Below are 72,089 nucleotides of genomic sequence, written 5' to 3'. Positions count from 1 at the left end.
ATTGTGTCTGTGCCATCTTTTATGGGCTGTATAAAAGCACTTCTCCAGTGCATCCGGACATACCGGTGTCGTCCCATAAGGTGATGGTGTGCTGGAATTATACAATCCTGTTGCTCCAAAATGGCATTGCTGGACAGATATCTCTGCTATTTTTGTTTCAGACAGTAAAATTGTGTTGTCATGCGCATGGGAGGTTCTCTCTCTCTGTCGTCTGTCATTGTACCTATGCCTTCTTCTCACTACAGTAGCCACTGACATTTTTGCGTGCCAATTTGCACCTGCCTTTCAAGCATTCAAACGCACTAAATATAGACTCCCAGTAGAGTCCTGTCATCAGCAGAAATACTTAGATGACTCTATAGTTGTCGAGTGTGTCACAGATGGATAAGAAGCTGAGTACAAAGAAATGGTATACCCCTTTGTTGTATGGTGTGGAAACAATCGCATGTTGAATGTGAACAAAACAAAGGAGATGATTGTAGATTTCAAGATAAACGGGAATAGGCCAAACATTATCTCTATCATGGGAGAAGTGGAGGTGGTTAAGTATATTACCTCAATGTTCATCTGGACAACAGATAGAGCTGCTGTAAGTTTGTTGTGGAGAGAGCAATCTCTTCTGCCATCATCTGTTAAGTTAGCAGCATCAGAACCAGTGACTTATAGCTCAACAGGCTGATAAAGAATACTGACTCTGTTCTAGGGACTGCTCTGGTACCTCTGGAGATGATTGTGCAAAGGATTCTTCATAAATGAAGAACATTACGGACACCCCTGAGCATCCTCTTCTTTAGACTGTCGTATAACAAGAGATTGTTTTCAGTCAGTGGCATCTTCAGATCTGCTGCAAGACCGACCACTACAGGAGATCCTTCCTGTCCACAGCCATCACTACCTACAACAACTCTTTCAAGAAACTAGCACAATACGAGTTACAAAATATTTAATTTCACTTTGGGATTAATAGAGTACTTTCGAAGGGAATTTGAATATGTTGCTATGGCAAAAAATAGGTGGGATTAAACCATTTAGTCAAAAAGGGAAATAGGATGCAGGCACTGACAGTAAACTATGGAGATTAGTACCAAGATTATTTTTCGTTCTTCACTGTTATATTTAGGACATATAGTATCAGTCTGTGTGGCATAAAATTTTCCAGCGGTGCAATCCTAGTAAAATTCATTGTGGGTCTAAATGGTGGCTTATCCCTCTATATGTATTGATTATGTGTTTGTGTCGTTTGGTCTTCTTCCAATTTCAAATTGACCTTACAGATAGCTGCTTGTTCTGATTCTGTTGGTTTCTTAATGCTAAAAATTTGTGGTTCTAGGCCGCTGTCATCCTGTGCTTGCTCAGTATAAGGAATTGCATCAAATTAACCCTTTATGACCTACCATACAACAAGTTCACCAGAGGATATTTTTGTGTTTGTACATGCTTTAGAGCCATTTTGGAGCATTTCCATTTGCTAGACAGCAATACAACCCTTACATCCCAAAGTTTAATAATTTGCATATAATACGTCCATATTAACTAAATAAATTGCTAAAAGGTGCAATTAACCACTAGAAAAATTATTTTTTAACATATTTTCCTAAATACAGAAATATCATAGCTGTGTCCCTCAAAAATTGTAATGTAAAAAAGTTGCACAAAACTACGGTGGCCGGGGGGTGCAAAACACTTTTACAAGTACCGAAACAAATTTACATTTCAGAAAATCAACCGGAAAGGGAATGTACCAACGCCGAAGCTGACCCGGAATTCAGCCTCAGGGGATGCATCCTTCGAAGGCCGTATTTGTAGGCAGATTACGTTACAGCGCGGCGACGAAGGCTGTCCCAATTCATGAATCATGACTCCCTCAAATACGGTCGACAAATGTGTCCTTTTTTTGCCCGATTTGAAGGATGGGTCGTGAGTATCCTTCACGGCCCATCATTTCCCATCATTCATTGTGGTTCGAAGAGGATTGGTCAAGCAGGGGAAGCCATGGCGGACCATAGCAGCAAAAGGTGTGAGTAAATTGTGGCCTCGGCGTTGGTACATTCCCTTTCCGGTTGATTTTCTGAAATGTAAATTTGTTTTCTGAAATGTAAAAGTGTTTTCTGAAATGTAAATTTGTTTCGGTACTTGTAAAAGTGTTTTGCACCCCCCGGCCACCGTAATTCACAGTAGAGCAATTAAATCCCAAAGGTGGCAAGATATGTATGAGCACACATTTATGTTCATACGAGCAACTTTGAACAGTAAAAAGTGCAAAAAACAACAGAAAATATAATTGTTTGTTACTGTGTTTAAACTTTACAACAGATAAACACAAATTCAAATTACATTTTTTATCAAAATACAAAAAAGCTGAATGCAAAATGACAACATGAACATCAAACACTATTTACAATCAACTATTTACAATAGTGCAATCACAAGCACAGAGTCAAACAATACGTTCAATTTGACCATTGGAGCTGTTATGGGCCTTGTGACGGTTCCTGTTCACAATTACTTGCTTGACAGTGGAACGACTGCTGCAGCTCAGGTTACCTGAAGGCTGACTCCTTCTGTCCCTCTGCCCCTGTCCAGAGCACTGGGTGCCTCAGGGGAGCAGGAGGTTTATTCTTTCTCCTCATCATCATCATAAACACAGCACACAGAAAAAGTTACAGTGTGATAGATGTGTCCATGACGTGCATAATATAATAATGATAACACTGTGAAATTCATTCAGTTGTATATTTTCCTTAGCATTAGTATTTTCCTCAGAAACATATACATACATATCATAGGAAGGATCTATCTCGTCAATAAAATCAGCTTCATCTCCATTGCCGAATCCAGACCAGTTGAGTGAACAGAATCCTGCGTTCATCTGGCGCTGTAATAAGCTCCACTGCTTCAAGCAAGGTAAAATACTGTTTGGCATGTCCTGCTTTTTGCGGCTCCTTAAATGTGCGTGCGGGTGTGTAAGTTTGTGTTGAGTGTCTGGTGTGTGTGTTTTTGTGTGTGTGTGTGTGTGTGTGTGTGTGTGTGTGTGTGTGTGTGTGTGTGTGTTTGGGTTTGTAACAGAGCAATAAATACTATAAGATGAGCCGAGAAATACCAGTGCCGGGGAAAAAATAACCGGGCAATGACATCACTTCTGGTTCTTGTGAGCATTGGCAAGCAAGAAAACCATGCGATAGTTCATCCTCCAATGTCATCCAATATTCCGATGTAGGTAGCACACAGCGGTGTGGATTGTAATGTTTGTTTTTTGCACGTTTTACAGGATTTCTGCAAAGGTTTCGGGAAAATAAAAACTGCTCTCTGGGACACATTGTGAGTAGAATATTTAATTTTAACTCCGGTTTCATTTGCAAAAAAAAGTATTGCTTTATCTTATTTGGTTGCAGTTCTACATGAATTTAAAATACATATGCAAATGGTAGTGCTGGCGCTCCCGCCTATCACAAAGGGTTAAAGATGTAATGTTTCTCTTCATGTTTTAACTTATCACTAATGGTAAATGGCCTGCACTTGTATAGCGCAAGTCCAAGGATCCCAACATGCTTTACACTACAATCAGTCATCCACCCATTCATACACACATTCACACACTGACAGTGATAAGCTACACTGTAGCCATAGCTAGTCTGGGGCAGACTGACAGGAGTCAGTTTGCCATCATGAGCTTTTCATGATGAACATATTTTGTACTGTACTATGACTGTATGAAATTACATCATATGTACTTGCATTTCAATCTGAATCTGATTGTACTGGACTGAATTGTACTTGGATTTCTGCTTGTCTTGAAATGTATTGATGACTTCCACTGAGAATCACCACTGTATGAATGTACTCAACTAAATAGCATTTTTAATTTGTGCACTTTACAAATGCACGTGATGTTGCCCTATACAGTGGAGCCGGATTCCCACCCTGGAGCCAGGCCTGGGCTCGGAACTCGTCGGAGAGCGCCTGGTGACCGAGTTGCTCCTTGCTGGAGCTGGAGGGACTATGCCTCTCGGCTGGCCTGGGAACTCCTTAGGCTTGAGCCGGAGGAGGTGTCTGGACAGAGGGAAGTCTGGGTGCCTCTACTGAGTCTACTGAGCCCCGCGACCTGGTCCCGGATGCAGCAGAAGACGATAATTATGCGTACAATTTTCCACTCTTTGATGTTTGATGCAAAACAAACATCAACAGAATGTCGAAACCAGGTCCTGGACTTCCAGCCGGGGATCCTTCTGGATGGAGTTTGTATGTTCTCCCCGTGTATGCGTGGGTTCTCACCAGGTACTCCGGCTTCCCCCACAGTCCAAAAACATGACTGTTAGGTGAGAAAGAGTGTGTGCATGGTTGTTTTTCCTGCATGTCTCTGTGTTGTGTTGCCCTGCGATGGATTGGCAACCTGTTCAGGGTGTACCCTGCCTCTCGCCCGGAGATAGACACCAGCTCCCCCATGACCCACTATGGAATAAATGGTATAAAAGATGAATGAATGAATGATGTTTGATGCTCCTTGGGATATGACCAGGTTTAAAGAGAGTGCATAACAATGTACGAAGAGAGCCTGGGGAAGTGCATCTTTTAAGTGTGCCTTCACTCCATTTAGCCCCAATGCCATCACAGCTGCTCCATTGTAACATTAGTATGCACAAAATTTCCTGACAGGATTAAAATGTATTTGGATTAGAAAACAAAAACTAATCGGATTATATTTTTTATATGGACATAAGTAATCTGAATAAAACGGCCGATTGGACTAAAAATGTGTCATGTAAACTTGCCGACTGGAATATTCTGTTAGCATCTAGCCAGAGCAACTAGCCACTGACACAAGGTGCCCATGTGCACTCAGGTCATTTTGCCTCATTCAGAATAACTTGATCCTGTCAAGCATTTACATGCATGCTGATCAGATCGTCAATCGGCATAAACCACCCCTCTCAATCGGATTACAATTTTATTCCAATCCTGCCGAATCGATCAGAATAGTCCGACTGACATGTTTACATGAGACATTTTTAATCAAATCGTCCGTTTATTCCGATTACATGTAAATGTAACTACTGAGCCATTAACTTAGCTTTGCAGTAGTAGTTGTCCAGTAAATCAAAAACAAGTCCTGCTAGATCCTGTGCCCGTTTCTTCTCGGTAAAGTTCTCAAATTTGAGAAATCTTTATTTCACCCCCATTTCAGTCACATACCTTATGACAGAGCTGTGCGACATTACTGAAATCATTGGTTTCATCTATCATTACCGTGACAAACTTTGTCTGTTTAATCTCGTCTGCAATGTGCTCATTTAGCACCTCAGCCACTACATCGATAAAGTCATTTTGAATTTTCCCCGATGTGCCTATAAAAACAGTGGCTATGTCAAGAAGATGTTGTAAGTCCCTGTCATGGTCTGCCAACAGTGTCAATAATTCCAAACAATTCCCATGGTTTAGGGACTCTTTTGATTCATCGTGTCCCCTTAAAGACACTTCTTGATGTCCCAAAAAGACGACACAGTCAAAAGGATGTGTCAAGATATAGCGGTTCTTCTCGTCCCTTTTGTTGTGAACACTGATCTCCCATTTTCTCTGTTCATCCGGCTGCAAATCCATTTGATATTCACCAAATGTTTTCAAATGCACACACATAATATGCCTCTCAGAACTTTAGTGTTTAAGCTCTGCCTTTGTTAAGCTATTCAAATTGCTAAAACCATTGTAATTCCATGTCCCTTTGTTGGAGTTGAAAAGTAAAGGCGGCCAGTAAAATAGCTTGTTGTTCTCGGTGCTAGCTGTTAGCCACTCATAACACTCATAGTTAGTGTTTAAAATGCCTTATAAAGTTCTTACTGGCTTGTGTTAGTGAATCTAGGTTTGGTGTGTCTTTTCCATTTTTAATTATTTATTTTTTATCTGTGAAAGAGTGCCTTGAAAAAGGCGATTTTAATAGGTCAGCAATGGGGTCAACCAGAGTTGTGGCTGCCACTTTTCTTAAATATAATTTTCACATGCAGGGAATACAGGGTGTTGGTCTAGACCAGGGGGCCCCAAACCCCAGACACCTGTCCAAAACCAGAACCAGAGAGTGTTTTATCCTAACTGCAAAGCATTTTCTCAGTTACTATGTAGATATAGACATTTTTTTCATGCCGGCTGCTGCGTCTGACGTTTGAACAGGCGCGACAGGCAGCCATGTGGATTGGCGACATTCTGGTCCACACTCCAAGCCAGCTGGTGGTGGTAATGCACCACATCGTTGTATGCCAACCACCAAAAAAAAGCAAGAAGAAGAAGCTATGCGGCGTCCTTGATCGCAGGTTGTTAATGTTAATCTTCCACTGGCTCGTTGTAGGCGGCGCGGCTCCACTTGGTTTCACACTACTAAATACGGTACATATAAAGCATCACAACAGCGAGCACAGTGGTGTTTCCTGCGAGTACAATGGATTTCTTAAAAACACTGAAAACATTTCACTTACTGGGAAAAGATCAAAGAGTGCATGGAAGCTGTGGCATAAACATTTTTAGATAAAAAGAACAACAACTTAAGGAAAAGGTTAAGCAAATTGCCATGAATGCCACAAGCACAACAAGGAGAGCAAAATTGTTATACCAAGATGTACAGAGCCAGCTCGACTGTTCCATTCAAAGTGCGTTTAATATTGGTACCTAAATTTGATTGCACTTTTCTGTTTAGCAGATGATTTAATGGTCATATGAATAATTGATCAGTAAACAAAAAACAGAAAACAAAAACTCTAGTGTTAAAAATTATTTCCTTTCCTTTTTATTTAACATTTAATTATCAGTTGATTTAAAATGTTCAGACAACGTGTTTGGATGATGGAGGTATTGGACTTTCTGCCATTTTAGTTGGGGACCCAGGCCCAAAATTGTGATTGGCTGATAATTGTGTCATGCCAGCTAGTGTGGCCAGTGTGGGTAGCTGTATCTATACAACAGGTCCTGAGGAGGAGCAGCTCGCCAGGGGCACTTAGGGCACTTTTTGAGTAGGAAATTAGAGTTAAACCTTAATAATACCAATATAAGCAACTCAATTGTAGACTACATAGATTACAAGAGGCGATGGAAACAGGTCTACCACTGAATAGTAGTAGGGGTTTGTCCTGTAACCAGTGGGTTGCCGGTGCGAACCCCCACTCTGGCTAAGTTGTTGTGTCCTTGGGCATAACACTTCACCCACCTTGCCTGCAGATGGTGATCAGAGGGCTCAGTGGTGCTTGTGTATGGCAGCCTCACTTCTGTCAGTGTTCCCCAGGGCAGCTGTGGCTACATTGTAGCTTACCACTGTCAGTGTGTGAACGTGTGTATAAAAGGGTGGATGACTGATTGTAGTATAAAGCGCTTTGGGGTCTGTGGAGACTTGATAAAGCACTATGCAATTGCAGGCCATTTGCCATTAACACAAATAAATACGGACAAATTAACCACCACTGTTGTTGGCTTTTGTTTCAATAAATTGGTTGAGTTGAGGAAACCAACATTAAATGGTCTAATTTCATGATGTATCACTCTGGTGTGAACTTTCCATATATTTCACTCAAAAGCCAAATATCCCTAACTTTCTTTGAGAACTGTAAAACCCAGGCAACACTTATTCATGTATTTGCCTTTATCAGTCCTTCTCTTCCTGGTCTACCCCTTCTGGCAAGATTCTACAAGCCTTCTCCTCATCCTGTACCATAATGCTGCTTAAAACAAAATTCCTTGCACCTGTGTTTGTTGGCTGGAACTTGTACCTTGAACACAGTGCTGATATAATCCCTAAAGAAAACCTAGCCTTTAAAAGGGGATAAAATAAAAGAAAGAACAAAACATAGCTTCGGGACCCTTGTAGCAGCGCTTGGCATGTTTTCTCCTATGAGGCAGCATATATCCGGTGCTATTAGGAGCTTTGTTGAGGTGGGTAATTACATTTACTCTGTTACATTTACTTGAGTAACGTTTTGAAAGATTTAACCTTCTAGGAGTAATTTTGCTGCACCATACTTTTTACTTCTACTTGAGAAATGCCATTTTGCTATTCTACCAACTTCTATTTACTTCATTGAATGAATAATAAGCATTTTTTAAGCAGAAATGCACCAGACAGAGAAACAATTTGTGTTGCAATGAGACTTCTTGTTTGTACAGTTGTTCTAATGTAATTATCTGCTAAGCCACTTCAGGATCAAGTGAATATACAGTAAACAACATATACTATGATTGGAAGCACTTTGCTCTGTTCAAACAACTACTGTAAGTCTTGGTTTCAAAAGCGTTATGTTGTGAAAAAGTGCAATTCAGAAATGTGTGTTCCTTCTGCCTGAATGTCAGTCATTTTCTACCGCTTATTCCATAGTGGGTCATGGGGAAGCTGGTGCTTATCTCCAGCAGTCTATTGGCGGGAGGCGGGGTACATCCTGGACAGGTCGCCCGTCCATTGCAGGGCAACACACAAACAACCATACACCTAAGGGCAATTTAGAGAGACCAATTAACCTGACAGGCATGTCTTTGGACTGTGGGAGGAAGCCGGAGTACCAGGTGAGAACCCACACATGCACAGGGACAACATGCAAACTCCATGCAGAAAGACCCATGGATGGGAATGGAACCCAGGACTTTATTGATGCACAGCAACAGTGCTACCAACCGCACCACCGTGCAACCCTGCCTGAATGATATTCACCTATCTTTGAGCTATTAGTCTGTCTCTGTCCATCATTTTTACATATTAAATGATCATGATCAAACAGTTCCTTGGTATTCGAGTACTTGAAGTAGTGCTACTCTTCCTTATGTACAAATTTGGCTACTCTATGCACCTCTGCCTAAAGCTCACATAGGGTTTTGAAAAATGCTAAACAAGGCCAACTCAAAACTCTTTTCTAGTGTGGAGTTCGTTTTTACGTTCTCTGATTTGATTTCTGGTGGTTTAGAATTGTTTTTTTTACTGATTATGATTAACCAGATTTTTAAAAAATGGGAACATGAAATTTTTTCAAAAGGAAAAGGTTAAGTCAAGCTTATATTTTTTAACAATATCACATATATAATTCACATCTGTTTGTTTTTTGGATTTCTGATGAATAGCAAACCAAATGAAAGTGGTATGAACAGACCAAGGTGCAAGAACTCTGGCAGCAGAAACTCATAAATGCATGATTATCAATCCTATTCTAGTATGGATCACCATATTAAACTGATTTTCGTTGTTATTTTTATTCCTGTTTTTATTGTACAACACTGGACAACAAAACTATAGAAATTATGTAAGGAGAAAAAAGACGTGAACAAACCTCAGATTTGTAAGCTTTGCAAATTAAAAGTAACAAAATTGCCTTCTGGTATTTCCTGCAGTAGTAGCTCTCTACTATTGAAAACAAAACAAATGCATTCGAGAAGTGAAAAAACAATAATGTAAGATAGCAGTGCTGTAGCTGGCAAAAAAAAATAATTGAGCATAAAGTGATTAGGATCAGTTGATCTATGCATAATTTCTGTCTTTAAACAGGAATTTGACATTTAATAAAATTCACTATTTTAGAGTTATTTTTCAACATTATTTTAAGTTTTCAAAGGAAACAGCTTTAGATTCCAAGTAAACGTAGTTACTGAGCCACTACATAGAACTAATTTGGTAATCAAGGAGACCAGCTATATGTGTGTACAGTATAAAATTTTCAAAAAGGCTTAGCTGTCTTTGTAATAATCCCTCGTACTTAGTATGCATATAATGACGGTGGAAAGGAAAACTTCCTGTTGACATTAAGAAACCTTCAGCAAAACTGGCTCAGTATAAGGGGTGGAGGTTGAGCTAGACTTTTCATTGTGTGTGACTGACAGAAAAATCCTGTCATAATCTATTTTAACCAGTTGCTTATTTTAAAAAAATGATAATAACAGCATTTATTTTCTTTTTTATTACTTAATTTTCAGTCAGAACAAGTTGAGCAGAGAATCCACATCATCTGACTGTGGTCCCAGTAACTACATATAAACAATGAAATTAATGACTACACGGATCACCTGTTGTGGCCTGAATGCACATTCTCACACCTTCTTCCTAGTCCGCATGGACAGGTTGTACGTCTTGAGTTGCCGCACAAATTGCAGTCTCTGCTGGGCCTTTTTCGTAAGATTGTATACGTGTGAGAATCCCAAGGGAGGTTCCTAGGAACCAGAAGTGATTCACAGTCGACACTGTGTTATTAAGGAAAGTAAGGGGAGAGAGTGTGGGGTGTTCTTCAAAAGTCCATTGTAATCTCCACAGTCTTGAGCAGGTTAAGCTTCAGGTGGTTCTGACTACACAAGTGGACCAGCTGATCCACCTCCTGTATGTATGCAGACTCATTAATGTGCTGATCAGACCAGTGGTACTAGTGTCATCTACAAAGTTCAGTAGTTTCACAGATGGGTCCGCTGAGGTGCAGTCATTCGTGTAAAGAGAGCAGTGGGGAGAGAATAAACCCTAGGGGGGTGCCAGTGCTGAAGATTCTTGTCTTAGGGTTACTGTAGGTAAGTCAGGAAACTGGCACTGTCCCCAAACAGATTCCTGGTGCAAATCCCTGAATAGTTGAGAAGGTACAGAACGAAGTGTAGGTTAACTGCATTATGTGCCAACCTATGTGCCCAGTAAGCAAACAGCAGGTAGTCCAGCAGGGGGCCTGTGATGACCTTTAGATGATTCACGACAAGTTGCTCAAAGCATATTATGACCACACACATCAGTGTGACAATCCTGTAATCATTTAATCCCATGGTGGTGTGTCTCTTGGGGACCAGGAGGATTGTGAAATGTTTGAAGCAAAAGAAAACTTCACACAGCTCCAAAGACAGGTCCTGTATCTAACAATAGTTCAATAGTTAAATGCGATTTCATTTATAATGTACTTTTCATTAAGGAAATCTCATAGTGCCACAAGATTAAAGTAATTAAAAAGCCCAATAAACTAAAAGCTCAGTGATCAGCAGGAAAAGCCTCCTGAAAAAGGAAAGTTCAAGGCTTTTTTTTTTTTTTTGCTGCCAGTGTGTGCGGAGCTCTCAGGTGGTCGGGAAGGGAGTTCCAAAGATGAAGGGCAGCTGAACAGAAGGCCCGGTCACCCATTGTTTGTGACAAAGTACAAGGCAGATGGATGAGATTGGTGTTATGTAAGCAGAGGAAGCAGGGCGATGAATGGGTGGGAGGAGGTCCTTTAAGTATTCAGGAGCATTGCCATGAATACACTGGTGGAGGAGCCAGTGAAGTTTATGGAGAATTGGGGTGATATGTTCCATTCTGCAAACTTTCATAAAGATTTTTGGAGCACAGTTCTGGATGTATTGCAACGTCAGATGTAAACTTTTATATTTTCTTTGCAGGAATTCCTATGAGCCAGGCATTACAAAGATCGAACCCAAAGGAGACAGAGGCCTGGAGCTGTTTTTCAGCGTCATTGAGAGAAAGGTGGAGTTTGGAGATATTGTTAAGGTGGAAGAAACAGGTTTTAAACAGATGATTGATGTGATTTTCAAATGAGAGATAAGGGTCCAGTCTCATACCAAGGTTTGTCATTTTTGTAGAGAGAGCGAGAGAAAGAGATGGTGCTTATGGAAGATGATCAAACCCGATTAGAGGTGCCAACCACTATGGCTTTGGTTTTGGTTGAGTTTAACTGGAGCAAGTTATGATTCATTCATTTTTATTTCCCCAAGCAGGCGGTGAGGGTAGAAGATGGAGACAAAGCTGAAGAAGAAGGGGGGTTTGAATCTGTTCCTAAATAGAGTTGAGTGTCATCAGCATAACAATGGAGGGATATCCCATGATGACTGATTTCACAGCCCAGAGAAAGCAGGTACAGTATGAAATTAAAAGAAGCGGCCCAACCACAGACCCTGGTAGGACACCACAAGTTACATGGGCTGTTCAGCATTTCCAAGGCTGACTGTGCATCAAGGAATTTTGGTGGTCTAGCCAACTTATGAACTGAGAGGCCAGAAGACCGAAGGCGTAAGACCTAAGGCCAACAGTCTTTATTTTGCACAGCTCACAGGTGTACCAGGGTGCTGAGTGTGAGAAGGACACCAGGCTTGATTTTAGAGGGGTAAGATGATCCAGGAGGCAGACCGTTGAATGGCTCGCAAAATCCATAATATATAGGTGGAGAGGACTTGATGTTTGATTGATGTTTTCAATATTATTGAAATAGATTTGACGTTTAAGATTTTGGAGGACAAACAGGAAACTTCAAAAGAAATCACAATGTAATCCGGGACTCCCAAATCATACACTAGAAGATTGTTGATAGATCCAGATTCAGAAATAACAATGTCCAAAGTGTGCCCCCTGGTGTGTGGGGGGACAGAAACATGAAGCTTAAGGATGAGAGTCCAATATTTGAACAAAATCTGCTGTCAGGCGAGAGAAAGGATTATCAGCATGGATGACCAAGTACAAGATTTTTAACAGAGGAGGTGCATCGTGAGGAAAAAAAAGACTGGATGTGGTTTGGGAGGTCTGTAAATAAGTACAATGTTCTTCTGAGGAGGGTGTTTAGAACTGAATTCCAAACATCCAAAAGATAAAAAGTCTGGGAGACTTGGAGGTCACAGTTTAAATTCATTTTGATAAATTATTGCCAGACCACCTCCACAACTTATTACTGTAGCTTCTCATAGCTGCCCCAATCTTCTTGATCAGTTTGTTCCTGGCCTGCTTGTACAGGGCCACATTTGCGGAAGTTGTGTCGGACCAAGGAAGAGGCTTACAGCACAGCAGTGCTGAAGGTGAAGTGAACCATTGCGTATTGTTGATGTATTTTTGCGAAAAGTATTAGGCCTTGTCCACACGTAGGCAGAAATCTGAGAAAATTAATAACTTTATGCGGTTTGGCCTTTTCATCCACACATAAACTCTGTTTTGAATTACTAAAAATTAATAATTATGAAAGCTTTGGCCAAAGTGGAGATTTTTGAGCCTGCATGTGTCCATGATCAGACTGACTTTTCTTGTTCAGCGCATCACTGTCTGTGACAAATATTGCGGCGCTGACGTCAAATGTGCGACCATTGTTTATAGACTCGGCCATACAGTGGAGTAAAAATGAATGACACGATTCCCAATCAACTCTTGTGTTTTATCAGTTTTATAACCTAAAACCGTGTTTAAAAGAAGTTCATCTTCTTTTCTGTCCACACAAACAAACATCCTGGCACCATGTTTTATACCTAACAGGAAGTCTTGATTGTTTTGAAGGATTCTGATTGGCTGACATAGGTTTCATTTTTGCAGTACACTGCCCCCTATGCATCTGGAGTGTTTAACAAAACGCTCAGTGGCGTATTTTTGCAGGTTGGTGTGGATGAAAATATTTCTGAAAAACCTCACGCGTGTACAATATTATATATTATAATGTTATATAATATATATTTTTTAATTATATGATAAACATTGTACTCGTACTCTTCCGCTTCATCCGGGACCAGGTCACTGGGGCTGCAGACTCAATAGAGATGCCCAGACTTCCCTCTCCCCAGACACCACCTCCAGCTCCTCCGGGGGGAGCCCAAGAAGCTCCCAGACCAGCCGAGAGGCATAGTCCCTCCAGCGTGTCGTGTGTCGTCCCCTGGGCTTCCTCCCAGTGGGACGTGCCTGGAACACCTCCTGAGGGGGCGCCCAGCAGGCATCCGGTATACCAGTACAAATGCCCGAGCCACCTCAACTGGCTCCTCTTGATGTGGAGGAGCAGCGGCCCTATGCCAGGATCCTCCTGGATGGCTGAGCTCCTCACCCTTTCTCTAAGGGAGTCCCCTGCCACCCAGTAGAGGAAGCTCATTTCAGCCACTTGTGTAGGGGATCTCGTTCTTTCTGTCATGACCCAAAGTTCATGGCCGTAGGTGAGGGTAGGAACATAGACTGACTAGTAAATCAAAAGCTTCACTTTTCAGCTCAGCTCTCTCTTCAACACAACGACCCAGCACAGTGTCCCCATTACTGAGGCGGCCACACCAATCCATCTGTCGATCTCCCGCTCCATTCTCCCCTCACTCGTGAACAAGACCCCAAGATACTTTTACTTCTCCACTTGAGGCAGGAGCTCCCATCCAACCTGTAGAGGACAAGCCACTATTTTGTTTTCCAGTCGAGAACCATGGCCGCGGACTTGGAGGAGCTGATCCTCATCCAAGTTGCTTCACACCCGGCTGCGAATAGCCCCAGTGCATGCTGTAGGTCTTGGCTAGATGGGGCCAGCAGGACCACGTCATCTGCAAAGAGAAGAGATGAAATCCACTGGTCCCCAAACTAGGCCTTCGGCCCTTGGCTGCGCCTAGAAATTCTGTCCATGAAAGTTATGAACAAGACTGGTGACATAGGGCAGCCCTGCCAGAGTCCAACATGCCCTGGGAACAGGTCCAAATTAGTGCCGGCCATGCGAACAAAACTCCTGCTCTGCTTGTACAGAGACCAGATGGCCCCTAATGAAGGGCCCCCGACTCCTTACTCCTGGGGCGGCGCCCACAGGGCACCGCGAGGGACACGGTCGAATGCCTTCTCCAGGTCCACAAAACACATGTGGACCGGTTGGGCAAACTCCCATGAACCCTCGAGCACCCTGTAGAGGGTGTAAGGTTGGTCCAGTGTTCCACGGGCAGAACGAAAACCACACTGCTCCTCCTGAAGCCGAGATTCGACTATCAGCCGAAGTCTCTGCTCCAATACCCTGGCATAGGTCTGACCAGAAAGGATGAGAAGTTCTATCTCTCTGTAATTGGAACACACCCCTCCGGTGTGACCACCACCTCAGTTTGCCAGTTCAGAAGCATTGTCCCCGACCGCCCGCAATGTTGAAGAGGCGTGTTAGCCACAACAGCCCCAAAACATTCAGAGACCTTAGGGACTCAGGGCAGATCTCATCCACCCCCAAGTCCTTGCCAGAGTGGAGCTTTTTAACCACCTCGTTGACTTCCGCCCACTTGATGAAAGAGTCCAACTCTGAGTGCCGTCTCTGATTCCACCAGGGAAGGTGTGACAGCAGGATTGAGGAGATCCTCGAAGTACTCCTTCCACTGCCTGATAAGGTCCCCAGTAGAGGATTAGCAACTGCACTGCTTCCCTCTCCTGAGGCGCTGGATGGTTTGCCAGAATCAGTTTGAGGCCAACCGGTAGTCCTTCTCCATGGCCTCACCAAACTCCCAGGCCTGATTTTTTTCCTCTGCCACAGCCCAGGTCACGGCACACATCAGCTGCCTCAGGAGTGCCTACAACCCAACCAGAGTTGATAGGACTCCTTCTTCAGCTTGACAGCATGTCTTACTCCCGGTGTTCACCACCAGGTTCGGAGATTGCTCCCGTGATAGGTACACCAGACCTTAAGGCCACAGCTACAAGAGGCAACATTGACAATAGAGGCGGGGAACATTTGTGTCCCCAACCTCCCCCGGAATCTGGTCAAAGCTCTCCCGGAAGTGGGGGTTGAATACGTTCCTGGCCGAGGGCGAATGTCGGATGTTCCCTGCAGACCCTCTCTATACACTCGTGCCTGCCAAGTATGTCCAGCTTCCTCCTCTTCCAGAATTCCAAGTCACCACCAGGTGGTGATCAGTGGACAGCTCAGCCCCTCTCTTCACTTGAGCGTCCAAGACATGCTGTCGAAGGTCTAAAGACACGACTACAAAGTCGATCATTGACCTCCTGCCTAGGGTGTCCTGGTGCCAAGTGCACTGATGAACATCCCTATGCCTGAAAATGGTGTTAATTATGGACAATCTGTGACTGGCATAGAAGTCCAATAATGAAACACCACTCGGGTTCAGATCGGGCAGGCCATTCCTCCTAATCACACCCTCCAGGTATCACTGTCGTTTCCCACATTGGCATTGAAGTCCCCCAGCAAAATGACACTTCCCGAAGCGGGCACTATCCGGCAACCCAAACAGGGACCCCAAGAAGGCCAGGTATTCTGTACCACCGCTCGGTTCGTAGGCCGAAACGACAGACAGAGACCTGTCTCTGACCCGAAGGCGCAGGGATGTGACCCTCTCATCCATCGGGGTAAACCCCAACACAAGACAGCTGAGCTGGGGGGCAACAAGCAAACCCACACCAGCCCGCTGCCTCTCCCCATGGGCCACTCCAGTGTAGAAGAGAGTCCAACCTCTCTGAAGGAGCTGGGTTCCAGATGCACATGGAGGTGCATGGAGGTGAGCTGTTTAAAACCCTAAGAACAATAATGAGAGAGTCTAGATGTTTTTTCTCCACAACTGTTCCCTCAGCTTTTGATGTACAGGCTTGTGGTGGGATATTAACACCGAGCAAAACAGACATGGAGAACTCCTGTGAACAAAAAGGTTTACAGTTTATAGAAAGGGACTCCAGGAGAGGGCTACCTGTCTTCTGTAACCCTGTGACATCAGTATACCAACCTTCATTTATATAAAAGCAGATTCCACTTGATGTGGTTTTTTTTTTCCAGAAAGCTTCGGGATGTGGTCAGCTTGGAACAGCTGGTTTCAAGGCTGATACGTTCATTTTTTATGACCAAATTTCAGCGTGCTACACTGAAATGCGCTGGCGAGAACCCTGACAACCCTATATTGTAAAAGCAATCAATTTTGTTTTAACAAGTTGTTGGTGTACCAGCAAGATGTGTTTTGATTTATTTTCCAAAACTATATAATTCGAACAAACCTGCCAATGTGACAAAGGATTAACTAAAGCCACGGGAGCTTACACATTGTTAAGTTCCATTACATGTTAACACTTTTAGTGTAGTTTATTTTCTTAGTTGCTATGCTAAAAATGTCATACCTGCTGTGTTGTGAAAGAAAATCACTTAGGACAGCCCCTTGGATACATTTATAATTTAACTTTTTTTTTCTTTCTGCCCAAACACAGACTTTTCCTCTGCCAGACTTTCCTCTGCCCACTGTTACTTTATTCTCTCATCTATTGCCCAGTGAGAAGATGGCAGCGTGCTTTTACCATTTAAACGGTAGACTTATTCACTTGATGGAACAAAAAGCCTTGACTGGGAATCCCTTGTGTGCCCAGTGGACAAAAGCAGCTGGTCACCAGCTGCTAACAAGCAGAGACTAAATATTTAGAGAAAATAAATATAGTTTCAGATCCTGTTCAATGTAGATTGTAAATCTTCTGTATTCTGATCTATGCAGCTCTTTAATTTTCTGTATTTGAACAAAATTTACTGAGTTTTTTTTTTTCACTCGCTTCATGAATAATAACTTTTAAACGGCAATTACACCCTTAAAGTGGCTCTTCTGAGTTGTTGAAACAGGATTCTGGACAGACTTTTTGGATAATTAGTATCATGCCTAAAATAGATTACTCAATAAAGAATATCAGACTGGATCCCACTAAGGAAAAGGTTAATCAGAACGGTGAAAGATTTCGAGTATCCTCCTTAAAAATGTTATGGTGATAACATTTAAACAGCCATCGTGTTTAGATTAGATTAGATACAGGTCCTTCTCAAAATATTAGCATATTGTGATAAAGTTCATTATTTTCCAAAATGTCATGATGAAAATTTAACATTCATATATTTTAGATTCATTGCACACTAACTGAAATATTTCAGGTCTTTTATTGTCTTAATACGGATGATTGTGGCATACAGCTCATGAAAACCCAAAATTCCTATCTCACAAAATTAGCATATTTCATCCGACCAATAAAAGAAAAGTGTTTTTAATACAAAAAACGTCAACCTTCAAATAATCATGTACAGTTATGCACTCAATACTTGGTCGGGAATCCTTTGGCAGAAATTACTGCTTCAATGCGGCGTGGCATGGAGGCAATCAGCCTGTGGCACTGCTGAGGTCTTATGGAGGCCCAGGATGCTTCAATAGCGGCCTTTAGCTCATCCAGAGTGTTGGGTCTTGAGTCTCTCAACGTTCTCTTCACAATATCCCACAGATTCTCTATGGGGTTCAGGTCAGGAGAGTTGGCAGGCCAATTGAGCACAGTGATACCATGGTCAGTAAACCATTTACCAGTGGTTTTGGCACTATGAGCAGGTGCCAGGTCATGCTGAACAATGAAATCTTCATCTCCATAAAGCTTTTCAGCAGATGGAAGCATGAAGTGCTCCAAAATCTCCTGATAGCTAGCTGCATTGACACTGCCCTTGATAAAACACAGTGGACCAACACCAGCAGCTGACACGGCACCCCAGACCATCACTGACTGTGGGTACTTGACACTGGACTTCTGGCATTTTGGCATTTCCTTCTCCCCAGTCTTCCTCCAGACTCTGGCACCTTGATTTCCGAATGACATGCAGAATTTGCTTTCATCCGAAAAAAGTACTTTGGACCACTGAGTAACAGTCCAGTGCTGCTTCTCTGTAGCCCAGATCAGGCGCTTCTGCCGCTGTTTCTGGTTCAAAAGTGGCTTGACCTGGGGAATGCGGCACCTGTAGCCCATTTCCTGCACACGCCTGTGCACGGTGGCTCTGGATGTTTCTACTCCAGACTCAGTCCACTGCTTCCGCAGGTCCCCCAAGGTCTGGAATCGGCCCTTCTCCACAATCTTCCTCAGGGTCCGGTCACCTCTTCTCGTTGTGCAGCGTTTTCTGCCACACTTTTTCCTTCCCACAGACTTCCCACTGAGGTGCCTTGATACAGCACTCTGGGAACAGCCTATTCGTTCAGAAATTTCTTTCTGTGTCTTACCTTCTTGCTTGAGGGTGTCAATAGTGGCCTTCTGGACAGCAGTCAGGTCGGCAGTCTTACCCATGATTGGGGTTTTGAGTGATGAACCAGGCTGGGAGTTTTAAAGGCCTCAGGAATCTTTTGCAGGTGTTTAGAGTTAACTCGTTGATTCAGATGATTAGGTTCATAGCTCGTTTAGAGACCCTTTTAATAATATGCTAATTTTTGTGAGATAGGAATTTTGGGTTTTCATGAGCCAAAATCATCCGTATTAAGACAATAAAAGACCTGAAATATTTCAGTTAGTGTGCAATGAATCTAAAATATATGAATGTTAAATTTTCATCATGACATTATGGAAAATAATTAACTTTATCGCAATATGCTAATATTTTGAGAAGGATCTGTACTTAGTAAGAAAGATCTCCTTGGAAGTTTGCTGTCCATATCAATGAGTTTCCTCTGTGCATGTACTGCAAAATATGTTACAAAAGTAACACAACAAACATAAAGACATAAGAATGGATGCCATACATTCACTCCCTGTACACACTCCAGGCACCATTCCAGGCCAGGCAAGGGACCCATGGCACAGAATCAACAGAGCGGCAAGTCCCTGATATCCAAAGGGAACACGCTGAAAACCACCAAACCCAAGCACACACGACCACAGAGCCCAGCGACGGCCCACAAAAGCGCACTTATGCAAAAAAAAAGACCCACAACGATCCACACCCAAAAACATATGCCTGACACCCATACACCGGCTGAAAGCAGTCCTACAAGAAAGAAGCCCACAAAAGACAAAAAGCCCACAGAGCCAAAACCAAAACCCACCAAGAGGTCATGATTACTACATCCCGAAAACAACTTGGTCAGCCTGTCCAAACCATACAGAACCAGAATCGTCAGAAACCAAAAAAGGAAATGGAATCCAAACCGCTCAAACCCAAATGATGCCCAACCATATCCAAGTCTGTCCACCCAGCCTCACTCCAAAAGAGAAGCGACACCTACCCCAACATTTGGACAACTCCCAGAACACGGGAGACATTGGACACCCAGGCTGACCCCATAGTTTGTAGTTTTACATGGAAGGGTCCTTTCTACAGACAGCAAACCAACAGTCTTGGATGTAAATAACCAATGATCTCTAACAACCTATTGTAGGGAGAGATAAAGAGTGTTGTACAGGCCTTTATGATGGTATTTACATGAACTGTTATGACTTTTTATACAAATTACAACTTCAGAGTTCTGCAACTCACAGAAGGCCCCTCTGTGGTACAAGATTATGGTGACTTCCAAGCTACACTCAAAGTTTTTACTGTAGTTTGAGTGAAAATGTAAAAGATTTTAAGATGAAATATAGTCAGTAAGACTTTAGTGGTCAATTCCCGACCTCCCTAAAGTTTGACCTGCCAGTTATTATTTCTCCTTAAGTACTATAAGAAATTAGAACAGCATTAAATGTTTTTTGCAGTTGTTCTGCCACGAGAGGTCGAAAAAAAACTTTTTATATTAGGAGCAGAGGCGACGTTAAAACAAAGCCAGAATTATTACATTTACCATCTAGTATTAGCAATTAGCATGGCTAGTATTTCTAAAACAATGGTGTTCTTGTGTATGTTCTAGGGCACAGATGTCAAACACCAGTCCTCGAGGGCCAGTGTCCTGCAACCTTCAGATGTGCCTCTGCTTCAACACACCTGAATCTAATAATTAGGTCATTAGCAGGATTCAGGAGAACTTTACTGCATACTAAGGAGGTAATTCAGCCATAGATTTAGGTGTGTTGGACCAGGGACACATCTAAAAGTTTGAGGACACCGGGCCTTAAGGACTGGAGTTTGACATCCATGTTCTTTCTGCTCTCGGTGGAGGAGGACGCTTTTTCTCTGTCTCCCGCACCCCTCCCATATCTGCCCTGCTTCAGCTCTGTGTCTTGTCTTTTTTTGGAAGCCTGTTTTTGCATATCTTCCAAAATCTTCCAAAATATGGATTTGGTCAGCTGGTCTCTCAATGCAATTGATCAAATTTTCTCAAGGAGAAGACAGGGGTTGGGAGAGCCCACTTGCCCGGACGGGACATTTTTCTCCGGATACACGATGGAGTCCTGGCAGAAGTGGAGGATTGTGTGTCTATCGATATTGTCAGTCTAGGATGTGGAAGATGTGTATATAATTGGATGTTTGATAACAGGATTTCTGCTTTTTGGAGTCAGCGGTTACCTGGCATATCGAGAAATTCGGAGAATGTCAGCAATTGTGAGGCTGCTTGGCATGTGTGATGGGATCTTCAGAGCGATCAACACTCAGACTGAGATGTTACGTGAGTTGAATCGCAGACTGGATGTGATCTTTAGGATCGCAGGCAGGTTGCGGTTCCTGGACTCAGGGGTGAAATGGGATAAATCTTGGAGAAAGTTGTTCGCTCGGCAAAAAGACCAGGAATTTGGCTGTTTGGATTTGCCTTTGAGAAGGACCAGCGAGACTCTCAAGGCTGACGGAAAATTAAGAGTCAGCCTAACCCGGATAATTGTTGTTTTTCCTAATCTGGCTCCCCTGCACGGCCTTGATGGCTGGCTATCTTCAACTTCTCCTGGAAGTTATCTAAACATGACGCTCTGCTCCCTCTGCCCCCTCCCTTCCCTGAGGACATCTGTGGACCTGCTCAGAACTTTGTGGCCGGTTGATGAACATTCCAACGTACCATCAAGGACAATGGCCTCTGTGACAGTGCTTCATGGACTTACTTGCACACACACACACATGATCAAGATAAACATATGCACCCCTCACACCACCTTCACCGTTCCCAGCATGATGTTGTTTTGTAAACTTGTTGCTTCTTTGTGCTGAGGTTTTTTGCAATCTCAAACTGTATCCTGCTGAGGATAAAGTGTGAAATATGATTTTTTTCCCTCTACTTACCTAATGTGGCCTCTTTTCTCATGTAACAAGGGCAGCGCCTGTGAGTGGGCAGCAAAGCCTCGGTGACCCGTCCCCCCTTGTCTTGTGTCATGATGTATGTTTGGATGGGTTGTACTGGAATTCTAATTTCCCCTCGGGGATCAAGTGTCTTTGAATTGAATTGAATTGAATATAGAGACTTACCTTAACTGAAATTTCCAAAAAGCTGCCATTATTTCAAAACTTGGCATGTTCTATTACAGAATTAATGTTATATCTGCTAGCTTTTTTTTAGACATGTAGTTTCCTTTTAGTTACATTTTGTTTGTTTTCTCTAGCTTGTTTTTGAAAACAGCGTTGACTGTTATAGACTTAGCAAATGTGTTCACAGCAAAGAGTGCTGCTTTCAGTATTAAATGGTTGGTCTTGTATATGGTAGGTTCTCTGATTGAATGGAAAAAGGACAGATTTAGTTTCTGAAGGGCTGTTCAGCACCAGCTAAACTTTTCCTGTTATAGGAGAGGACTGCCAAAGTTACTTCTATTTGCTAGATGCCAGAATAAAGAGATAAATTGTTTTATTAGTTTTCAAAGTCAAAAACACACTTGTGGACAAATTTTATTAACTGGAGGCAAACTATAAGGGAATTTTCATCCATTGAATAAAGAAAATAAAGAATAAAGATAATTTTGTTTTAATTCACCTACACACCCCTTTGAGGGGTGTATGAACGAATGGATGTAAACCTCTGAATAAAAAAAATTCTAATATCCTACTGCAAATATTATTTTTGGTAATCCTAGCTAATCTAAAACAGGAAACATTTAATCCGCTGTCAGACAAGAAAAAAAAAAAGGCTTTTAAAAATCCAATTGTAACTGTATACTGGCTGTTTTGTAATTCATAGATTGAGTTAAGGACAACCAGCTGCTTTGGGCAGTCTGATTGTCAAAATGTTTTATGGTAATAAACAAATTTAGGTTAAAATTTTAAACTTGCAAAACCACAAATATGGTATGTTGAGGTTAAACAACTGTGACGTTTTAATTGACATTACATGTTTTTATTTCTTCATTTTACCCCATGAAACGTTCTTGCTCTATGGATCCCTGAGCAGTGGTCCCATGCCCAGGCCGGCACGGCTGTGATCCTAGTTCTACAGAAGAATAAGGAGATATTTGATGGAGGAGTTGAAGTCATTGGATAGGCATCCATTTGAGTAACTTCCAAAACAAAGGACCCCTCTGTCCAAAAAAACACAAGATTGGTTTTAGATAAGAGGCTGGAGCAGTAGCAGCAATGAAACAGAAACCTTTATTTGTACTGTAACATTTCCCGAGCCAGCAGGGTGTTTTTCTAAAGCCAAGTCAGTCAAACTGTATTCCCCACAGGACTAGAATAAGCAAGGTTTTACACAAACCTAGTTTTACATAATGTGTTTTGCATAGGAAGTCTAATTTTGAAAATTGCTGCCATAGTTTAAAACTATTGAACATGTCTTTGTATGATTGTGCCTTTAGCAGAGAGGAGCAAAGAGATGAAGAGCATGTCGGACATCATTGCCTACTGTTAAGTTCTCCTTGTTCCAGAGTCATAGTCTGGAAAAAGGAGCAAGTCACAGTCCAGGCTCCATGCCCTGCTGTGACCGACCGTAGAACAGTTTCCATGTCCACCACATTACTGTGCCAACAAGGACACACTCTGAGACACACACACATAAAGGAAATTTTCACAGTCAGAACAAATGGATCTAGATTTCTGATCAGCTGTCTGCACAACATATAATAAAATGTAGTGCGAACGGTCAGAGATGGCCGTGCCAATCACGGAGAAGACCTCTGTTGTCTACTGTACTCACACGCCAACCCACTCTCCCTCTACTCCACTCCTCTGTATTGCAGAAACAATGGGTGAATCCATAAGCCTCAAACACAAAAGGAAAAAACAAAGTTCCCTGTGTGCATCTCTCTCCCTCAAATGACAAAGAAAGCACTGACAGTGGGACACGAGTGCACACACTGCGGCTGTGCAGAGGGATCCTGCTCATGCATTCAGTACTGCGGGAGCAGAGCCACCTTTCGTATAGGAAAATGTTATTTTGTGAAGCGCCAGGGGCCAATTTTGTGGCACCCCCTGGAGGAGTGTGTGTGTGTGTGTGTGTGTGTGTGTATATATATATATATATATATATGTGTATGTGTGTTACATATATTCCACTTATGCACACTGCATTTTAAATTTTAAATTTGTTAAAAAAAAATATGTATAATTTTCGTTCCACTTCACAATTGTATACCACTTTGTGTTGATCTTTCACATAAAATGTCATTAAAATATATTTATGCTTGAGGTTCTACTATTTGGAAAAGTTCAAGGGGTTCTCGTACTCGTCGTCTTCTGCTTCATCCGGGACCGGGTCGCAGGGGCAGCAGATTCAGCAGAGACACCCTGACGTCCTTCTCCCCAGACACCTCCTCCAGCTCCCCCGGGGGGAGCCCAAGGTGTTCCCAGATCAGCCGAGAGACATAGTCCCTCCAGTGTGTCCTGGCCGTCCCCTGGGCCTCCTCCCGGTGGGACGTGCCTGGAACACCGGTGAGGGAGGCGTCCAGCAGGCATCCGGTATAGATGCCTGAGCCACCTCAACTGGCTCCTCTTGATGTAAAGGAGCAATGGCTCTACTCCAAGCTCCTCACCCTATCTCTAAGGGAGTGTCCGGCCATCCATTTACTGACCGGTAAATCGAGAGCTTCGATTTTTGGCTCAGCTCTTTCTTCACCACAACGGACCGGCACAGTGCCTCCATTACTGCGGCAGCCGCCGCCGTCCGTCTGTCAATCTCCGGCTCCATTCTTCCCCCACTCGTGAACAAGACCCCAAGATACTTGAACTCCTCCACTTGAGGCAGGAACTCCCCTCCAACCTGAAGAGGACAAGCCAAGTTCAAGGGATATGAATATTGTTGAGGTAGGAAAACTTTACTGGCCGTCAGTTAACTCTTACATTACTCCTCACCTCTCCCCGACTCTTTTATTTGGTACCCAAAGGACAATCCTCAGTCAGAGATCAGTTGTACGTTTCCACAAGCTTATAAAAAACCAATCTGAATTCAGAGAGGAGACGTCACACTTACACTGGTACCTGGAAACGTCTGTGTGTTGTCCATCTTGGAGGGGCTACAATACCTTTATATACCCTTCGCTGCTATGCAGTACACATACACAATCATTCTATCTGTGGATATCTCCCCAGCAACAATATAACCTCATATCCAAATAAGGAGTACTTCTAGTCCTTCTCCTATAACAAACTTATCGTGTCTGGTTCCACCCCTGTCCCTTTCCCCAATTTATGACCTTGCCCTCTCTGTGCGCTGTTCTCCCCTGTATTCTTCTCCCCCATCGGTGATTCCTTGTCCTTCACTAATTTATGACTTTGGACTCTCTATTTCCCTCCCTAAGGACCTTGCACTTTCTATGCTTCACTCCCTAAGCTTGACCCCCCTATGCTCTATGTACACATGCCAGTTACACACAGAGATAGTTAATATTACACACATAAATAGTTTATATTCTACAATACTTTTACAAGCATGTGCAGGGGTGAAAATCTATTTTTTGGGGGGGAATAAAGAGAAGAATTTCCTGTTCCTGTCAGCGACATGAAAAAGAGCTCACTTCCTCTCTCTTTCTTGCTCCTTTGCGACTTTCCTTGTAGGGTTGAGCCCTAGATGTTAAATAATTTTATTAAAAGTAATAACAGTTATAGTATTGTTTCTTACTGACCAGATTGGTTGGCAATTAGACACACACTCATACACAGGGGATATTATCATTAGCACACACCCAATACAAAACAAAAAAACTAAAATGCATAATTACTAATAAAAATATTTTTTCCCAAAGAAGCAGAAGTGTTTTGTATTAGGTTTTTTAACAATCAAAACTGAACAATCTTTGACTTTAAATTAAATTAGATATAGATAATAGACATCTAACTCATGTGACAACTATTAGCCTACAAAAGAATTATTAAAACTCTGACCTCAAATTTAAATTAAAAAGTACATATAGCCTACATTTCAAAATCTAGATATCTCTCCGGGAACAAATCTAACATGTCAGTAAAATATGAATACGCTTATATCTGACATTAACATCCTGAGAGATGTTTTTGAAAAATATGTCCTCTATTTCTTTCCTTCTTGACACTCATCTATTTTTCCTCTCAGTCCAAAATGATCTTTTTGTCCCTCACGTCTTCCTCTTTTCTCTCGTCGCTCTACTCCCTTCACTCTCCTCTCCGTCATCTTGTGTCCTCCTCTGTCCCTGCTGCTATACTAGATAATAGTTTAAGCTTGTTAACCATAATAAACTAGGTTATTTGCTTAACCAGCAAACTGATAAAAAGAGATCTTGGACACAGGAGAAAAATAGTCACTTTTCGTGTTACAATCTTGTGCTTGTTGAACAAGTGCTGTGATAAATGACTTACTGGCCCATTGGAAACGCACATGGACCAAACCACTTTGTTAAATTGGGGGGGGGGCTTGTGATCTCTCAAGAATTAAGCAATGCATTTATCGTTTATAGTTCAAAATCACTTGAGTTGTAATTTTATTTAATAATTCCTATATTATTTAAAAACATTTTATTTGTGTTTACAATGATTTTAGGGGGAACATCTTAATGGAAGGGGTGGGGGGCACATCCCTGTGTCCCCTTTGGGATTTCTGCCAATAAGTAAATGTAGGCTGCAGGTGGCTTCAGACAGGTGACCAATCTGCAATAGAGCTGCCTGCCATCAACTTGGACACTGTTACTCCTCACCACTCATTTTGTAAATACATCTAGCCGTAAAGTCTATAAATGGGCTCATAAATCAATATACAACCAACACACAAAAAGGAACTACATTAAAAAAAAGGAAATAAATAAAAATACTGAGGTAACAAACCAATTCCTTTTATTTAACCACCTGCAGAAAATACTTTGTTAAAAAGAAGACATTTAGAGCTACACGTTACAGCTCATCTTTTCCACTTTCATTGTCTGAGGCTGAATTTGAGTCCTTCTTAGAGGTGCCTTTTATCATCTTTTTAACAGCGGGAATAGCACCTTTTTTATCAATATGCTTTACTTTCTGTTTTGCATCTTTAGCTGCAGGTGTAGCCTTGGTTTGTTGTCCTGCTTTGGACGAAGCTTTGCCCTTAGCGGCTGCTTTGGTGGTCTTTTTTCCATCCACACCCTTGAGCTGATTGGCTGATTGTTCTGCTAAAGTGTCAGAATGTATGTCCAATTTCTTTTCTTGTTTATCTGTTGCCACCTGGTCAGCCTGTGGACGAGCTGGCCCAGACTCAAAAGAGTCTTTAGAATCTTGATGGTTGAAGTCTTTATTTATAGGTGTAGAAAACATGTTCAGCATATCCCGAGCCTGGATTCTCTCCTAGTAGAGGGAAAAAACAAATGTGAGGGATTTGGACTGCACCACAGTCCAAATCTAAAACAAAGCTAATGAGCACAAGAGCCCAATGTCTGGTTACACAAGCATTACCTTTTCTTCATGAGTAGGATCCAAGGTGAACCACAGAGCCACAGCACATCTCTGACCTTTAGTGACAGCTTGGACACCATGAGGGTTTTCTTCCCCTGCTCCAAACCCAACAACACGACCACAGCGGGGGTGCACCTCAGCCTGCAGAAGTCGTAGATATTAACATTTTGTCAGCAGTCTGTTATGCCATGACAAAATGCTTCGCTTTTTTACAAAGTTACAGTGCCTCGCATTTTATCATTTTATGTCAATGTATTTTATGAAGATTGTATTTTATAATCCATCACTAGTTGCACATTAAACGCAAGGTAAGGGACACATGTTTTTCAAACTATCAAACAAGTGTGGCCCTTATTCAATGCTTTGTAGACCCAACATTTGTTGTAATAGAGCTGCACTTGCAGCCAAATATTGTTTTTTCTGAATGCTGTGTTAGATTTACCCCCAAAATGTTTTTTAAGGGAAATGCGAGGTGGTCCTTTGTGTTCATTTTGGTCAACAGTGGTTTTGGTCTTGGAACTCTAATGGATGCCATTTATGCCCAGTCTAATCTGCGTTTTCTTAATTTGTGGACATTAGTCCCTTTCAGACCATCCTTTTGTTCTGTTGTGATCAACACGTTCTTAACCCCTTGCGATCGACTGAAAGGTAACGATATGTAATACTTTGCTCTGGCATTAGAGACACTGGAGTGCCTTCACTAAGAGCTGTATTGTTTACATTGTAAAGTAAAATGAAATACAGTAAAAAGCACATAAATAATGTATTTGTTGGCCATGCTATGTTTTTATCATCACCAAGCTTGTATATTAATGTGTGATATAGACTTATCTACAGTACTGATCAAGGATATCTGTAGGACAAATGACAATTGCTGGTTAGGGCATACCATATGCCCTAACCAGCGCGATAAAAGTCAGTCAGTGGTGATCTGTTGTTGCTGCCTTGGTTGCCAAATTCATCAATATGGCATCAAAGAAAAATACAGCGACAGAAGAATCACAGAATATTAAGAAGACACTTGAGACTCTTACTAGACATGTCATCCATGAAGACTAAGCAGGACAAAATTCTGAAACTGAAGCCGGACGTTACCCAGTTACGTGTGCAGATAGAGAAGTGAGATAAGAAAATTGCGGACCTGGAGATAAGAGTAGAGGATTTGGAGCAGTACTCCAAAATCAACAATGTGGTTGTGGCCGCTCTAGATTAAATCCCGCTTGTATGGACATGTGGACACTGTTGGCAGCAAGGAGGAGCCTTGGGAGCTGGAGGTGAGCTCTATGGAGGAACAGGTGGCGGCTTTTCTCGCATCCAGGGATATACATCTGGATTTAAACACCCTTGACTCCCCACGAGGATGGGCAACATTACTCCAGTTGTAATCTTGAGGTTTGTCAACAGGAAAAAAAAGACTGCAATGCTGAAGCAAGTGAAACAAAATAAAAAAGGTACCAATGTTTATCTGAATGACCGCCTAAAACAAACGAATGCAGAAACTGCCAAGAAAGCCAGATACTTAAGGAAAATAAACAGAATTCAAAGTGCATGGGTCATAAACTGTAAGGTATTTATCAGACTCAAGGCTTTGCCTGATGAAGCCAAGGTACAAGTAATCAAGGACAAGGAAAAATGTGATGAAGTAATATAAAAAAAACATTCTGTAGAGCTACAACAACAGAAAACAACTCAAAAACGGTAAACTGCTCATCCATCCAAAAACAGGGAAAATATGAGGAACCGTTGCAGTCGACTGCACCAACAAGGGGTCTCCTTGGAAATAAAAGTGCTGTGGGTTTTCACCTGCGCCGGAGTGTCGGGGTGGTCTTCGATTGGTATATGAACCTTCTGACCTTCTTGTATGAGTCTCTCCAGATATGCGCCTCCATTGCGTTGTCCCATGAGACATGCTGGAAATGGTAACGAAAGTTTGGTTTCCACGGGTTTTATAATCCCAGGTGACGTCACAGCTCCGACGCTTGTTGAGCCGCACATGTCGAACTGTGCAATGGATGACCCCAAAATTTGCAAAGTGCAACAGACAATATTTTCACAAATAATATAGAGTCCCTAGAGCCAGTTTAAGCATTCGGATATTGGGTCATCCAGGTCTCTACCTTCGTCCGTTGCCCGGTCCTCTTTGCTACCGTCCCTCAAGCTTCCCCCTGCATGTGATGGGCCTACTGGGGGATGGCCTTGCATCTCTCGTTCGGGTTTGGCCCGGCTAAGTCCTGCGAGCACTAACCTGGCCACCAGGACGCCTACGGACGGATGGGGTCTGGTTTGGGGACCGGTGGAATGTTGTGGTCCTGCTGGCCCCCTCTAGCCAATACCTACAGTATGCACTGGGGTTTTTCGCAGCCAAGTGTGAAGCGGCTGGGATGAGGATCATCTCTTCCAAGTCTGAGGCCATGATTCTAGACTGGAAAATGGTGGCTTGCCCTCTTCAGTTTGGAAGGGGGCTCCTGCCTCAATTGGAGGAGTTCAAGTATCTCGGGACCTTGTTCACGAGTGAAGGGAGAATGGAGTGGGAGATCAACAGATGGATTGGTGCGGCCGCCGCAGTAACAAGAACACTATGCCGGTTCGTCGTGGTGAAGAGAGCTGAGCTGAAAAGCGAAGCTCTTGATTTACCGGTCCTACCCTCACCTAGGGTCATGAACTCCGGGTAATGACTGAAAGAACAAGATCAGGGATACAAGTGGCTGAAATGAGCTTCCTCTGTAGGGTGGCCGGGCACTCCCTTACAGATAGGGTGAGGAGCTCCCCCATCCGGGAGGGGCTCGGAGTACAGACGCTGCTCCTGCACATCGAGAGGAGCCAGTTGAGGTGGCTCGGGCATCTGTATCGGATGCCTCCTGGACGCCTTCCACGGGAGGTGTTCCAGACACGTCTCACCGGGAGGAGGTTGAGGGGATGGCCCAGGATACGCCCTGGGCTCCCCCTGGAAGAGCTGAAGGAGGTAAGATAAGATAGACTTGATTCATCTTACAATGGAGAAATTAACTTTATACAGCAGCTCTTAGAAACACACCAGTAGGGTGCAGATAGTTATGAAAAAAATTACAATCAAAGAAGAACAAGGTAAATGAGCAAAAACAAGTAGTAATAATAGAATTAAAAAACATTATGTACAGTATAAAGGTCATTTGTGCTAAAGTGACAATGATTGCAAGTATTTACAAATACAGGGGCAGTAGTTATTATACGGTAGAATTGAACAGTCTGACAGCGGTGGGCATGAAGGACCTACGGTAGCAGTGGGCTCCTTCCTGCACTGAGGGTGTATCAGTCGGCCACTGCTCAGCTTCTCTACAGTCCGGTGCAGTGGGTGAGAGGTAATGTCCATGATGGATTCAATTCAATTCAATTCAAAAATACTTTATTAATCCCAAAGAGCTTGGCTAACATCCTCCTCTCACCCACCACTTCCACAGTCAAGTGGGTAGCCCAGGACAGAGCTATCCCCTCAGACACAAAGCCCACAATGGCTGAGTTGTCAGAGAAGTTCTGGAGATAACAGCTGTCCTTGCTGTAGGTAAAGTCCACGGTGTAAAGGGTGAAACGGAATGGTGACAGGACAGTACCCTGCGGGGCCCCCAGTGCTGCAGACTACCACCTCTGACTTACAGCTGCACAGCCTCATGCACTGTGGCCAGTCATTGAGGTAAGCAATAGTCCAGGCAGCAAGATGTTCATCCACTCCTGCGTCTTCCATCTTCCCCCGCCGCAGTGTCGGTCTGATGGTGTTGAAAGCGCTGGAGAAGTCAAAGAACATAACTCTTACAGCACTCCCGGCGGTCTCTAGGTGGGTGAGCGCCCACTGCAGCTTGTAGAGTCCTCTACTATAAATGTCGGGACTGTAGGAAAACTGCAGCGGGTCCAAGGTAGGGCTCACCACAGTGCGGACGTGGGTTAAGATGAGCCTCTCCATGGTCTTTGTCAGGTGGGGAGGTCAAGGCAACTGGTCTGTAGTGGGCCAATTCCTTGGCATGCGTTGTTTTAGGAACCGGAACCCCACAGGAGGTCTTCCACAGGACAGGGACCTTCTCCAGACTGAGGCTCAGGTTGTACATGTGGCTGAGGACCTTACAGAGCTGGTCTACACAGGTCTTCAGCAGCCTGGTACTGATGCCGAAAAACTAGTGAACTATGAAAATAATCCATTCATTTTAACCTGGGTGAACTAAGTTAAGAACTAGTTCTTAGATAAAGATCTAAGGCTCATTTCTTAGCTGTTTGGCTGTTAAGCTCTACGTTACAGGAACTCTACATTTATCTTGTAAACAAATGATTCAAAATTTCTTATGAGTACCACTAAGGCACACCCACTCATGGCACTTGGGAAGTTTATGAACCCTGGACCAATACCATTCCAGTGTCTCTGGCAGTTTTAAACCTTCTAACCGGTTTTCTTCCAAGAATGCCCTGTATTTAGTTCCATCCATCTTCCAATTAACTCTGACCAGCTTCCAAGTCCCTACTGTGGGGTGGGTAAAACATTTACACAGCATAATGCTGCCACAACTATGGTACGCTGTGGAGAGGCTGTGATGATCAAGGTGATGTGTAGTGTTTGTTTTACACCAAAGTGTTTTGCATGTTGCCAAAAAAAAAAATTCAGTTTGTCTCATCTTCGAAATGTTTGCAGTTACCGATTCATTACATATAGAAGGATTTCTCATGACTTTTTTTAAACAGTGCCTTTCCCTGTCAAAAAGACAAAAAATGACTTACGGTAACTGTTTTTCCATCCAGCTCTGTGAAAATAAACTCTCCTCCCTCAAAGTCATCATTTAGATACAGGATGGCACTGCAAGAATGACGCTGCAATGTTAGACATGCATCAGAAAAAAAAAAGGCATCGACAGGTTTTTGTTTTTTTTAACTCACCTGTAGTCTCTGTGAGTGTATGCAGGAGGTTCTTTTTTACATTGTTTGAGCTCAGAAACCAGCACACAGTTGTCCACATGAACAGGATGGCTCAGGTTCTTCCGGTCCTCCTGCTTTCCTGAATGAGCAGCGGCACAAAGAGAACTTAACAATACCACCATCACATGAACTCTGAACTATAATGTATGGCGCTGACAAAGTCAGATAGAGCTTTTAGCAACTACAGTGCCATGGAAAAGAATGTTTTTACAGATTTCTTTTGTTGCTTTTTTGTCACACCTTATTGTTACAGACCAAATAAAGTTTAATATCAAACCAAGATAACTTAAGTGAACACAAAATGCAGTTTTTAAATTATAATTTCCTTTTATAAGGGAAAACTATCCAAACCAAGTTGATCCAATGTGAACAACAGGATTTGCATCTAGACCTAATAAATCAAGTGTTTGCAACATTTAACATTGCTAGAAAGGAGTTTTCACCCAATTCTCTTTGCAGAATTGTATTAATTCAGCCACACTGGATGAATTGATCATTGATCACTCAGCTGGTTTAAATTGCATTTGTCTGACAGATTCCAGTTTGTTCATGTAAATAATAAGTCATCTTCAAACTAGGGTTAATTGTGGAGTACCAAAGGGTTCAGTGATTGGCCCATTTCTGTTTCCTCTATACACCGTCTATACATCCAGTATGTGCGCACACCGTCCATACATAGTTATACGCGCACACCGTCCATCCATCCATCCATACACTTCCAATAGGTAAAATTATCAGGCAGCATGGCATACATTTCCACTGTTACGCTGATGATACTCAGCTTTATTTATCCATACATCCAGATGAGCCCAACCAGTTAGACTACAGGCATGTCTGGAAGACATGAAAACCTAAATGACTTTTCTGCTTTCAAATTCAGACAAGATAGAAGTTGTCATCTTTGGAGTCTTTAAAAGAGAAACTGCTTTGTCACTCACCTAATCTGGAGGGTATTAAACTGGTCTTGAGTAATAAAGTAAATAACCTTGGGGTTATCTTTCCCCAGGACATTGCTGGACTGGCTTAGGTTATCCTGAGCTATCTCTGTAGTTATCCTGCTACAGGCTTAGGCTGTTGGAGGACATGCTGTCCACTTATCCTCACTCTGCTAGATTCTCAGACTGCTTTCCAATTTTTCTGCTTTCCAATTATTTACCTTTTCTTCAGCTTTTAACTTCATGTTCTCTCTCAGTGTTTTCTCTTCATAGAAGCTACATCTGGCCTGGTGTTTTGCTTAGTTGTTACACCTTCCTGTAGGTGGGCATCAATACGTTAATGTTTTTCTATTGATGTTACAATTGGCCCTGTCCGTCAGTTTTTAACCCTGTCTCTCTCCTAGACATGGCCATTGGTCGGGCTTTTGCTGCAGCTAACTGTATGTGCTGTTTTTCATCTTATAGACTTGAAAACGATCTCAGAGCTTATCTGCTTAGCTGTGTTTCTCTCCTGGATGAAGCTAAAGTAGCTACTGATGCCATTAACTATTGTTTTAAATGTTGTTCCAGGTTCTGTTGTAACTTCCTGAATGAGCTATCGCACATTTTACATTTTACTACATATGTGGCTGTCTCATTGTGGTTTACGCAAGTCCCAATGCTTTGACCATCAAGATGGCGCCGACGATGGCAGCCTCGGAGCTTCGCTCTCTCTTTGTTTTTGTATTTTGTGTGTTTTTATGTTTTTCGAGCCACAGTTCTGTGGTCTCATTCAGTAGAGAGGAACTTCTCAACATCAGAGAGTCCTCTCTCGGGTTTTTTTCACCATCTTTCATTGATCCGAGGTTCACTGATCTCCTGGCGAGCGGGGCTGCGGCTCTATACGGGATTCTGTGCCGAAAACGTCGAAGGGGAAAGCGTGCTGGCGCGCTGGTAAAGCTCCGCAAAAGAGGACTTCGCACACCACTGCCTTCAATCCACCTGGCAAATGTCCGCTCTCTAAACAACAAGATGGACGAGCTGCTTCTCCTCACCGGTAAAAACACGGACCTCCGTGGATCAGTGGTTCTCTGCTTCACCGAGACATGGCTGAGTGAAAACATCCCGGACCGAGCACTGCTGATGGCAGACTTCCAGCTGCTCAGAGTGGATCGCAGCGCGGAGCTATCGGGGAAGAAGCGAGGAGGCGGAATCTGCTTTTATATAAATGAAGGTTGGTGCAGAGACATAAAAGTGCTGGAAAAACATGTAGTCCGGATCTGGAGTCCTTTTCCATAATCTGTAAACCGTTTTATTCACCGAGAGAGTTTTCTTCCTTTATAATAATCGGCTCATATTTTCCACCGCATGGCTGCACTTCTGCTGCTGAAAAACATCTTGCTGAGATGATTACAGACCTGGAGAAAAAATACACGGACTCTTTCATCATAATACTGGGAGATTTTAACAGAGCAAACTTCTCAAATGAACTCCCCAAATACAGACAGCATATTAAGTGTCCCACCAGAGACAAAAACACACTGGACCATTGTTACACAGCTTTAAAGGACTCATATCATGCTGTTACCAGGGCTGCTCTGGGTTTTTCAGATCATTATCTAATCCACCTCATCCCAACCTACAGACAGAGACAAAGAGCTTCCAAACCCAAGGTTCACACTGTTAAGAAGTGGACTGAGGAATCAAAGCAGATGCTACAGGCCTGCTTTGAATGCACAGACTGGACTGTTTTTGAAACTTCAGCCACTGACTTAAACCAACTAACTGATGTGGTGACATCATACATCAGTTTCTGTGAGGACATGTGTGTGCAGACCAAGACCTTCTGCACCTTTGGGAACAACAAGCCATGGTTTACTCCACACCTCAGGAATCTGCGCAGGGACAAGGAAGAAGCTCACAGCAGTGGAGATTGGGCGCGGTACAGGCAGACCAGGAACAAACTAACAAAAGAGATCAAAGCAGCTAAGAGAAGCTACAGTGAGAAGCTGAAGAACAGCCTTTCTACTGGTGACACTTCAGCTGTATGGACCAGTCTGAGAAACCTGACTGCCTACAAAATCCCCTCCACCCATCCTGAACAGAGTCGTCTCCTGGCCAACCGTCTGAATGGCTTCTACTGCAGACATGACAAGAAGCCATTCACACCTCAAATCATCTCCTCTACATCCCATTCAGGAACAAATTCCTCCCATAAAGCTACCAACCCCCCACCTTCAGATCCTCTGCCTGCACTAAAGATCTCCGAGGAAGATGTAGACAGGCTCTTTCAGCGCATGAAAGCAAAGAAAGCTGGAGGACCTGATAACGTCTCCCCATCATGCCTGAAAGCCTGTGCAAATCAACTCGCTCTGATCTTCACAAGGATCTTCAACAAGTCACTGGAGAAATGTGAGGTCCCCTCCTGCCTTAAACGACCCACCATCATCCCGGTTCCCAAGAAACCCACCATCCTAGGATTAAATGACTACAGGCCTGTAGCCCTGACGTCTGTGATCATGAAGTCCTTTGAGCGGCTGGTGTTGAAGCACCTGAAAGACATCATTGGCCCCCTGCTGGACCCCCAGCAATTTGCTTAGCGAGCAAACAGGTCGGCAGATGATGCTGTTAACTTAGGTCTAGACTTCATCCTGCAACACCTCGACCATCCAGGGACGTACGCCAGGATCCTGTTTGTAGACTTCAACTCGGCCTTCAACACCATCATACCAGACATCCTCCACCAGAAGCTCACCCAGCTCAACGTCCCAGCCTCCACCTGTCAGTGGATCAACAGCTTCCTGACGGACCGACAGCAGCAGGTGAGACTGGGGAGCATCTTCTCCCGATCCAGATCAATAAGTACTGGTGCCCCCCAGGGGTGTGTTCTATCCCCACTCCTCTTCTCTCTGTACACAAATGACTGCACCTCATCGGACTCGTCCATGAAACTCCTTAAGTTTGCAGACGACACCACTGTCATTGGACTGATCCAGGACGGTGATGAGTCTGCATACAGACAGCAGGTGGATCGGCTGGTACACTGGTGCAGTCAGAACTACCTTGAACTGAACCCACTCAAGACTGTGGAAATGGTGGTGGACCTTCGGAGAACACCACCCCCATACACCCCCCTCACCATCCTCAACAACACTGTATCGGCCGTGGACCACTTCAGGTTCTTAGGAACCACCATCTCTGAGGACCTGAGATGGTCTTCACACATAGACACTGTTCGAAAGAAGGCCCAGCAGAGACTGTACTTCCTGAGGCAACTCAAGAAGTTCAACCTTCCACAGGAGCTGCTGGTCATCTTCTACACTGCCATCATTCAGTCTGTCCTGTCTTCATCCATCTCAGTGTGGTTTGGCTCATCCACAAAACAGGACAGGTCCAGACTGCAACGAATAATCAGGTCTGCAGAGAGAATAATCAGAGCTGACCTTCCCTCCATCCAGGACCTATACAGGTCTAGGGTCAAGAAAGGAGCTGCCAAAATCTCTGCAGACCCCACACAACCTGCACATAAACTGTTCAGAGTTTTACCTTCAGGTGGCGCTACAGAGCACTGTTTACTAAAACCAGCCGCCACAGAGACAGTTTATTCACCCAGGCTGTTTCTCTGATGAACATTCAATAGAGTACAGAACAACAGCATACAGATGTTGCAAATGCACCTTTTCTATTAGATATGTGTGTATATTGTAAATTGTAAATTTGTATATTCTGTAATGCAAAAACAGAACAAAAGAGCAAAGTGTACCGGAGTCAAATTCCTTGTTTATATGTACGAACTTGGCAATAAAGCTGATTCTGATTCTGATTTAAGAAATCACTTTGTACCTCCTTCCAGATTTGATAAATTTGGTTTATTTCCATCTGTTCAGGTGTGATTGCGTTGCTGTTTGAGATATTTTACCTACTTAATATTGACAGGCTCAACTTCAATGATTACTTGACTTAACAGATCAGGCAGTAATCAGGCCAGGATGTGGCTAGTCACAGCCTTTTTGCCTCAATTGAAATCATTTGAAAAATGCTTTTTGTTTGATAAACTAAATTTGAAAAAAGGGGGCAAATATTTTTTAACAGCACCGTACATTCAGTAGCTAAGTTTTCATTTGGGAATGGATTAAAGAAAAACTGAAGTAAGATATGATTAGACACAGGGCTAACAGTCATCAGGTGAACCAATAAACATCTCAAAAATAACGTACGTCAATGCTGCTGGATTTGGCTACAGTCCATTTTTCAAAAACTGCAAACAATATTTTTAGAACTTCCAAATATAAAATTAAGAAGTTTAATTGTTTATTATTTTGTCTTTCTGTGTCCTCAGTCAAAGTAAATGCTTTCTCTCACACATACACACACACACATCCGTGTTTTACTATCTTTATGAGGACTTTTCGGTTACTTCCATTGACTTCCATTCATTTTCCTTGATTTTTAGTGCCTAACCCTAACCAGTTAATACCTAACCCTAACCCTAACAAGAACTCAATTCATACCCTAGTCCTAAACCTAACCCCTGTCCCAAGAACGGAATTTGAAAAAGTGAGGACCAGAAAAATGTCCTCACTTTGCGATAAAAATACTCAGCAACAAGTACAAGAACACACACACTCTTGTTTTGCTATATGTAGTGAGGACCATGTGTTGACTCCCATTGACTTCCATTGATTTTCAGTCATTTTCAACCCTTTCTATGCCCTAGCCCTGACAATAACCCTAAACCTAACCATTACCAGTGCATGCCTAACCCTAACCTTAACCTAAACTCAATTCACACCTTAGTCCTAAACCTAACCGTTAGCAAAATAGGTCGTGAGGACCAGCAAAATGTCCTCACTTTGGTACAAATGGTCCTCAATTCGATGGTGAAATCGGGGAAATGGTTCTCACTGTGATGCCAAGACAGGAACACACACACACACACACACACAGGGGTTGGACAATGAAACTGAAACACCTGGTTTAAGACCACAATAATTTATTAGTATGGTGTAGGGCCTCCTTTTGCGGCCAATACAGCGTCAATTCATCTTGGGAATGACATCTACAAGTCCTGCACAGTGGTCATAGGGATTTTAAGCCATTCTTCTTGCAGGATAGTGGCCAGGTCACTACGTGATACTGGTGGAGGAAAACGTTTCCTGATTCGCTCCTCCAAAACACCCCAAAGTGGCTCAATAATATTTAGATCTGGTGACTGTGCAGGCCATGGGAGATGTTCAACTTCACTTTCATGCTCATCAAACCAATCTTTCACCAGTCTTGCTGTGTGTATTGGTGCATTGTCATCCTGATACACGGCACCGCCTTCAGGATACAATGTTTGAACCATTGGATGCACATGGTCAAGAATGGTTCGGTAGTCCTTGGCAGTGACGCGCCCATCTAGCACAAGTATTGGGCCAAGAGAATGCCATGATATGGCAGCCCAAATCATCACTGATCCACCCCCATGCTTCACTCTGGGCATGCAACAGTCTGGATGGTACGTTTCTTTGAGGCTTCTCCACACCGTAACTCTCCTGGATGTGGGGAAAACAGTAAAGGTGGGCTCATCAGAGAACAATACATGTTTCACATTGTCCACAGCCTAAGATTTGCGCTCCTTGCACCATTGAAACCGACGTTTGGCATTGGCTTACTGGTGCAATGTGTGATCAATGAAGACTGGCTACCAGGGTGGTCCAATTTAGCCATGAAACCTCCCACACTAAAATGACAGGTGTTTCACTTTCATTGTCCAACTCCTGTACAGCGGATGCGAAATTTTTACATATAGTTTGATTGAAATAATTAAAATACAACATAAACACAAGGGTCTGCCATGATAGTATTGAGGACCCAAATACAGGAAGAGAGGCGGCAGACAGCATGATGGAATTTTGATAAACGTAACATATAAACAATTATTGACATGTACGAAGGAAAGGGGATGGCATCTAACCAAAATGATCAAAGCACTGAGGACAGAAGAACAGAAAAACAGCATGTTTGAATATTACAACAGAGAACAGAAAATATGAGGAAAGAAATCAGCCTTATAATATACAGTAGTTAAAAGGTGAATGAAAAACATAAGAACCAGGTGTGACTAATCAGGAGTATTTAGGGCAGCTGGGGAAAAATCCTTGAAGCATGGAACCTGAGGGACAGTGACTAATAAAACCAAAAATGACACAGGGGAAATGAGACAGGCCACAAAAGGATCTACTAACCAAAGAAAAATGATTAACACAAAATTAATTGAGTACTGAACACTTTTCTTGACAATAATAAGCAACCAAATACAGGTCCTTCTCAAAATATTAGCATATTGCGATAAAGTTAATTATTTTCCATAATGTCATGATGAAAATTTAACATTCATATATTTTAGATTCATTGCACACTAACTGAAATATTTCAGGTTTTTTATTGTCTTAATACGGATGATTTTGGCATACAGCTCATGAAAACCCAAAATTCCTATTCTCACAAAATTAGCATATCATTAAAAGGGTCTCTAAACGAGTTATGAACCTAATCATCTGAATCAACAAGTTAACTCTAAACACCTGCAAAAGATTCCTGAGGCCTTTAAAACTCCCAGCCTGGTTCATCACTCAAAACCCCAATCATGGGTAAGACTGCCGACCTGACTGCTGTCCAGAAGGCCACTATTGACACCCTCAAGCAAGAGGGTAAGACAAAGAAATACATTTCTGAACGAATAGGCTGTTCCCAGAGTGCTGTATCAAGGCACCTCAGTGGGAAGTCTGTGGGAAGGAAAAAGTGTGGCAGAAAACGCTGCACAACGAGAAGAGGTGACCGGACCTTGAGGAAGATTGTGGAGAAGGGCCGATTCCAGACCTTGGGGGACCTGCGGAAGCAGTGGACTGAGTCTGGAGTAGAAACATCCAGAGCCACCGTGCACAGGCGTGTGCAGGAAATGGGCTACAGGTGCCGCATTCCCCAGGTCAAGCCACTTTTGAACCAGAAACAGCGGCAGAAGCGCCTGACCTGGGCTACAGAGAAGCAGCACTGGACTGTTGCTCAGTGGTCCAAAGTACTTTTTTCGGATGAAAGCAAATTCTGCATGTCATTCGGAAATCAAGGTGCCAGAGTCTGGAGGAAGACTGGGGAGAAGGAAATGCCAAAATGCCAGAAGTCCAGTGTCAAGTACCCACAGTCAGTGATGGTCTGGGGTGCCGTGTCAGCTGCTGGTGTTGGTCCACTGTGTTTTATCAAGGGCAGGGTCAATGCAGCTAGCTATCAGGAGATTTTGGAGCACTTCATGCTTCCATCTGCTGAAAAGCTTTATGGAGATGAAGATTTCATTTTTCAGCACGACCTGGCACCTGCTCACAGTGCCAAAACCACTGGTAAATGGTTTACTGACCATGGTATCACTGTGCTCAATTGGCCTGCCAACTCTCCTGACCTGAACCCCATAGAGAATCTGTGGGATATTGTGAAGAGAACGTTGAGAGACTCAAGACCCAACACTCTGGATGAGCTAAAGGCCGCTATCGAAGCATCCTGGGCCTCCATAAGACCTCAGCAGTGCCACAGGCTGATTGCCTCCATGCCACGCCGCATTGAAGCAGTCATTTCTGCAAAAGGATTCCCGACCAAGTATTGAGTGCATAACTGTACATGATTATTTGAAGGTTGACGTTTTTTGTATTAAAAACACTTTTCTTTTATTGGTCGGAAGAAATATGCTAATTTTGTGAGATAGGAATTTTGGGTTTTCATGAGCTGTATGCCAAAATCATCCATATTAAGACAATAAAAGACCTGAAATATTTCAGTTGGTGTGCAATGAATCTAAAATATATGAATGTTAAATTTTTATCATGACATTATGGAAAATAATGAACTTTATCACAATATGCTAATATTTTGAGAGGGACATGTATACCCCAAATTTAAAATACAGACAGAACAAAAACCATGAAGTGACATGGATTATGACAGGGCCCTCTTAAGGGCGACGCCCAGATGACCTACAAAGTCGTTCTCGTACTCGTCATCTTCCGCTTATCCGGGACCGGGTCGCGGGGGCAGCAGACTCAGCAGAGATGCCCAGATGTTCCTCTCCCCAGATACCTCCTCCAGCTCCTCTGGGGGGAGCCCAAGGCGTTTCCAGGTCAGCCGAGAGACATAGTCCCTCCAGCGTGTCCTGGGCCGTCCCCTGGGCCTCCTCCCGGTGGGACGTGCCTGGAACACCTCCCGAAGATGGTGTCCAGGAGGCATTCGGCATAGATGCCCGAGCCACCTCAACTGGCTCCTCTCGATGTGGAGGAGCAGCGGCTCTACTCCAAGCCCCTCCCGGATGGCCGAGCTCCTCACCCTATCTCTAAGGGAGTGCCCGGCCACCCTACGGAGGAAGCTCATTTCAGCCGCTTGTATCCGGGATCTTGTTCTTTCGGTCATGACTCAAAGTTCATGGCCATAGGTGAGGGTAGGAACGTAGACCGACCGGTAAATTGAGAGCTTCGCTTTTTGGCTCAGATCTCTCTTCACCACAACGAACCGGCACAGTGCCCCCATTACTATGGCAGCCGCACCAATCCGTCTGTCGATCTCCCGCTCCATTTTTCCCTCACTCGTGAACAAGACCCTGAGATACTTAAACTCCTCCACTTGAGGCAGGAACTCCCCTCCAACCTGAAGAGGGGGCCTACAAAGTCCACTGAACAAAACAAAGAACCCAAAGCTGGGTGGGTGGGGTGTCTCAGAAGCAGAGCTTAAAAAGAAACAAAATAAAAACAACACAAACTCAGGTGGGCCCCAAAAAAAGTCTGAAAAACAAAACATGTCTGGCAAAAAGTCACAGATATCTGGCGGGTGACCAAGTGGTTCACCCAATGAGGCAGAGATGTTTAGGAAGTGACCTGGAAGTTGACCTGAGCTGACCTGAATGCAAAAAATTCAGCAGGGTAAACCAGAGATAACTGGATTCAGCAACGGGAACTCTGGAAGTCCACATTGAAATATACAGAGCTGCAACAGGAGTTCAGCTGGGAAGTTACAGAAACTCACAGACGAGCTCAGAAGGATGGTATTAAGGCCAGCAAGGCAAGTTTATTTATATAGCACATTTCAGTAGCAAGACTATTCAAAGTGCTCTACATGAAAAAAAAAAGAAAGACATAGTAGGAAGACCCAGACTTAACTGGGTCCTCCTTCACCAACCACATCCGGGGCTCAGAAGAGGCAGTGGCAGCTTTTTATGACATCTGCAAGTCACTAAGTAAGCAACTTGTTATGTACAGTCCAACGTATAAAGAACTAATCAAATTATTGACAGATTCTTCAGATAGCATTCTGAGAGCTGTTCTCCTTCAGTAAACTCTAGGAGATCGTCATCCAGGGAATACATACGCCGGAACCTGTGCCCCAAGGAATTTGCTATTCCACAGAGGGAAAGGAGACATTAGCGATCAAGCAGGCTCTGGACTTTACGACCCCTGCAGGACTCTTGTGGTAAGTTGGACATTACCCTTTCATATGTAACACTAATTGTTGCCATCGGGCACCTAGTACCTGGTAAACCCTGAGTGCCAACTCACTTGTCACTGCTCTCCTCCACAGATATGCTGCAGCCTTTTGCTTTTTAGATTATTTTGATTGCACATTACAACACGCACACATACATCCTCCGCTCATTTTCACACTTGGTATTGGTAACTTTGATTTTAACCAAAGTTTGTGTTGATTATAAGCAAGTCCAGAACAACTCATTCTGAGGAAGTTAAACGTATTTATTATTATGACATCACAAGCCCCCTGATGGACCCCTTGCAGTTTGCCTACCGGGCGAACAGGTCGGCAGATGATGCAATCAACTTTGGAACTACACTTCATCCTGCAACACCTCGACCACCCAGGGATGTACACCAGGATCCAGTTTGTGGACCTTAGCTTGGCCTTCAACAATATCAACCCAGATATCCACCACGAGAAGCTCATTCAGCTCAAAGTCCCGGCCTCCATCTGTCAGTGGGTCACCAGCTTCGAGAAGGAACCGGCAGCAGCAGGTAAGGCTGAAGAGCATCCTTTCCCACACAAGAACCATCACCACCAGTGCCCCCCAGGGTGTGTTCCCTCCCAATTCCTCTTCTCCCTCTCTACACAAATGACTGCACCTCAGCGGACCCATCTGTGAAACTCTTGAAGTTTGCAGATGACACCACTGTTATTGGACTGATCCAGAACAGTGATGAGTACAGACAGGAGGTGGATCAGCTGGTACACTGGTGTGTACAGAACCTCCTGGAACTTAACCCACTCAAAACTGTGGAGATGATGGTGGACTTTTTGAGAACACTATCTCCACACAACCCCTCACCATCTTCAACAACATCGTATCTGCCGTGGACCACTTCCGGTTCCTAGAAATCACCATTTCTCAAAACCTGAGATGGTCCTCACACATAGACAAGAAGGCCCCACAGGAGCTGCTGGTCATCTTCTACACTGCCATAATTCAGTCTGTCCTGTCTTCATCCATCTCAGTGTGGTTTGACTCATCCACTAAACAGGACAGGTCCTGCCTGCAAAGATCAGGTTTGCAGAGAGAATCATTAGGGTTGACCTTCCCTCCATCCAGGATTTATACAGGTCTAGGGTCAGGAAAAGAGCTGCTAAAATCTCTGCAGACCCCACACACCCTGCACATAAACTGTTTAGGCTTTTACCTTCGGGTGGCGCTACAGAGCACTGTCTGCTAAAACCAGCCGCCACAGAGACAGTTTCTCTGATGAACTCTTGACAGTCAGAGTTCCAGAACAACACCATGCATACTTGATTCCACATTATATTATCTTGTAAAGTCACTTCTGTATATATGTACGTTTAAAAAATATATTCTTTATTATTGAGAGCAAAGAGTACCGGAGTCAAATTCCTTGTTTTTGTGTACAAACTTGGCAGTAAAGCTGATTCAGAACATGACCACACCTCTTATAGCTAAGCTTACCATCGATAGCAGAGCGACACACCAAATGGGAGTAGGAGAAGTAGAGAGGTGTGGCCAGTTGGAAGTAGGACTCCATCACCTTTCTCACTTTCTCACTGAGGTCAAAGAACAAGCGAGCGCTCTTCAGAGGGACCTTTCCCTCCTGTCCAAGCTATAGAACATAGAAACACAATTTAACAGCCAACCCAGTAAGGGCCACGTCCTTTACAAACAGAAGTGTGTCTGTAGACCTTTTTTTTTTTGTTACCACAACACCAAAGGTCCACTATGTCCTCTAAATGTATTTTCACATGGAAGATATTTTTTGCAAAAAAACAGGAATGTAATGTCACATTTTAATTTAAATATTAGATATATTTAATTAGACCAGTTTTCTGAAAGGTGGAGCGCTCTCAGAACCTACTAGCTTCTGAGAGTGCTCCACCTTTCAGAAAAGGTTCTGATAAGCCAATAGGCTTATTTAATAAGTTACTTAAACTAAATTGATTTCACAGCAAAAAAGATATATATCAACACAAACACACCAACCTTTGGTTTTTAGTTAGCCATTACGTCATTTCATACTGTGCAGTGCAAAGGTTGTCTCACCTCTTGAACTTTTGTCACATTACAGCCACAAACTTTCAAGCTTCCTGTTTTTTGAGATTTTATGAGTAGATTGATACAAAGTAAGTGGAAGGAAAATGATACATGGCTCTAAAAATGTGAATACAAATCTGAATATTGTGGCGTGCATTTTTATTCACCAATCTTTCCATCAAAACTCTAAACAGTTTCACTGTTCCTGCTGAAAAAAAGCATCCCCACAGCATGATGTTGCCATAACAATTGTTCTCCTTTGGGACGGTGTTTTCAGGTTGATTGGCAATGTCATTTTACCAATCACAGACGTTTTTGCATTCGGCACAAACAGTTCCATTTTGGCCTCAATAGACTAGAGGTCCTTGTTCACATGTTCTCTGTGTAATCTACATGGCTTGTGGCAAACTGAAAGGACTTCTTACTCCATGAGGCCAGATTAGTTGAAGTTTTCTATTACTAATAGTTTTCCTCTCCAGAGATTATCCCCCTGGAACTCTAGAACGCTATCACATAAAATCCCAACAAAACACCTTTGCCAGAATGTGAAAAACTTTAAGGCATTTAAGGGATAGGAAGTATTTTGCAAGGTGTCCATTTTGCTACAGACCTTGATAGCCTTCAGGATGGTGACCCCCTGAAACATCTCACTGGGTGTGTGTGGGGATGGGTGCCCACTGTAGCCGTCACCTTTTAGTGCAGCAGCCTTGTTGGAAAGCAGCACATTATCATTACACTGACATGACCCGCTGTCACACATGAAAAACATTTCCAGAATGATGTCATGTGATGTAAAACCAGACGAAGCTTTCTTTCACAATGACTCACATTGGACAAGCGCTGCAGCTCTCTGCAGTCATCAGCGCTGATCACCTCATCCAGCAGCACCCGCTGAGAACCATTTAGCTGCTTGGACATCATGGTCACCTTGATATTATCATACCACACGCCCCCCCCTAGAGGACGCAGATCACAAAACATATATGTAGTTCTCAGATGATGTGTCACAAATGACGTTTGGGTGGAACAGTCACCTTCTTGTGGTACAATCATCTTGGTCATATCTGAAGAATCTTTCTTCTTCTCCTCAACCAGAGTCTCAATCTCCTTCATCAGGTTTCCTATCTCCTCTGTGATCCTTGCTGCAGTCTCTCTGTCGGCCCTGAGATATAAAGCAGTGTTCCAAAGTGACAGACGTTTATGGAGATTAGGGCTAAATCATTCCTCGAATGATTCCTCGAACGAGGCAAATGATTTTCCACAAGACTTCATTAAATTCTGTTTAACTATTCAGCGCATCGTGTTCTGGCCGGGTGGTTATTTGTGTTGCAGAACTTCTGCTAATGATAGCCTGCTCTGCTGATATGTGGATGTCAATTGTGGAGGGAGACGGCGAAGGGCAAAAAGAAGCCCAGAGAAGAAAACAGTGCAGAGCTTTTACAGCAAAACTAAATTGTATGACAGTCTGCCCCAGGGCAGTTATGGCTACAATGTAGCTCACCACTGTCAGTGTGTGAATGTGTGTATAAATGTGTGAATGACTGATTGTTGTTTAAAGAGCTTTGGGGTCTCTGGGGACTTGATAAAGTGCTATAAAATGCAGGTCATTTACAAAGTCTTTACCATTTTAATGGGCAATATTTTTTTTTCCTTCACAATTTTGGCACAAAAAAAAAAAACAAGAAGAGCGTCACTTGGCACTTAAGTACACTACAATGGTTATATTTTATCTGCATAACAATATGCTTTATAATGTTAAAAAAAAACTCTTTGCAAATCCAGAATGTCAGAGATACTATATGCACCGTTTTGTTTGTGTTCATTTTTTACTACAGAGGCAGCTAGCACTGTTAAGTCCACCAGAAAGAGCTGGGTTTTTGACATGTTGATGTTAGAAGATTTTGTTTTAACTACAGACGCATCCTTTGCTGCAAATATTCACGCATACACTAAAGATATGCTGTTGTTGCATTAATATGTTAATTAATTGTTTGTTTAAAAAAGGAATGGAATCATTTGTTTATTTGTATTTTCTCTTTTATATATTTTTATCTGTTATAAAATCAGCTTCAGTAGTTAAATAAAAAATCTGCAGAATGTGCCAATTTTTTACCTGATAACTTGATTAATCGTGACTTAATAAATAATAGAATATTTTAGCTTCCCTTCATTGGCTCCCTGTTAAATCCAGACTAGAATTTAAAATTCTCCTCCTCACATATAAAGCCCTTAATGATCTAGCTCCATCATACATCAGAGATCTGATTGGTCCATATGTTCCTAACAGAGCACTTTGTTCTCAGACTGCAGGTTTACTGGTGGTTCCTAGAGTCTCTAGAAGTAGAATGGGAGGCAGATCCTTTAGTTATCAGGCTCCTCTCCTGTGGAACCAGCTCCCAGTTTTAGTCCGTGAGGCAGACACCCTGTCTACTTTTAAGGCTAGGCTTAAAACTTTCCTTTTTGATAAAGCTTATAGTTAGAGTGGCTTAGTTTATCAGAGAGGGAGCCTTCCTCCCTCCCTGTTGGATGGAGTAAGGGAGAGTCAGGTTTAGCCTAAACCGGCTCAGTTATGGTTGAGGTGCAAACACACCCTCCATTTCTGCTACCTGTATGACCTCTTCTCTTTTCCAATGGTTATAATCAGTCTGACAGAGGGAGGTATCCCAATCCTTGTGGTTTTTAGTATAACAATGACCATCAGTGGGACCCTTTGTGGGGTTCCTTGAGACGACAATGTTGTAAATAAGCGCCGTTTAACTAAATAATCTGAACTGAAACTATCTCTGTAGTTATGCTGCTATAGGCTTAGACTGCAGGAGGACATAATGACCACTTTCACCCTCTTCACTACATTCTCATACTACTCTCCAATTTTGCATTATTTGCTGTTATTTCAGCTTTTAACTTTATGTTCTCTCTCTTTTCTCTTCCTAGAAGCTACACCTGGCCTGGCTCTGTGTCTACCTGTGACACCTTTCTGGAGAGGGGAATCGTCCGAGCTTCTGCTGGCAACAACTTAATGCTCATCCTCTACCGATGATCCACATAGCCCTGTCTTTTAGTGTTTAACCCTTTCTCTCTCCTAGACATGGCTACTGACTGAGCTTTAACTGTAACTAACTCTATGTGCTCTCTTTCAGACTCTAACCTTGAAAACTGGCTCAGAGTTTATCTGTTCTTTCTTTCTAGATGAAACGACTAAAGGAGCTACATCCATTAACATTTACTTTTCCTTCCCATAGAAAGTACTCCTGGATCAGTGCTTCTTTGTTCTCTTTGTGTCTCTGCTCTGTTCTCTCAAACCTCCAGTCGGTTGTGGCAGATGGCCGCTCACACTGAGCCTGGTTCTGGTTCTGCTGGAGGTTTCTTCCTGTTAAAAGGGAGTTTTTCCTCTCCACTGTCGCTACATGCATGCTCAGTATGAGGGATTGCTGCAAAGTCAACGCCAGTGACTGTCCACTGTCTCTACATGCTCATCCAGGAGGAGTGAATGCTGCAAGTCACTGACTGGATGCAATCTGCTGGGTTTCCTTAGATAGAAAAATGTTTTATCCAATTTGAATAAAAAGTTAACTCTGACTGCACTGTTCAATTGTTAGGATTAATTGAAATGTATGAACCTGACTGTTCTGAAGTGACTTGAGACGACATGTGTTGTGAATTGGCGCTATATAAATAAACTGAATTGAATAGTCAGCTGCAGCTCAGTATATTGAATGTAAACATCAGGACCCTATGATGTGATAAGCTACACAACAAAAAACATTATACAGCTAAATATTTACACGTATGAAAAACTCTCTACATGTGAATGATTCAAACTTCAAACTGTGTAAAAATTTCACATGCAGAGTTTTTCTTTTTACACAAACTTGTTCTGAATGTGAACTCACAGAATGTATCAAGAAAAGCCAGCCACCTGTGGTATAAATTTGATTGTGTTTCACCAAAATATATTTGATTAATGAACAAAGATAACCAATGTTCTACAAATATTCACAGTGATTAGATCATCCAAAATACAAGCTCATGCAAACCGAAACAGGAGCATAAAGCAAAATATTACAATGCATAAATCAATCTTCCATAAATCTTACTTGTGTTTGTTTCTCAGCTTCTTTGGCATGACATCCTCTGGAGTCCAAGTGTCCTTACAGTGAAAATAACATTTAATTTGCATGTTAAAGAGAACTTTTAGTTATCAGTATTCCATAATCGCAATTGATAAGAAAAAAAGATGAGAATTACTTTATTGTCTCACCGGATCTAAAAATGTGATTCCAAAAGCTTCATATCCAAAGTAGAGCAGCTCCTTCTCCAGTATGGATTGCTGGATGTACTGTTTCACCACCTGGGTTAAAGGTCAGATACAGGAAGTCAGAGAAAGTCATTATTTATATTCGAATGCTATAAATTTCAACATATTTTGTTTGTTTGGTAAAAACCAAACTGTGGCCCCGAATCCATCCCCGTAATGATAATAGCAAAGGTAAGAGAGATGCCAAAGGTAACAGGCTGACCTACAGATCTTTAAGACCATTTTCAAACGGGGCAGATTTTCTTACTTTAGAAAGAACCACAGGGAAATTCTGAATATCTTTAATATTTTGCTGTTCAATCCAGATGTTAACATTTATGCAGCTAATATAAAAGAAGTGGAAGATCTTGTTATCAGATGTAGTTATTACGTTACAACGTGGGGGTAAATACTTCTCTCACATTATCATTAAAAACCAATATAATGCTTTAGTTGATACTGTTAACAGGTTTACTAGTCCCTCACCACTTGATCAACCTGAACTCTTGTCAGAGCAGTCCTGCAATGACTTTGCACATTTTTTTCAGTGACAAAATCAAGATAATATAAAGTGGAGGAGGTTGTTCCAATGCTGGTGAATTATTTCTGTGCTTAGAGCCTCTAGAAGCATTTTGGCATCCATTTATTTTAATCCACTGAATTATGCATCTCTGATTGTAACTATTAACAGCATGAAAGCCATCAATGGCTACCTTAATAGAATTGTTTTCAAAAAGGTTTTTTGCCGAGTTGATCCTGAAATAAATTCATTGGATTTCAAGTTGTAGAAAACTTGCATAAAAATGATGATATGGTTAGAATGCTCACTTGCCTAATAATTGGGCACAGTGTGTAGTCAGGACCATTTGGGCTTGAAGAACCTGAAAAGGCACTGGATTTAGAAAACTGTGGGAGGGTGATGTAAAAATGCCAAAAAACAAATCTGGAAAACAGATACAGAACTATCAATATATATAAGCTTTAAATTTCTGAAGTTAAAGGCAATTAAATGCAACTTAACCTAATAATGCAATGCACTTTTAAAAGGCACCATGTTATTTAATTTTATTTTTACTGATATGAAATACAAGTCTTGATTAAAATGGCATTGTTAAAAAAACAAGAACTTTCTTGAAGACACAGACACTGACGTTTTTTGCAATTGTTAAATAAAAACTAGGGAAGAACTTGGAGAATTGTTTACAGTCAATTAAAACATTTGTAAGAGTTTCAGAGGCCAGAAGAACTGCATGTGATGTTCTAATATTTTTCCACTAACCTCATACATGATAACTTGTAGTTTTTAAGATGGTTGCTTTCTCCAGCTAAACCACTAGATGGAGCTGTTGTTTACATGATAAAATTTCAAGTGTTTTTTTTTTTGTGTGTGTTTTTGTTTGCTGTACATCGATTTAATCTGTGGAGCTCTCCAACGCAAACACAAAATACATAAAAATTGTGCTAAAAATGAACAAGATATTAAGTAGAAAACTGCAACCGGCTTTTGTTGATATTATTTCTGTTTGTCCAAAAGGAGAAGAGGTGGAATCTATTGTAACATTTTCACGTTTGCATTAACCAAATGACTAAACACATTACACGCAGACTGAAATATTTCTTGCCCTTATTTCTTATAACTATGAGGATTATGGCTTACAGATAATGGAAATCCAAAATTCAGTGACTTAGAAAATTAGAATATGACATACGATCAATAAAGAAATGTTTTAAATGGAAACGTCAGGCTTCTGATAAGTATGTTCATTTCTATGCACTCATTACTCAGCCGCTTTGCATGAATTACTTTATCAATGAGACATGGCCTGGAGGTGATCAGCCTGTGGTTCTGTTTAAGTGTAATGGAAGCTCAGGTTGCTTTGCTAGCAACCTAAGATCATCTGCATCATTGGGTCTGGTGTCTCATCTTCCTCTTGACAACATTCCATAGATTCTCTCTGGTGTTCAGGTAAGGCCAGTTTGCTGGCCATTTGAGCACAGTAAAAACATGGTCATTGATCCAACTTTGGCAGTGTGGGCCGGTACCACGTCCTGTTGGAAGATGAAATCAGCATCTCCATAATGCCTTTTAGTAAACGAAGGCGTGAAGTGCTCTAAAATTTCCTGGTAGATGGCTGTGTTGACTGTGCACTTCAGAAAACCCCAACACCAGCAGATGACATGGCAACCCAAATCATCAGTGACTGTGGAAACGTCACACTGAACTTCAAGCAATGTGGATTCAATGCCTCTCCACTCTTCCTCCAGAGTCTGGAACCTTGGTCACAAAATGTAATGCAAACTTTACTTTCATCCTTAAAGAGGACTTTGGACCACTGAGCAACAGTCCAATCCATTTTCTCATCAGCCCAGGTATAATGGTTCTGATTTTGTCTCTGGTTCAGGAGTGGCATGACATGAGCAATGTGACATTTGTAGTCTATGTGTAGAATTTGTCTGTTCGTTGTGGCTCTTGATGTGCTAAGTCCAGCCTTAGTTACTCCTGCTTAAGCTCCCACAAATTCTTGAATGAATTTTGGTTGACAAACCTCTATAACCTACGGCCATCCCTGTGGCTGCTGTACCTTTCCCTAGCTCACTTTTTCCTTCCACTCAACTTTCTTGTTTTTTAATATTGTCCTTATTTTAAGTAGAAGCCCAACAGATTTACTTTCACAAGTGAAGCATTATGGCAGATTTTATATATATATGAGAGATATAAACCTTACTTTGGGATTATTTCAATTGCAATGGACATGGAGATGGAAATGAAAAGGAAAAAAAAAAAGCAAGAGAGAAAAAAAGGGATAGAAGGAGAAAAGAATAGAGTAGAGAAAGAAGGGTGAAGGGAATACAAGATAACACCCTTGAAGACTGCTACTGCTCCAGAGAAGAGCAGAGGAGAGCCCCAGAGGAACTACCCATGAGCCACAGTGTAGAGGCCCCAGAGAGCTGCAGCAATGAGCCCATAGGCACTGCTGGCAGGCGTCTATGCCAGAGCAGATCCAGCCATGGACCGACAGACACAAGACCTCGGGGCACATCACTGGAAAGCGGCCACCGAAAACCACCAATACACCAGCGGGATGAGACACCAGCCACCGACAGGGCTGCTCCTTCTCCTGGATCAGCTTAGGCCCCCATTAAATGTGGGGCCTAAGCTGATGCAGCAGCCCAAGACCCAACCTGACACAAAATCAGGCGTACACAGTCACAATCACACATTCCCACCTTCATGCGTACATATAAAAACAATCACACACACGCGGCCAACATAAAGACACAACACAATGGACGTCATACACTTACTCACAGTTTCCATGAATAAACTATACTCCCAGGTCCAGGTACCGGAACCCAGAGGGGCAAGCAGCCCCCAGACCCAGGAGGTAGTCCCCTGGCTGGACACAGGCAGGCCGCCCCAGCACCAGCCCAGACTAGTGCCAGCACTGCCTTAACCTCAATGACCTCGGCCCAGATCCCAACCCCCCATCCCAACCGCCATATGGAGAGGGGGTCATGTGCAAAAGAGGGGCCTACCTGGTTCAAACGAGCCCGCCAACCAGAGCCGCCCCAGGACAAAGCAGTCCCACTCCCTCCCACAGACCCTCCGCCCCGCCAGCAGAATGCACTGCTCGAAGGAGAGAGTACCTGCAATGACGCTGCATTGATGCTCCATGAATTAAATAATATGTCAGCGTATTTAGGGTAGGTTTAGTTCTCTGTAGTTTATCACTGTCGATTAAAAAGGTTTGCATGGCTGCCGCATATTTTCACGGCAGGTCAAAAGTTTGCGTGGATTTCCGCTCTCTTTAAAGTTAATTTTTGTACATGCCGAGTTGTGTGTAAAACATTATGTCACAAGGTTTTTGTGCGTACACACGCTTCGTACATGAGGCCCTAGGAGTTTCCAATATTTACCTTTACCACAAAATTCTCATTTTCTGAAACACTTAATTCTGGGTTTTGATCATCTGTAAGCCTTAATTATTCAATTCAGTTTCAGTTTATTTCTATAGCGCCAATTCACAACACATGTCATCTCAAGGCACTTTACAAAGTCAATTCAATCTAATCATAAAGATTTCAAGTCAGGTTCATACATTCCAATAATCCTAACTATCAAACAGTCAGATTCAGTTATTTATTCAAATTGGTTAAAAAGTTTTTCTATCTAAGGAAACCCAGCAAATTGCACCGAGTCATTGACTTGAAATATTTCACATTATGTGTCATGAATCTATATAAGAGTTTTATTTTCCAAAATGAGGGACCAAAAATATTGAACTTTTTTATGATATTCAAATTTTTCAGGAAGTATATGTGGCAGTTTATGTTCTCAGGCAACAATAAATCCATAGCTTGTGCCAGGGCAGCTTTGGCTACAATGCAGCTCACCACAGTCAGTGTGTGAATTTGTGTATGAATGGATCAATGACTGTAGTGTAAAGTGCTTTGGGGTTTCTGGGGACTTGATGGAGTGCTATACCAGTGCAGGCCATTAACCATTAAATATATGGAGAGAATATAAAAACACTTAATTTTTCCAAAACTAATGAAAAGGCAAACCTTATAACCTTGTCAGGGGTGCTGCTAATAAGCCAACAGCAACACTCAGGGCGCTGCAATAATTGTTCCTTAGTAGTGTTCTACAAACACTACGAAGTGTTTGTAGAACACAACCTAAGCATTGCTTAGGTTGTGAGAAAGATGCCTTTTAAAAAACATCCAGGGAAAATTATTTTTGGTCTGATGAAACAAACTTAAATATTCCAAAAAGCAAGTTTCACCATAGACTTCCACCAAAACATCATACACACTGTGAAACATGGTGGTAGCAGCACCATGATCTGTAGTTATGTTTAGAGAGAAACTACGAATTGTTTCAAAAACTAGTAACTTCTCAATCAATCCCTTCAAGTGTGTACATGAAAAGATGAAGATGAAGCATACAACCACTCTAATAAAAGATTGACTTCAGTCAAAGAAAATGTAAAGTTTCGGAAGGGCCTAGTCAGAGTCCAGAACTAAATCTGACAGAAACTGTGCACTTACGTAAAGATGGCTGTGGACAAGAGATGTCCTCATAATCTGATATATTTTAAGAACCTTTTTCATAAAGCACATCCAAATTACGACAAATACGTTCAAAAGCTCTTATAATAGTATAACTGAATGCAGAACTTATAATAGATTTGGTTGGATAGATTGTTCAAATAAGCATTGAGGCAAAACTTGACTTACTTTAAATTAGAAAGGGATTTTCAAAGCTGAAACTGAGTTGTTTGTTTTTAGGACATATTGTTTTACTGTTCTTCATTGCCAACCCTGCAGATGATTGATTGCATTAGCAGGAAGACACTCTTATAAAAACCAGTAAAAACACAATGTAGCAGTACCTGTCTGGCTGATATGGCTGCTGCCTTGTCCTTGCCCAGCACAGCAGAATAATAGTTCAGATTCTGGGTCATCATCTCATTCTCAGGGTGGAACAGCAGGAAGGTCTTAGCACACTCTATGGCCTCTTCATACTTCTCACCTGCAAAAAGGGAGTCAAAGGATGAGAGTGAGGAGCAACAACATTATTTGCTTCCAAGTCAGTTTACTTAAAAGTCTGAGAGATTTGGGGATTTTTTTTTTTTTCATTTCAACATTTTGAGTTAAAACATTTTCAGTAAAACAGAATCGTAGCTTCTGACAAATCTATAGGCATAGAAAAACTGCATCTGGTAAAGTTAAGTTAATTCTAACTGTACTATAACAGGCTGATTTCAATACATTAAAAATGTAAGGTCTATGTGTCTTTAAATGTCAGAAATCCAAACATCATGGTTAAAAGGCCGGGCTTTTGTGTTTTAAAACCATTCGAAACCATCTATAAACTTTTCCCATATATATTGTAGGGCAACAGCTTTTGATTTTAATAGTAATCGATTAATCTAGCGATAATTTTTTTCCATTTATCTAACAATAGATACTTTTAGTAAATTATCATACTTCAGCAAACGTGTTTCGAACAATGTAAATGGCAAAAACGTAAAAAATTCGATTTAATGGCATTTTAATAATAAAGTCTTTAAATTAAAAAAACAATAATGCATTTTGTGGCATGTTGCCAGGTGCAGTTGTACAAAACATTTATAAAAACAGGAGCAGTACTTACGTGAAGCTAAAATTATGCCATTTCAGGAGTTCTGGAGTTGTTTAATCTAAAATGCAAAACGGGTTTTTCGTACAGATTTGGCTTAATTGCTGCTGTCAATGGGTTGCTCTCTCAGCAAAAGGCATGTTTTAGAGTCTGTATACTCCACTTAATAATTATTCGGTTACTAAATTAGTTGACGATTATTTCATTTATCGATTAATAAGATGAACTGCTTCACCTCTAATATAATGTGACATTTATTCTATACATTTAAACTGAAATTAATTTATTAGATAAAAACAGATAATAAAATAGCTACATTAACCAGGATGCATAAGTGTGCACACTGTTAAAATAAAAAACTTTATCGAACCACATTTTCATTCAATTTCAGCATTCAGTCTTCTTTCAGCATCTCACATATTGACCTAGCAGGATTTGCCAAATCTACCATGAACATTCTTCAAATTGTGAGGACATCTGTTGTCAGTAGCTGTCTTCAAGTAATCCTACAGATGTTTAATCATTTACGTTCTGGACTCTGACTACGTTCTGGACTCTGACTACGTTCTGGACTCTGACTACGTTCTGGACTCTGACTACGTTCTGGATTCTGACTACGTTCTGGACTCTGACTACGTTCTGGACTCTGACTACGTTCTGGACTCTGACTACGTTCTGGACTCTGACTACGTTCTGGACTCTGACTAGGCCATACCAAAACAGATTTTTCTTTTATGAAGTAAGTCTTTTGTTGATTTAGATAATCTAGAAGACCCTGATTTAAACTTAATTCTCTTTATTGTGACATCTCTGACTTATTTTAACACATAAGAGAGTTAAAACACATTTCCTGTTGCTGCTTTATGTTTGGGAACCCTCTGGATTTCACACGGTTTTTCTCATAGTGGTAAGGAGTTGCTTGCTTAGTATTAGCTGCAGCTCTACTATGGCTAGCCATTCTGTCTCTCCTGTTGTTTCTCTCTCTGCCTCCTTTAGTGATCATGGTGCATATAATAAATCTAGCACTTTTGTAGCTTTGGAGACGAGGGTGTCGGAATTGTAGGACCACCTCCATGCTGCAAAAAAACCAACAGATAGCCGAGGCCCATTAGCCAGCACGGAGCCACCTAGGGTTCCTCCTTAGCAGTTCTTCAGCAGAGCCCACGCAGCCAGGACTGCAGGACGGAAGGGTGATGGTCCATAGAAAGCATAACCCTAGATCCCATTCCACGGGTCACCACCGACCAGTTTGCAGCAACACACCCGCTGAGAAGCAGACTCTGGTAATTGGCACCTCTATAGTCAGAAACATGGCACCAGAGACACCAGTGACCATAGTCAAACGTTTGCCAGGGGCCAAAACAGGCTACATCAAATCCTACCTAAAACTGCTGGCTAAGGATATGCATAAATACAGATTTTTTTTAAAGATTTTTATTCACACTAGCGTTAATAAAACCAGGTCACGCCAATCGTAGGTCACCAAAGTTAGTGTTGCTTCAGTGTGTAAGTTGGCCAAAACAATGTCGGATTTTTTCTGGTCCCCTCCCTGATCTGACCAGTGATGACATGTTTATGCTGTCATTCAACCGCTTTAATAAGTCAGTCAGTCATTTTCTACCGTTTATTCCATAGTGGGTCGCGGGGGAGCTGGTGCCTATCTCCAGCAGTCTATGGGCGAGAGGCGGGGTACACCCTGGACAGGTCGCCAGTCCATCGCAGGGCAATGGACCGCTTTAATAAATGTAAAAATAATCTAAACAAGGAGGAAACCATGAAACTCTGATAAAAAACAAACAACTCCGACTAAACAGAGAAATAAGACGAGTGTGGCTTATTGAACGTAAGACTCAGTTAATGCCTTGATTTGTGACAATCAAATTGGTAACAAAAGCAAGCAGCAAGAGGAATATGCTAATATAAATGATTCAACCCCCAGGACCAGTGGAAGAACTTTTTTTTTTTCTTTCATTACTGTAAGTCCCCTTAGTTAAAGATAAATATGTGTGGTATCCACAGAAATGTTCAAATCTTGGTTAAAAGCTGATATAAACTATTTGTATGAACAGCAAACACAGTTCAAACTAGAAGCAGTTGAATCAGAAAGTAAACAAAACTCCACAAAATGGCATCACTGCAAAACCCAGTCCCAGCTGGTTACCACACAGCTTCTACACACAACCAGCATGTCTGATGAAAGCAGAGATACACACAGTTGAGGTATGATTTAAATAAGTTTAGAACCTGGTAATGAGCAGATTGTTTTTAGTATGTTCTGAGAGGCATAACCCTGGAAAAAACAAAAACTGTTGTACAATATTTCCTCCAGCACTACATGCTGCACTGATACATCTGTACTTTATTTCTGATAAATGCTTCAATGAAATTGTTACTGATAAAATTCTCCATTTCTGACTGAATGTGTTGTAGGCTGTTAATACAGAAAGGAAAGATACTAAAGCTAAAATTTTAATGTATACATTATTATTGGTAAATAATGTTTGCAATCAGGTAATGGTAAAACCAAGTGTAGGAATGAATTTATTATTTGTGTTCCACACTATGTAAACCTGTTACCTATCATCACATTCATTTGTGTATTATTGAAATAAAAGAGAATTTTAGGTTTTATGACATCATTTTTTCATAGATGTATTTTCATCCCAACTCCTAAACTATGTTTTGTTTTTTGTAGTTTAGTTTTTTTTAGTAAAAGTACCAGATTGTACTTTTTACACATCCATCTATTCTAAGGGATAAACATGGCCTTCATGAAATTCATAAACATCCAATTAAATTGATTGGTATAATTTTTGTTTTCATGCTTATCTGCATTGCAGCCCCAACCCTCTACATTTTTTAGAAAAAACCAACACAAAGCAATGCATCTTCCCATCACCTCTTCCATGTCTCTGCAGAAGATACGCCTCCCTACAGCACCACCATGTTTCATTGTGGGGATGCTGTGGTCAAGGTATTGTGCATGGTTAGTTTCCCAGCACACATACTATTTTAAATGTAATCAAAAAAAAAAAATTGGGGATTTTGGTCTCATCTGACAAATTAACTTACCCCACAGCCCTGCTGTGTCCCCTATGGTTTGTGAAAAACTTCAACCAATGGATTTCTTCTAGCCTCTCTTCCACAAAAGTGAAACTTCTCCATACCTTTAGCCCTGAACTGTCTGCTGTGTCCCTTGCTCTTTATGAGGCATACTGTACAGTACAGTTCAATAAATCTCTGAGGTCTTCACAGACCAGATGGAATTATACTGACATTAGAATACACGCAAGTTGAGTCATTGTAAAATAAGTTTGAAAACCATGCATAACTTTACTCCCACTTCCAAATAATGTACTACGTTTTGTTCGTCTGTCACATACAATTCCAATACCTTACATTGATGCTTGTGGTTGTAATGTGAAAACTTTCAGCAAGTATGAATACTTTGGAAGGAGCTGAGGTAAAGCATTTGCATATCGACGCATCCTTAAATTAGGTTTCATTTTATAACGGCACATGGTGTGGATATTATGAATAGGAATAGGCTGATGAACTTACTGTTGTAGTAGGAGAACTGCAGGTAGTTGAAGTGAGATGGAAGGAAGTCCTCAAAAGGACCTTCTCTGCCAGCAGTAGAGGCCAGTTCCACAGGGCAGTGCTGCTCGCAGTTCAGCACCTGCATATAGTGATCTGACAAAACAACCACATTTACATGAACATCATGATAAGTTGCTGCAGTGTGTGTGATTCATTTCAGAGTGTCTCTTTCCATGAATCTTAGACAATGTCAGCTTTGCCTCACCCGTCATGGCCTGGAACAGGTCTGCACTGTACTCCATGTAGGTGTATCCATCAAAGCGGTAGCCTCCCTCACACAGAGCTCTGCACTCCTTGTTGGCAGTGAAGTATTCACCCAAGGCCTTCTCAAAATGTTGGGCTGCCAGTCCAAAAGAGTCGTCACTATAGAAGCTCTTTCCCATCAGAAACTCGGCCTGAGCAAAGAGTGCATTTTACTGCTCGTTATTTGGTTTTAGAATTGATGATTTAGCAAAGCAGCTCAAACTGCTGAGATCAGCAGAATAAAGACTAGGGGTGCACCGATAGATCGGCCCCATTCTCATTATTTTCGGGTGGTCTGCGATCGGCCGATACCTACATGTGAAACCGATCTTATCTACCTGTAATAAGGTCTGAAAGCAGCCACAGTCTCCTTTCTGCTCTGCCATGAAACAGGGCTGACTGACAGACCCACCCACCAGGTCATGTCTGCACATGCACAAAGAATCAGTCAGTGGCCCGTTATTAGCTCTTACGAGCAATGAAAAGAGGAGAGTTACTACGAGGAAGCATACGGAGTTCATGGCATTGGACGACCACCCATTTTCAGTCGTTGAGGATTGAGGTTTCAGAAACTCGATGCAGCACTTTAGCCCATAATATAATGTGCCAAGTCTGAGATACTTTTCAGACGTTGCATTACCGGCGCCGTTTGACCAAGTTTTGAGACACACCCGCAGCCTGGTAGAAGCTGATGCAAAGACACGCAGCTTTATAACAGACATGTGGACTTCTGATGTAAGTTTAATGTCCATGGTTCAGTCTTACTGTGCAGTGGATAGACGAACAATTTGAACGCAATCAAGTACTTTTACACTGCAAAGAAATATCGGGGTCTCACACTGCTGCCAATTTATCCACAGAGTTTAAGACGGTGCTGGGTCAGTCGGAAATCAATCATGCAAGAGTTCACGTCGTTTTACGGGAAAACGCTCGTAATATGGCCATAGCACCGGATGATGCCAACTTGAAATTTGTCCTGCCTGGCGCACACACTGCAACTCGCTGTAAATGAGGGACAGCTAGCACAGCATCACAGATATTGTGGTAACAGGAAGGCAAATTGTTGGACATTTTAAGCATTCGATGTTTGTCTATTCCCAACTCTATGATATACAGACACAGTTAGGTCAGTGCTAACCATCCTCGCACCTTTTGAGGAACTCACAAAGGAGATCTGCTCGCCAACAGCTACAGCAGCAGATGTCATCCAAGGTTGTCACTGCACGCAAATGGCTTTTGGAAAGGCAAGCAAACACAGACCATGGGGTGGGTACAGCCAAAGCCACACTGTTGGAGACTGTTGTGAGAAGATTCAACAACACTGAGCATGAGCCTCTGTACAGCTTGGCCACTATTCTTGATCCAAGGCAAATAACTATGAATATTGTATTTTCTAGACATAATTACTATTAGCCACTACTATATTTTAAAAACCTAATTAAAATGAAAATTGCTCTATTGGATTGTATTTATTTACATGCAAGTCATAAAAATTCTTAGTATATACGAAACACAATGATTGACCCATCTTTCTTTGTTTATGCAAAACAAGGTACAAGAATCACTACTTCTTAGCAGAAGTGAAGGATAAAGTGAAACTGCTCCTTTTGGCCAAACTTGCAGAGGGGAGACCAGATGCACACCTGTGGATGAGAAACCTGTTGCAGGAACATCCACTGAACTGGGACCTCTGGACATTGATCCACTTGCAGCCAAAAGGTGTAGTCTACTGTTTGCAGAACACAATGAAATCCAGAAGGAAAACATTGATAAGGAGCAACAGCTGGCCAGCCCTTCAGCCATGCAGGTACAGAACTACCTATCTGAGGTTCCCACCAACAGGATCCAGGACCCAAAGGCTTACTGGAGGCTCAATAAATATCTTTTCCCTGAACATGCTCTACTAGCCCAAGCCTATCTCTCTGCCCAATGCACAAGCATTGAAAGCGATCACCTGTTTACCTTGGCTGGACATGTAATAGATGAGTTACCCATCTGGTGAAAAAGCAGAAATGCTTTTGCTCATCAAAAAAACCTGCCACTAATGTACAAATGATTACAATAGTTCTGTGAGAACAACTTATCTGTACCAATGTTAATTCTTGTTATTACACTTTGACTTTTGAAAATGTTACACAGCTGCACTTTATTTTTTGTAGAATGTTTGACTTGTAGGAGCTTTTGTCCTGTGAACTGTTGCAGATTGTTTGTACATTTAAATAGCTACAAAACTGCTGAATTTGGGCATTTTATTTTTACACTACAAGGAAACCCAGGACATTTTTAAGTTGTTTTGTTAGTTTGTCCTCAACTGACCTCCAACGTTGTGATTTTGTAAAAGCAAAATACTGTTGTGCACTTTATTTTGTTTTATGGGTATTGTTCAGTGGTTTTCAAAATAAAAGTAGATCATTGAAGGTGTGTTGTGACCTTGTAACACCTGACAGTGTCAGTTATTAAAAAAAAAAAAAAGTTTAATGGCATCAGCAAAAATCGGAATCAGCAGGTCAGGCTTTTTAAAGATTGGTGATCGGCCAGAAAACTGCAGTCGGTGCACCGCTAATAAAGACTAGTTTTCACCATATGTGGCTTAGCTTCCAGATCTTTGAAGTTCTCCTCCTCTACTCTTGCCATCATCCTGTAGTACTCCAGGTTCTGCTTCATCTCCATGTGATCCGGGTTGGCCTGGAAGAAGGTGTGGGCCGCTGCCACGGCCTTGTCCAGTTTATCGATCTGAAAAAGACACAAAACATTTCTGTCCATCTTTTCAAGGAATAGAGATGTTGACAAAAATTACAGCTTTGGTTAATTCATTGTAACATATGGCACAATGTCAGAAATAATACGCTCAAAAAAATAAAGGGAACACTCAAATAACACATCCTAGATCTGAATGAATGAAATATTCTCATTGAATACTTTGTTCTGTACAAAGTTGAATGTGCTGACAACAAAATCACACAAAAATCATCAATGGAAATCAAATTTATTAACCAATGGAGGCCTGGATTTGGAGTCACACACAAAATTAAAGTGGAAAAACACACTAGAGGCTGATCCAACTTTGATGTAATATCCTTAAAACAAGTCAAAATGAGGCTCAGTATTGTGTGTGACCTCCACGTTCCTGTATGACCTCCCTACAACGCCCGGGCATGCTCCTGATGAGACGGTGGATGGTCTCCTGAGGGATCTCCTCCCAGACCTGAACTAAAACATCCGCCAACTCCTGGACAGTCTGTGGTGCAACGTGATGTTGGTGGATGGAGCGAGACATGATGTCCCAGATGTGCTCAATCGGATTCAGGTCTGGAGAACAGGCGGGCCAGTCCATAGCTTCAATAGTCTTCATCTTGCAGAAACTGCTGACACACTCCAGCCACATGAGGTCTAGCATTGTCCTGCATTAGGAGAAACCCAGGGCCAACCGCACCAGCATATGGTCTCATAAGGGGTCTGAGGATCTCATCTCTGTACCTAATGGCAGTCAGGCTACCTCTGGCGAGCACACGGAAAGAAATGCCACCCCACACCATTACTGACCCACTGCCAAACCGGTCATGCTGAAGGATGTTGCAGGCAGCAGAACGCTCTCCACGGTGTCTCCAGACTCTGTCACGTCTGTCACATGATCTCAGTGTGAACCTGCTTTCATCTGTGAAGAGCACAGGGTGCTGGTGGTGAATTTGTCAATCCTGGTGTTCTCTGGCAAATGCCAAGCGTCCTGCACGGTGTTGGGCTGTGAGCACAACCCCCATTTGTGGACGTCGGGCCCTCATACCATCCTCATGGAGTCGGTTTCTAACCATTTGTGCAGACACATGCACATTTGTGGCCTGCTGGAGGTCATCTTGCAGGGCTCTGGCAGTGCTCCTCCTGTTCCTCCTTGCACAAAGGCAGAGGTAGCGGTCCTGCTGCTGGGTTGTTGCCCTCCTACGGCCTCCTCCATGTCTCCTGGTGTACTGGCCTGTCTCCTGGTAGCGCCTCCAGGCTCTGGACACTACGCTGACAGACACAGCAAACCTTCTTGCCACAGCTGGCATTGATGTGTCATCCTGGATGAGCTGCACTACCTGAGCCACTTGTGTGGGTTGTAGAGTCCGTCTCATGCTACCACGAGTGTGAAAGCACCACCAACATTCAAAAGTGACCAAAACATCATCCAGAAAGCATCGGTACTGAGAAGTGGTCTGTGGTCCCCACCTGCAGAACCACTCCTTTATTGAGTGTCTTGATAATCACCAAAGATTTCCTCCTGTTGTCTTTTCCATTTGCACAACAGCATGTGAAGCTGATTGTCAATCAGTGTTGCTTCCTAAGTGGACAGTTTGATTTCACAGAAGTTTGATTTACTTGGAGTTATATTGTGTTGTTTAAGTATTCCCTTTATTTATATATATATATATATATATATATATATATATATATATATATATATATAGCTTATATATAAATATATAAATAGATTTCTGACATTGTGGAATATGTAATGGATTGTTTAACAACATACAGACTTTTAAACAGGTTACACTTACCTAAATCCAAAAATCCAAAGAAGCTGTAATAACAATTTGGTAAACATTTCCTAAAAAGCTGTTAAAAATGAAACGACTGATTATCCAGGACCAATATTGTATTATATTTTAAAAGCGTTCCTGCTTTTCTAACCATACAATCCCTAACTTCTAGGTCCCAGCGTCATGTCTACGTAGAGGCACAACTCAATTTAGGACGTGGCAGAGGAGCCCCAGCTCTACAGAGGGGGGCTGGGTGTTAACAAACCAGATCCCAGGATTAAACTGGGAGATTAAACTGAGTGCGTATAGTCCGAACATGAAATTACCTTGAAATAGGCCACTTGTAGGTAGTTGTACGGAGTCCTCTTCCCAAACTCCAGCTCCACTTCTTCGCTGACTTGATGCAAAGTTAGACAACCGAGCTTCTCGGTTTCGCAGGAATTAACACAGTCTGCCCGCTTTAGGATTTTCTGGAAAAAGCTTAAATCCTCCACCGAACCGGCCCCGGGAATGGGAAGTTCCAAGCCCACTAAAGGCTCGCCGAAAACGGACTGGTTGGCACATTGCAGCCGGCACTGAACCTTCACGTCTCGGACCGTAGCTTTGTTCCTGATGGCCTTCTCCATGTTCAGGATGACTGCCAGCCAGTCTCCTTTATAGTAGGCTTCCACCGCCGCGTCATAGAGGAAATCGTAAGGAACCAAAACTAAATCACTAGTCAAATTAGTGTCTGACCTATAAAAGCCCACGGCGAGACAGAGACAGATCAGTGCGGTGCGAAGTTCCATGGTGGTAGTGTCGGGTTTGGAGCGAGGAGTTCATGGAGGAGGACAAGGCACTTCTCTCCAAGACCTGCAACTTCACTATGGAGGCGGGATTGGACATTGGACCACTCCCAACTTCTCCAAATATATTTTGTGTCGAAAAAAGAAATGAAGGAAAAAAGGTTTAGCTTTGTAAAATGCAACTTTATTTCCCTCTTCCACTTTGGTTTTAAAATCATCCATGAAAACACCTGGATCAAGGTTGTCTGGAAGAAGGCTTCTGGCCAAACGGCATTAAAAATAGCTCTCTTTTTAAGAGCCGAGGTCCTGGTTATGGAGGACCGATCCTGACAAAACTAAAAATAAAAGCAGAAATATATATATTTTGTTTTTCCTTTTCCTTAGACATGCATTTTCATCAAGAAATGTATATATTTTATTTTTCCTTTGCAAAATTACTACCAGCAGGCCACAAATGTGCATGTGTCATGTAGCATGACTGGTTTGGCAGTGGGTCAGTAATGGTGTGGGATGGCATTTCTTTGGAGGGCCGCATGAAGACATTGAAGCTATGGACTGGCCCGCCCGTTCCCCAGACCTGAATCCGATTGAGCACATCTGGAACATCATGTCTCGCTCCATCCACCAACGCCACGTTGCACCACAGACTGTCCAGGAGTTGCTTTAGTCCAGGTCTGGGAGGAGATCCCTCAGGAGACCATCCACCGTCTCATCAGGAGCATGTCCAGGCGTTGTAGGGAGGTCATACAGACACGTGGAGGCCACACACAATACTGAGCCTCATTTTGACTTGTTTTAAGGACATTACATCAAAGTTGGATCAGCCTGTAGTGTGTTTTTCTACTTTAATTTTGTGTGTGACTCCAAATCCAGGCCTCCATTGGTTAATAAATTTGATTTCCATTGATGATTTTTGTGTGATTTTGTTGTCAGCACATTCAACTTTGTACAGAACAAAGTATTCAATGAGAATATTTCATTCATTCAGATCTAGGATGTGTTATTTGAGTGTTCCCTTTATTTAGCAGTGTATATAGATAGATAGATAGATAGATAGATAGATAGATAGATAGATAGATAGATAGATAGTGCTGTAAACAAAGAATGCTTTCAAAAATGTAAGTCTTAATCATTTATTTTCAACAGTCAACAAAATGCAGTGAATGAACAAAAGAGAAATATAAATCAAATTAATATTTGGTGTGAAGGAACTCAGCTGGTAAATTAAACATCTTGGAGAACTAACCACAGATCTTCTGTGGATGTAGACTTTCTCACATCCTTCTGTCTCTTCATGTCATCCCAGAAACACTGGATGATGTAGAGATCAGGGCTCTGTGAGGCCATACCATCACTTCCAGTAAGTCTTGTTCTTCTCTACGCTAAAGATAGTTCTTAATGACTTTGGCTGTATGTTTGGGCCTCTCACTTAGCATTTTGTAAATTGATAAAAATAAACAATCATTATTTATATTTCTTAAAGCATTCTGTGTTTACAGCAGTTTTTCACACCCGCATAAAACGTCTGCACAGCACTCTACTATGGAAGCAAATCATTACCATATTTCAAATGAAAAAGCATTTTCAGAAATGCTTTTTCATTTTAAGAATGTGGCTGCATTGTTTGACTCATAAATGAAATTAGTTATCAATAATCCTATTTGCATTTAAATTTCTTCTTCAAGACTGCTCATTCTTTCACTTAATTAAAATGAAAAGGAAAAAGACATTTGAGATTTATTTTTCAAAATGTACCCCAGCAAATAGATACCAAAATTCAATTTGAAATGTAAAATTTGAAAATGAAAAAGCATTTCCAGAAACGCTTTTTCATTTTAAGAATGTGGCTGCATTATTTGACCCATAAATAAAATTAGTAATCAATCATCCTATTTGCATTTTCTTCTTCATGACTGCACATTTTATGCCATAATCAAAAAGAAAACAAAGCAGACATTGCTTTTTCGTTTTCGTGGTCTGCCCGCAAAGTACTGCCCAGAACTCGAAAACGAAAAAGCATTCCGAGCGGGCGCAGCAGAATGACGTCAGCAGCCGCTCTTCCTCAGCTCCCTGCTGACCGAGCTACCCATCTTGTTCGGTAGGGGGCGCTGTGTACGTCTGCATTGTATTACATTGTAAACGTGCTGTGAAATTTATTGAATTGCAGCAGGGCCGAGCTCAATTTGTGGCAGTGGCAGGCAGAACTGGTAGTTCCGGTGGCCGCCACAGCCTGCCACTAAAGCTGCCACCGGAACTGCCACAGCCTGCGGCAGGGTTGCATGGGATTCCGCGAGGATGCCAGAAGGTGCCAGACCGGCCGTAAAACTTGCCAATGCGGTTGCCGCTGTTTTTATGGAAGTTGATGCTGATTATTGCCAAATGGGTTGTCATTATTGTTATAGCCTGTTACCTTTACATAATGATTTCATTATTGATTATTATTTAATAAACAGCTTTAGACCCATAACATAAGGTGATTGTATTTACTTGACATGGAAAATAAATAGCACTATGTGTATGTGTGACGTGTTGAAAGGATGACGAAGATTTATTGCACAAACAGCCGGTTTATTATAGAGCACGAGCAGCTATTCTGAATTGTCACTCACAGAAAATTATAAATAAATGCTTAAAAATACGCTGGATGTCCCGGGCCATAAGGCTGCCACCGGAACTGCCACAGCCTGCCACCGAAACTACCAGTTCTGCCTGCCACTGTCACAAATTGATCTCGACCCTGCTGCAATTCAATCAATTTCTCGGCACGTTTGCAATGTAATGCAATGCAGACGTACACAGCGCCCCCTACCGAACAAGATGGGTAGCTCGGTCTTCGTCATCCTTTCAACACGTCACACATACACATAGTGCTATTTATTTTCCATGTCAAGTAAATACAATCACCTTATGTTATGGGTCTAAAGCTGTTTATTAAATAATAATCAATAATGAAATCATTATGTAAAGGTAACAGGCTATAACAATAATGACAACCCATTTGGCAATAATCAGCATCAACTTCCATAAAAACAGCGGCAACCGCATTGGCAAGTTTTACGGCCGGTCTGGCACCTTCTGGCATCCTCGCGGAATCCCATGCAACCCTGCCGCAGGCTGTGGCAGTTCCGGTGGCAGGCTGTGGCGGCCACCGGAACTACCAGTTCTGCCTGCCACTGCCACAAATTGAGCTCGGCCCTGCTGCAATTCAATAAATTTCACAGCACGTTTACAATGTAATGCAATGCAGACGTACACAGCGCCCCCTACCGAACAAGATGGGTAGCTCAGTCAGCAGGGAGCTGAGGAAGAGCGGCTGCTGACGTCATTCTGCTGCGCCCGCTCGGAATGCTTTTTCGTTTTCGAGTTCTGGGCAGTACTTTGCGGGCAGAAAACGAAAAAGCAATGTCTGATTTGTTTTCTTTTTGATTATGGCATAAAATGTGCAGTCGTGAAGAAGAAAATGCAAATGCAAATAGGATGATTGATTACTAATTTTATTTATGGGTCAAATAAAGCAGCCACATTCTTAAAATGAAAAAGCATTTCTGAAAATGCTTTTTCATTTGAAATATGGTAACGATTTGCTTCCATACTCTACATGCATAAAAGTTAGAGGCTCATTTGGGAGAACTGCAATTTTCCTTTTATATAAATTAACTTGACTAAATTGTATCAGTGACCTTGGGTTATGGCAGATACTATGTCAAGGACACTTTAGGCAAAATATGAATAAACTTGAAGGGTTGGGAAATTTCCACCACTAAGGCACAGAAAACAATGGTTTTTAGTGCTTAAGTCTCAAAATGCTCATGTTGGAAGTTTGTTCTTTCACAGTCATCACTGTCTTCCAGTGCTTTTTTTCAGGACAGAACATGTCCTCAATTGAGTTGTCTGAGCAAAGTTTATCACCAACCACCAACATCCAGGCCAGCCAACCAACAGCTCCTCCCGAGCCAACACAACAGCGACAGCACACATCCTTCCATCTGCCGTAGGGACACGATGAAAACCATCAACCCCCAGCTAATACTACCCACCAGGAACCACCCAGCAGACAAGCCGACCCCACCCTACTACAAGAATGATAAGCCTGATGCAACCACAGAGCCCAGTGATGCCCACCCCAGCGCATCTACACACGACAGACAGAGTAGCACCACACAGGACCACCATCACAGCATGGCATACAGAGGAGGACAGGACGCACGAAGTGCACTCCTCCAAAAGGAGATTTTTAGATCAGTTTTCAGACCTATTATCTGATTTAGTGTTAAATACAGATAAGGTAATTTTGGTGGGGGATTTTAACATTCATGTTGACAGTGAACGTGATAGCCTAAATATAGCCTTTCATTATATTATAGTATATATATTAATTATAGTAGATCATTATCTGACGATGCTGTAACAACCTTTAAAGAATCTGTTCCACTTTTAATTTCCTCATTATCACTGTTAAACATAGTGGAGGGCAATAATTATGTTTCTGCCCCTTCACAAATTGATTCTCTTGTTCATAGTGTTACTTCATCAGTGCGTGGTGCATTAGACAGTGCAGCCCCCTTGAAAAAGAAGGTAATTGTTCATAGGAGGCTAGCTCCCTGGTTTAATTCAGAGCTGTGTATATTAAAGCACAATGTTAGTAAATTGGAGAGAAAATAGCGCTCTACATACCTAGAGGATTCCTACCTGGACAAAGCCTATTGTTGTATAAAAAGACACTTTGCCAAGCCAGAACAGCTCATCATTAATAGAAGAGAACAAGAATACTCCTAGGTTTCTCTTTAGTACAGTTGCTAAACTTACACAGAGTCATAGCTCTGTTGAGCATGGTGCGGGGTCGGGGGTCCGGTTGTGGGTGCGGTGCTGGAGGGGTCTGCCCTGTTGCGCCAGTCGGCGGGGGTGGCTTGCGCGGGGCCCTTCCCTTGCCGTTGCGGCGCACTGTGTGGTGGGGGAGCGGGGTGCGGCAGGGGTTCTTAGAGCGGGGCTGTGTGTGGAGCTTGCGCTGTGTGTGTGACTTCATCGGCTTCTCAGCCACGGAGTTCACCTGTGGGGGTGGGGATTTGTTGTTCGGGGGGATGTGTTCGATATCGGTGTCCTTGTTGGGGGTGGCCCTGGGGGGAGGTTCTTGTTGGGGGTGGGAGACTCATGGGGTTGGGATCGGAGCTCGTTGGGGTGTCGGGTGTTGGAATAATTGAATAAAGATTTGTCTTATATTGTTCTTATTCTTTAACTTGACTATTTGATTATATAACTTTTCATAATGTTTGTGTGAGAACAGGATGTGTGAGTTGTCTGCAGGCAAAGGTCATAAATGGAGCTGGGAAGGAAGCGGTCCAGTTGAGGAGGTCATAAAGATGAAGGCTGATTGCGCTAACCAGAAGATGCACTGATCCTGGAAGATGGAGAGATTGTGGAAGTGTGTTGTTAAAAGATAAAGGAGTTTATGACCTGTTTACGATGCAGCTGTTGTTTCCCATCCTTTAGAGAACAATGTTTTTGTAAATAGGGACCCCCAAAGATAATAAAAAGAGAGGTGCGGGCAGATGCTGTTCAGAACGGTGTGGGGTTTGTAACTGAGCACATCTTGACCGTTCTCCTCGCTGCGAGTATATAACTATTGTCTTTCTCTTCTTTTTGTGTGGTTATAAGTATTGTAGGTTGTTTAAACCTGACATTAATTTGGTCCTTCGAGAGCCGGATTCCAACTACGCCTGATGATTCCAGCGGGTCGGTAGACTCCAGGAAAAGACCGTCCGCATGGCTGTCTTCAACAGGGAGACACACAGACCCTTTCCGGGACTGGATTTCGGCCCGCCCGCTGGGGTTTGACGGCTGACGGAACTCTGAGAGAAAGGAGAGGACAAAGTGGTGAGTGAATCTGGATTTAAAAAAGTGTGACGAATGACTGGGGGTCATTGCGTGAAATAAAAAAACCCTGTGAATCCTAGGCCCTAACAGGTAACAGCAGTGCGCCGGAGTCCTGCTTAAAGTATTAAGGTGAAGTACTAAAAATTCCGTGTTTAAAGGACGGCGGAATCCTAAGAAGTATTAAGAAGTAATACTGAAAATTCCGTATTTAAATGTGTGTATGTGAGTAATGAATGGAGGATTTAAACCACAAGGTTTTGCCTCACACCAAAACAGTAGGATTGTAAGTGACTAACATTTGTGGATGCAAAGGCAAGAATTCTCCACTCGAAAGAGTTGAAGTGAGAATTACCACAAAAGGAGATTTTTCTGTCACCCTACCGAGCAGAATAATCCAGCATTTAGAATACCCTAGGTATTTATATGCTGGACCAAATTTAAATAAATAAAAACATGGGAAAAGGGGTGAGTAAAATAAACTAAAAATGAATAATAATGTAAAGATTGGAAATTTATAGAAGCACAGGATCAAATTAAAATATTAAAATTAAAATATTTAAATAAATGGATAACCACATATCATTATGATGGTCGTTTAAACTCTAAAAAATTAGTTAATCTATAGGATGCAATAATTAAAAGTACATTAAAAGTACACGTGATTTAAGAAAAATGGACAAAGAAGGTTATTAGGATGTAGATTATTGGTTAAAAGTAACTAAAAGAGAGATGTGATGCAGGAGTAGAACAGCAGGACAGAAGAAAGTGAGTAAAAAGAGTAGGTGGAAAGTTTTTGTTTTGTACCAAAGATCTGATGAGGTTTGACAGGATAAGATGGGCTAGAATGAGTCCCTTTGGTGAATAAATCCATCCCCACCATGTTTTATTTGTGTTTATTTTTATTTTTTTATTATTATTGTTTTGAGACGTTGGAGGCTGTTGATACAGCGTGTCACGGAGGTTCATGGCATGACATGGTTTCTTTCAGTGTAACCTTAGAAAATATTTTACTCTTTTTAACAGCAGAACAAACAGAGTGAGGGGATTAATCGATAGGCTTACATTTAGATACAGACGCAGAGCTGACTACGCAGAAATAGCCAGAGTGAAACAAAAAGAGGAAGAACCTTTTGAAGAATATAGGATTAGACTGATAAAAGTGTTTAAAATACATAGTGGTCTACAAGAAGATGAAAACAAGCAAGGAGCTTATCGACAGCAGTTAAAAAATGTACTACATGCTGGTTCCAGGGATGCAATTAATACCTGGGTAAGAAGACATTTTATAGGGTTCCCCACAGCAAATCTAGAAGACTGTGTAAATCATGCCCTCCATGCAGAAAAAGGAAATGAAGGATATGAAAAAAAAAAAAGATAGTCAACACCTTTTCCAGCAAGAAGAACAGATTTATTATTAGAACAACAGAGGAAGAGGAGGATTTAGAGGCAGAGGACAAAACTGCAGGGGTCAGAGAGGAGGACTAGGCAGAGGAAATTACATACAATACACCTCAAGGTGTTGGTGTTAAAAGGAGTAAGACCACCTTATTACTACTATTAACTGGATGTTCTGAATAAGCCACCCCTAGACGTAGGGACAGCTTTATTAAAAGAAGGAAGAAATGTCATTACTCGACTACAAGATCAGATGACACCAGATGATCTACATATTACCATGTGGTATAAAAAAATACTCCTGGACAGGATAAAATTTATGAAGAAGCATTAACTAAAGTAACCCCTACCAAGGTCATGGTAACTTATGTTTATGCAGATGGGAACAGTACGTCAGTTGCTGAAGTAGTGTTAGCAGAAGACACTAGGAAGCTCTGCAACATGTGGACACCTCCACACATATCTTTATTCAAGGATAAAGAACTCAAGTGGCAGGACATGGGAAGAATAGTACAGATGGGAAAAGATACCACAGACTGGTTTGCAACAACAATGAATACAGAAATTAGTGCATCCACAGGATTGACTAGAAAACCATTATTTTGGACGGTGACAGTATAAGAAGGGATATATTTGCATACAAAGCAACAATGAGAAATATTCCTTACTGAACAGGAGGAACAGTTCTTGAGTGAAGTTCCTGATAAGTTATGGTCAAAAGATCCTACT

The 72,089-nt window shown here is 42.2% G+C and overlaps 1 protein-coding gene across 1 annotated transcript; it reads right to left on the bottom strand.

Moving 5' to 3' along the window:
• Positions 1-26,491: 26,491 nt before the first annotated feature.
• Positions 26,492-64,421, bottom strand: p3h1 (prolyl 3-hydroxylase 1). Its single transcript, XM_047348298.1, has 15 exons — positions 63,636-64,421; positions 61,373-61,525; positions 58,755-58,944; positions 58,511-58,642; positions 54,201-54,340; positions 48,769-48,858; positions 48,605-48,657; positions 45,542-45,669; positions 45,336-45,463; positions 45,118-45,213; positions 43,929-44,079; positions 31,995-32,112; positions 31,839-31,914; positions 27,102-27,242; positions 26,492-26,993 (listed from the first exon to the last, which is right to left on the bottom strand). Exons 1-15 carry the CDS (start codon positions 64,095-64,097, stop codon positions 26,571-26,573), a joined length of 2,481 nt encoding a protein of 826 aa, XP_047204254.1. The 5' UTR covers positions 64,098-64,421; the 3' UTR covers positions 26,492-26,570.
• Positions 64,422-72,089: the final 7,668 nt, after the last annotated feature.

Source organism: Girardinichthys multiradiatus, chromosome 20 (assembly GCF_021462225.1).
Source record: "Girardinichthys multiradiatus isolate DD_20200921_A chromosome 20, DD_fGirMul_XY1, whole genome shotgun sequence".
NCBI classification, from domain to species: domain Eukaryota; kingdom Metazoa; phylum Chordata; class Actinopteri; order Cyprinodontiformes; family Goodeidae; genus Girardinichthys; species Girardinichthys multiradiatus.
The sequence above is the reverse complement of the archived record's forward strand: the minus strand, read 5'-3'. Positions and strand labels throughout refer to the sequence as shown.

Bases quoted from the DNA above. Each gene is read 5' to 3' on its own strand.
- p3h1 (XM_047348298.1), bottom strand. From the start codon at position 64,097: ATGGAACTTCGCACCGCACTGATCTGTCTCTGTCTCGCCGTGGGCTTT. The intron at 48,658-48,768 runs GTGAGACAATAA...TTTCACTGTAAG, and splicing joins GAATCACATTTTTAGATCCG to GACACTTGGACTCCAGAGGA. The intron at 26,994-27,101 runs GTAATGCTTGTG...TCCCTCTACTAG, and splicing joins ATCCTACTCATGAAGAAAAG to GAGAGAATCCAGGCTCGGGA.